This window comes from Fringilla coelebs (genome assembly GCF_963513975.1).
Source record: "Fringilla coelebs genome assembly, chromosome: 9".
Taxonomy (NCBI): Eukaryota; Metazoa; Chordata; class Aves; order Passeriformes; family Fringillidae; genus Fringilla; species Fringilla coelebs.
The window spans coordinates 32,293,625-32,365,713 of record NC_140067.1 but is presented as its reverse complement, the minus strand read 5'-3'; positions in this window follow the sequence as shown (position 1 = coordinate 32,365,713).

Sequence of the window (72,089 nt, the reverse complement as noted above, 5' to 3'; positions counted from 1 at the left end):
ACTTGGCACTCTCAAACCAGACCAAGTTGGCACTGCTGCCACCCTTCGTCTGAAAGGCATCCTGCGAGAGGCGGAATTAGACGAGGCACCTGGCCATTTAAGGCCTCAGGACCCTGAACCATTGTACAGGCTTTTTTCCTGGGAAACAAATCTCAGCAGCGACTGTTCTTGGTGTCAGTTTGCAGGACCCACTAGGCATTCTCAAACCAGACTAAGTGGGCAATGGTGCCGCATAGCATCTGGGAAAAATCCTGCAAGAGGCGGATCTCCAGGAGGCACCCGGCAATTTAAGGCCGCAGGACCCCGAACGATTGTACAGGCTTTTTCCCTGGGAAACAAAACTCACAAACCACTGTTCTGGGTGTCAGTTTTCAGGACCCACTTGGCACTACCAAACCAGACCAAGTTGGCACGGGTGCCACATTGCGTCTGGGAGGCATCCCGCGAGAGGCGGAATTCCAGGAGGCACCCTGAAATTTAAGGCCTCAGGACCCTGAACCACTGTACAGGCTTTTTCCCTGGGAAACAAAACTCAGAAGCCACTGTTCTGGGTGTCAGTTTTCAGCACCCACTTGGCACTCTCAAACCAGACCAAGTTGGCACTGCAGCCACCTTGCATCTGGGAGGCATCCTGTGTGAGGCAGAATTCGACGAGGCACCTGGCCATTTAAGGCCTCAGGACCCTGAACCATTGTACAGGCTTTTTCCCTGGGAAACAAAACTCAGAAACCACTGTTCTGGGTGTCAGTTTTCAGGACCCACTTGGCACTCTCAAACAAGACCATGTTGGCACTTGTGACAGCTTGCGTCTGGGAGGCATTCTGCGAGAGGCCGAATTCCAGGAGGCACCCTGAAATTTAACGCGGCAGGACCCTGAACCACTCTACAGGGTATTTCCCTGGGAAACAAAACTCAGAAGCCACTGTTCTTAGTGTCAGTTTGCAGGACCCACTAGGCACTCTCAAACCAGACTAAGTGGGCAATGGTGCCGCATAGCATCTGGGAAAAATCCTGCAAGAGGCGGATCTCCAGGAGGCACCCGGCAATAAAGGCCGCAATACCCCGAACGATTGTACAGGCTTTTTCCCTGGGAAACAAAACTCACAAACCACTGTTCTGGGTGTCAGTTTTCAGGACCCACTTGGCACTACCAAACCAGACCAAGTTGGCACGGGTGCCACATTGCATCTGGGAGGCATCCCGCGAGAGGCGGAATTCCAGGAGGCACCCTGAAATTTAAGGCCTCAGGACCCTGAACCACTGTACAGGCTTTTTCCCTGGGAAACAAAACTCAGAAGCCACTGTTCTGGGTGTCAGTTTTCAGGACCCACTTGGCACTCTCAAACCAGACCAAGTTGGCACTGCAGCCACCTTGCATCTGGGAGGCATCCTGTGTGAGGCAGAATTCTAGGAGACACCCGGCAATATAAGGCCAGAGGACCCTGAACCACTCTACAGGCCTTTTCCCTGGGAAACAAAACTCAAAAGCCACTGTTCTGGGTGTCAGTTTTCAGGACCCACTAGGCACTCTCAAACCAGACCAAGTTGGCACTGGTGCCACCTTGCATCTGGGAGGCATCCTGTGTGAGGCGGAATTCAAGGAGGCACCCGGAAATTTAAGGCCGCAGGACCCTGAACCATTGTACAGGCTTTTTCCCTGGGAAACAAAACTCAGAAGCCACTGTTCTTGGTGTCAGTTTGCAGGACCCACTAGGCACTCTCAAACCAGACCAAGTTGGCACGGGTGCCACCTTGCGTCTGGGAGGCATCCTGCGAAAGGCGGAATTCGATGAGGCACCTGGCCATTTAAGGCCGCAGGACCCTGAACCACTGTACAGTGTTTTTCCCTGGGAAACAAAACTCACAAAACACTGTTCTGGGTGTCAGTTTTCAGGACCCACTTGGCACTCTCAAACGAGACCATGTTGGCACTGCTGCCACCCTTCGTCTGAAAGGCATCCTGCGAGAGGCGGAATTCGACGAGGCACCTGGCCATTTAAGGCCTCAGGACCCTGAACCATTGTACAGGCTTTTTTCCTGGGAAACAAATCTCAGCAGCGACTGTTCTTGGTGTCAGTTTGCAGGACCCACTAGGCATTCTCAAACCAGACTAAGTGGGCAATGGTGCCGCATAGCATCTGGGAAAAATCCTGCAAGAGGCAGATCTCCAGGAGGCACCCGGCAATTTAAGGCCGCAGGACCCCGAACGATTGTACAGGCTTTTTTCCCTGGGAAACAAAACTCACAAACCACTGTTCTGGGTGTCAGTTTTCAGGACCCACTTGGCACTACCAAACCAGACCAAGTTGGCACGGGTGCCACATTGCGTCTGGGAGGCATCCCGCGAGAGGCGGAATTCCAGGAGGCACCCTGAAATTTAAGGCCTCAGGACCCTGAACCACTGTACAGGCTTTTTCCCTGGGAAACAAAACTCAGAAGCCACTGTTCTGGGTGTCAGTTTTCAGCACCCACTTGGCACTCTCAAACCAGACCAAGTTGGCACTGCAGCCACCTTGCATCTGGGAGGCATCCTGTGTGAGGCAGAATTCTAGGAGACACCCGGCAATATAAGGCCGCAGGACCCTGAACCACTCTACAGGCCTTTTCCCTGGGAAACAAAACTCAAAAGCCACTGTTCTGGGTGTCAGTTTGCAGGACCCACTTGGCACTACCAAACCAGACCAAGTTGGCACGGGTGCCACATTGCGTCTGGGAGGCATCCCGCGAGAGGCGGAATTCAAGGAGCCACCCTGAAATTTAAGGCCTCAGGACCCTGAACCACTGTACAGGCTTTTTCCCACGGAAACAATACTCAGAAGCCACTGTTCTGGGTGTCAGTTTTCAGCACCCACTTGGCACTCTCAAACCAGACCAAGTTGGCACTGCAGCCACCTTGCATCTGGGAGGCATCCTGTGTGAGGCAGAATTCTAGGAGACACCCGGCAATATAAGGCCGCAGGACCCTGAACCATTGTACAGGCCTTTTCCCTGGGAAACAAAACTCAGAAGCCACTGTTCTTAGTGTCAGTTTGCAGGACCCACTAGGCACTCTCAAACCAGACCAAGTTGGCACGGGTGCCACCTTGCGTCTGGGAGGCATCCTGAGAAAGGCGGAATTCGACGAGGCACCTGGCCATTTAAGGCCTCAGGACCCTGAACCACTGTACAGTGTTTTTCCCTGGGAAACAAAACTCAGAAGCCACTGTTCTGGGTGTCAGTTTTCAGCACCCACTTGGCACTCTCAAACCAGACCAAGTTGGCACTGCAGCCACCTTGCATCTGGGAGGCATCCTGTGTGAGGCAGAATTCTAGGAGACACCCGGCAATATAAGGCCGCAGGACCCTGAACCATTGTACAGGCTTTTTCCCTGGGAAACAAAACTCACAAAGCACTGTTCTGGGTGTCAGTTTTCAGGACCCACTTGGCACTCTCAAACCAGACCAAGTTGGCACTGCTGCCACCCTTCGTCTGAAAGGCATCCTGCGAGAGGCGGAATTCGATGAGGCACCTGGCCATTTAAGGCCTCAGGACCCTGAACCATTGTACAGGCTTTTTTCCTGGGAAACAAATCTCAGCAGCGACTGTTCTTGGTGTCAGTTTGCAGGACCCACTAGGCATTCTCAAACCAGACTAAGTGGGCAATGGTGCCGCATAGCATCTTGGAACAATCCTGCAAGAGGCGGATCTCCAGGAGGCACCCGGCAATTTAAGGCCGCAGGACCCCGAACGATTGTACAGGCTTTTTCCCTGGGAAACAAAACTCACAAACCACTGTTCTGGGTGTCAGTTTTCAGGACCCACTTGGCACTACCAAACCAGACCAAGTTGGCACGGGTGCCACATTGCGTCTGGGAGGCATCCCGCGAGAGGCGGAATTCCAGGAGGCACCCTGAAATTTAAGGCCTCAGGACCCTGAACCACTGTACAGGCTTTTTCCCTGGGAAACAATACTCAGAAGCCACTGTTCTGGGTGTCAGTTTTCAGCACCCACTTGGCACTCTCAAACCAGACCAAGTTGGCACTGCAGCCACCTTGCATCTGGGAGGCATCCTGTGTGAGGCAGAATTCTAGGAGACACCCGGCAATATAAGGCCGCAGGACCCTGAACCATTGTACAGGCCTTTTCCCTGGGAAACAAAACTCAGAAGCCACTGTTCTTAGTGTCAGTTTGCAGGACCCACTAGGCACTCTCAAACCAGACCAAGTTGGCACGGGTGCCACCTTGCGTCTGGGAGGCATCCTGAGAAAGGCGGAATTCGACGAGGCACCTGGCCATTTAAGGCCTCAGGACCCTGAACCACTGTACAGTGTTTTTCCCTGGGAAACAAAACTCAGAAGCCACTGTTCTGGGTGTCAGTTTTCAGGACCCACTTGGCACTCTCAAACAAGACCATGTTGGCACTTGTGACAGCTTGCGTCTGGGAGGCATTCTGCGAGAGGCCGAATTCCAGGAGGCACCCTGAAATTTAACGCGGCAGGACCCTGAACCACTCTACAGGGTATTTCCCTGGGAAACAAAACTCAGAAGCCACTGTTCTGGGTGTCAGTTTGGAGGACCCACTTGACACTCTCAAACCAGACTAAGTGGGCAATGGTGCCGCATAGCATCTGGGAAAAATCCTGCAAGAGGCGGATCTCCAGGAGGCACCCGGCAATTTAAGGCCGCAGGACCCCGAACGATTGTACAGGCTTTTTCCCTGGGAAACAAAACTCAGAAGCCACTGTTCTGGGTGTCAGTTTTCAGCACCCACTTGGCACTCTCAAACCAGACCAAGTTGGCACTGCAGCCACCTTGCATCTGGGAGGCATCCTGTGTGAGGCGGAATTCAAGGAGGCACCCGGAAATTTAAGGCCGCAGGACCCTGAACCATTGTACAGGCTTTTTCCCTGGGAAACAAAACTCACAAACCACTGTTCTTAGTGTCAGTTTGCAGGACCCACTAGGCACTCTCAAACCAGACCAAGTTGGCACTGGTGCCACCTTGCATCTGGGAGGCATCCTGTGTGAGGCGGAATTCAAGGAGGCACCCGGAAATTTAAGGCCGCAGGACCCTGAACCATTGTACAGGCTTTTTCCCTGGGAAACAAAACTCAGAAGCCACTGTTCTTAGTGTCAGTTTGCAGGACCCACTAGGCACTCTCAAACCAGACCAAGTTGGCACGGGTGCCACCTTGCGTCTGGGAGGCATCCTGAGAAAGGCGGAATTCGATGAGGCACCTGGCCATTTAAGGCCGCAGGACCCTGAACCATTGTACAGGCTTTTTCCCTGGGAAACAAAACTCACAAAACACTGTTCTGGGTGTCAGTTTTCAGGACCCACTTGGCACTCTCAAACGAGACCATGTTGGCACTGCTGCCACCCTTCGTCTGAAAGGCATCCTGCGAGAGGCGGAATTCGACGAGGCACCTGGCCATTTAAGGCCTCAGGACCCTGAACCATTGTACAGGCTTTTTTCCTGGGAAACAAATCTCAGCAGCTACTGTTCTTGGTGTCAGTTTGCAGGACCCACTAGGCATTCTCAAACCAGACTAAGTGGGCAATGGTGCCGCATAGCATCTGGGAAAAATCCTGCAAGAGGCAGATCTCCAGGAGGCCCCCGGCAATTTAAGGCCGCAGGACCCCGAACGATTGTACAGGCTTTTTCCCTGGGAAACAAAACTCACAAACCACTGTTCTGGGTGTCAGTTTTCAGGACCCACTTGGCACTACCAAACCAGACCAAGTTGGCACGGGTGCCACATTGCGTCTGGGAGGCATCCCGCGAGAGGCGGAATTCCAGGAGGCACCCTGCAATTTAAGGCCTCAGGACCCTGAACCACTGTACAGGCTTTTTCCCTGGGAAACAAAACTCAGAAGCCACTGTTCTGGGTGTCAGTTTTCAGCACGCACTTGGCACTCTCAAACCAGACCAAGTTGGCACTGCAGCCACCTTGCATCTGGGAGGCATCCTGTGTGAGGCAGAATTCTAGGAGACACCCGGCAATATAAGGCCAGAGGACCCTGAACCACTCTACAGGCCTTTTCCCTGGGAAACAAAACTCAAAAGCCACTGTTCTGGGTGTCAGTTTTCAGGACCCACTAGGCACTCTCAAACCAGACCAAGTTGGCACTGGTGCCACCTTGCATCTGGGGGGCATCCTGTGTGAGGCGGAATTCAAGGAGTCACCCGGAAATTTAAGGCCGCAGGACCCTGAACCATTGTACAGGCTTTTTCCCTGGGAAACAAAACTCAGAAGCCACTGTTCTTAGTGTCAGTTTGCAGGACCCACTAGGCACTCTCAAACCAGACCAAGTTGGCACGGGTGCCACCTTGCGTCTGGGAGGCATCCTGAGAAAGGCGGAATTCGACGAGGCACCTGGCCATTTAAGGCCTCAGGACCCTGAACCACTGTACAGTGTTTTTCCCTGGGAAACAAAACTCAGAAGCCACTGTTCTGGGTGTCAGTTTAAAGGACCCACTTGGCACTCTCAAACGAGACCATGTTGGCACTTGTGACAGCTTGCGTCTGGGAGGCATTCTGCGAGAGGCCGAATTCCAGGAGGCACCCTGAAATTTAACGCGGCAGGACCCTGAACCACTCTACAGGGTATTTCCCTGGGAAACAAAACTAAGAAGCCACTGTTCTGGGTGTCAGTTTGGAGGACCCACTTGACACTCTCAAACCAGACTAAGTGGGCAATGGTGCCGCATAGCATCTGGGAAAAATCCTGCAAGAGGCGGATCTCCAGGAGGCACCCGGCAATTTAAGGCCGCAGGACCCCGAACGATTGTACAGGCTTTTTCCCTGGGAAACAAAACTCACAAACCACTGTTCTGGGTGTCAGTTTTCAGGACCCACTTGGCACTACCAAACCAGACCAAGTTGGCACGGGTGCCACATTGCGTCTGGGAGGCATCCCGCGAGAGGCGGAATTCCAGGAGGCACCCTGAAATTTAAGGCCTCAGGACCCTGAACCACTGTACAGGCTTTTTCCCTGGGAAACAAAACTCAGAAGCCACTGTTCTGGGTGTCAGTTTTCAGCACCCACTTGGCACTCTCAAACCAGACCAAGTTGGCACTGCAGCCACCTTGCATCTGGGAGGCATCCTGTGTGAGGCGGAATTCAAGGAGGCACCCGGAAATTTAAGGCCGCAGGACCCTGAACCATTGTACAGGCTTTTTCCCTGGGAAACAAAACTCACAAACCACTGTTCTTAGTGTCAGTTTGCAGGACCCACTAGGCACTCTCAAACCAGACCAAGTTGGCACTGGTGCCACCTTGCATCTGGGAGGCATCCTGTGTGAGGCGGAATTCAAGGAGGCACCCGGAAATTTAAGGCCGCAGGACCCTGAACCATTGTACAGGCTTTTTCCCTGGGAAACAAAACTCAGAAGCCACTGTTCTTAGTGTCAGTTTGCAGGACCCACTAGGCACTCTCAAACCAGACCAAGTTGGCACGGGTGCCACCTTGCGTCTGGGAGGCATCCTGAGAAAGGCGGAATTCGATGAGGCACCTGGCCATTTTAGGCCGCAGGACCCTGAACCATTGTACAGGCTTTTTCCCTGGGAAACAAAACTCACAAAACACTGTTCTGGGTGTCAGTTTTCAGGACCCACTTGGCACTCTCAAACGAGACCATGTTGGCACTGCTGCCACCCTTCGTCTGAAAGGCATCCTGCGAGAGGCGGAATTCGACGAGGCACCTGGCCATTTAAGGCCTCAGGACCCTGAACCATTGTACAGGCTTTTTTCCTGGGAAACAAATCTCAGCAGCTACTGTTCTTGGTGTCAGTTTGCAGGACCCACTAGGCATTCTCAAACCAGACTAAGTGGGCAATGGTGCCGCATAGCATCTGGGAAAAATCCTGCAAGAGGCAGATCTCCAGGAGGCCCCCGGCAATTTAAGGCCGCAGGACCCCGAACGATTGTACAGGCTTTTTCCCTGGGAAACAAAACTCACAAACCACTGTTCTGGGTGTCAGTTTTCAGGACCCACTTGGCACTACCAAACCAGACCAAGTTGGCACGGGTGCCACATTGCGTCTGGGAGGCATCCCGCGAGAGGCGGAATTCCAGGAGGCACCCTGCAATTTAAGGCCTCAGGACCCTGAACCACTGTACAGGCTTTTTCCCTGGGAAACAAAACTCAGAAGCCACTGTTCTGGGTGTCAGTTTTCAGCACCCACTTGGCACTCTCAAACCAGACCAAGTTGGCACTGCAGCCACCTTGCATCTGGGAGGCATCCTGTGTGAGGCAGAATTCTAGGAGACACCCGGCAATATAAGGCCAGAGGACCCTGAACCACTCTACAGGCCTTTTCCCTGGGAAACAAAACTCAAAAGCCACTGTTCTGGGTGTCAGTTTTCAGGACCCACTAGGCACTCTCAAACCAGACCAAGTTGGCACTGGTGCCACCTTGCATCTGGGGGGCATCCTGTGTGAGGCGGAATTCAAGGAGTCACCCGGAAATTTAAGGCCGCAGGACCCTGAACCATTGTACAGGCTTTTTCCCTGGGAAACAAAACTCAGAAGCCACTGTTCTTAGTGTCAGTTTGCAGGACCCACTAGGCACTCTCAAACCAGACCAAGTTGGCACGGGTGCCACCTTGCGTCTGGGAGGCATCCTGAGAAAGGCGGAATTCGACGAGGCACCTGGCCATTTAAGGCCTCAGGACCCTGAACCACTGTACAGTGTTTTTCTCTGGGAAACAAAACTCAGAAGCCACTGTTCTGGGTGTCAGTTTAAAGGACCCACTTGGCACTCTCAAACGAGACCATGTTGGCACTTGTGACAGCTTGCGTCTGGGAGGCATTCTGCGAGAGGCCGAATTCCAGGAGGCACCCTGAAATTTAACGCGGCAGGACCCTGAACCACTCTACAGGGTATTTCCCTGGGAAACAAAACTAAGAAGCCACTGTTCTGGGTGTCAGTTTGGAGGACCCACTTGACACTCTCAAACCAGACTAAGTGGGCAATGGTGCCGCATAGCATCTGGGAAAAATCCTGCAAGAGGCGGATCTCCAGGAGGCACCCGGCAATTTAAGGCCGCAGGACCCCGAACGATTGTACAGGCTTTTTCCCTGGGAAACAAAACTCACAAACCACTGTTCTGGGTGTCAGTTTTCAGGACCCACTTGGCACTACCAAACCAGACCAAGTTGACACTGCAGCCACATTGCGTCTGGGAGGCATCCCGCGAGAGGCGGAATTCCAGGAGGCACCCTGAAATTTAAGGCCTCAGGACCCTGAACCACTGTACAGGCTTTTTCCCTGGGAAACAAAACTCAGAAGCCACTGTTCTGGGTGTCAGTTTTCAGCACCCACTTGGCACTCTCAAACCAGACCAAGTTGGCACTGCAGCCACCTTGCATCTGGGAGGCATCCTGTGTGAGGCAGAATTCTAGGAGACACCCGGCAATATAAGGCCAGAGGACCCTGAACCACTCTACAGGCCTTTTCCCTGGGAAACAAAACTCAAAAGCCACTGTTCTGGGTGTCAGTTTTCAGGACCCACTAGGCACTCTCAAACCAGACCAAGTTGGCACTGGTGCCACCTTGCATCTGGGAGGCATCCTGTGTGAGGCGGAATTCAAGGAGGCACCCGGAAATTTAAGGCCGCAGGACCCTGAACCATTGTACAGGCTTTTTCCCTGGGAAACAAAACTCAGAAGCCACTGTTCTTAGTGTCAGTTTGCAGGACCCACTAGGCACTCTCAAACCAGACCAAGTTGGCACGGGTGCCACCTTGCGTCTGGGAGGCATCCTGAGAAAGGCGGACTTCGATGAGGCACCTGGCCATTTAAGGCCGCAGGACCCTGAACCACTGTACAGTGTTTTTCCCTGGGAAACAAAACTCACAAAACACTGTTCTGGGTGTCAGTTTTCAGGACCCACTTGGCACTCTCAAACGAGACCATGTTGGCACTGCTGCCACCCTTCGTCTGAAAGGCATCCTGCGAGAGGCGGAATTCGACGAGGCACCTGGCCATTTAAGGCCTCAGGACCCTGAACCATTGTACAGGCTTTTTTCCTGGGAAACAAATCTCAGCAGCGACTGTTCTTGGTGTCAGTTTGCAGGACCCACTAGGCATTCTCAAACCAGACTAAGTGGGCAATGGTGCCGCATAGCATCTGGGAAAAATCCTGCAAGAGGCAGATCTCCAGGAGGCACCCGGCAATTTAAGGCCGCAGGACCCCGAACGATTGTACAGGCTTTTTTCCCTGGGAAACAAAACTCACAAACCACTGTTCTGGGTGTCAGTTTTCAGGACCCACTTGGCACTACCAAACCAGACCAAGTTGGCACGGGTGCCACATTGCGTCTGGGAGGCATCCCGCGAGAGGCGGAATTCCAGGAGGCACCCTGAAATTTAAGGCCTCAGGACCCTGAACCACTGTACAGGCTTTTTCCCTGGGAAACAAAACTCAGAAGCCACTGTTCTGGGTGTCAGTTTTCAGCACCCACTTGGCACTCTCAAACCAGACCAAGTTGGCACTGCAGCCACCTTGCATCTGGGAGGCATCCTGTGTGAGGCAGAATTCTAGGAGACACCCGGCAATATAAGGCCAGAGGACCCTGAACCACTCTACAGGCCTTTTCCCTGGGAAACAAAACTCAGAAGCCACTGTTCTGGGTGTCAGTTTTCAGGACCCACTAGGCACTCTCAAACCAGACTAAGTTGGCACGGGTGCCACCTTGCGTCTGGGAGGCAACCTGAGAAAGGCGGAATTCGACGAGGCACCTGGCCATTTAAGGCCTCAGGACCCTGAACCATTGTACAGGCTTTTTCCCTGGGAAACAAAACTCAGAAGCCACTGTTCTGGGTGTCAGTTTTCAGCACCCACTTGGCACTCTCAAACCAGACCAAGTTGGCACTGCAGCCACCTTGCATCTGGGAGGCATCCTGTGTGAGGCAGAATTCTAGGAGACACCTGGCCATTTAAGGCCTCAGGACCCTGAACCACTGTACAGTGTTTTTCCCTGGGAAACAAAACTCAGCAGCGACTGTTCTTGGTGTCAGTTTTCAGGACCCACTTGGCACTCTCAAACAAGACCATGTTGGCACTTGTGACAGCTTGCGTCTGGGAGGCATTCTGCGAGAGGCCGAATTCCAGGAGGCACCCTGAAATTTAACGCGGCAGGACCCTGAACCACTCTACAGGGTATTTCCCTGGGAAACAAAACTCAGAAGCCACTGTTCTGGGTGTCAGTTTGGAGGACCCACTTGACACTCTCAAACCAGACTAAGTGGGCAATGGTGCCGCATAGCATCTGGGAAAAATCCTGCAAGAGGCGGATCTCCAGGAGGCACCCGGCAATTTAAGGCCGCAGGACCCCGAACGATTGTACAGGCTTTTTCCCTGGGAAACAAAACTCACAAACCACTGTTCTGGGTGTCAGTTTTCAGGACCCACTTGGCACTCTCAAACCAGACCAAGTTGGCACTGCAGCCACCTTGCATCTGGGAGGCATCCTGTGTGAGGCAGAATTCTAGGAGACACCCGGCCATTTAAGGCCTCAGGACCCTGAACCACTCTACAGGCCTTTTCCCTGGGAAACAAAACTCAGAAGCCACTGTTCTTAGTGTCAGTTTGCAGGACCCACTAGGCACTCTCAAACCAGACCAAGTTGGCACGGGTGCCACCTTGCGTCTGGGAGTCATCCTGAGAAAGGCGGAATTCCAGGAGGCACCCGGCCATTTAAGGCCTCAGGACCCTGAACCACTGTACAGTGTTTTTCCCTGGGAAACAAAACTCAGAAGCCACTGTTCTGGGTGTCAGTTTTCAGCACCCACTTGGCACTCTCAAACCAGACCAAGTTGGCACTGCAGCCACCTTGCATCTGGGAGGCATCCTGTGTGAGGCAGAATTCTAGGAGACACCCGGCAATATAAGGCCAGAGGACCCTGAACCACTCTACAGGCCTTTTCCCTGGGAAACAAAACTCAAAAGCCACTGTTCTGGGTGTCAGTTTTCAGGACCCACTAGGCACTCTCAAACCAGACCAAGTTGGCACTGGTGCCACCTTGCATCTGGGAGGCATCCTGTGTGAGGCGGAATTCAAGGAGGCACCCGGAAATTTAAGGCCGCAGGACCCTGAACCATTGTACAGGCTTTTTCCCTGGGAAACAAAACTCAGAAGCCACTGTTCTTAGTGTCAGTTTGCAGGACCCACTAGGCACTCTCAAACCAGACCAAGTTGGCACGGGTGCCACCTTGCGTCTGGGAGGCATCCTGAGAAAGGCGGAATTCGATGAGGCACCTGGCCATTTAAGGCCGCAGGACCCTGAACCACTGTACAGTGTTTTTCCCTGGGAAACAAAACTCACAAAACACTGTTCTGGGTGTCAGTTTTCAGGACCCACTTGGCACTCTCAAACGAGACCATGTTGGCACTGCTGCCACCCTTCGTCTGAAAGGCATCCTGCGAGAGGCGGAATTCGACGAGGCACCTGGCCATTTAAGGCCTCAGGACCCTGAACCATTGTACAGGCTTTTTTCCTGGGAAACAAATCTCAGCAGCGACTGTTCTTGGTGTCAGTTTGCAGGACCCACTAGGCATTCTCAAACCAGACTAAGTGGGCAATGGTGCCGCATAGCATCTGGGAAAAATCCTGCAAGAGGCAGATCTCCAGGAGGCACCCGGCAATTTAAGGCCGCAGGACCCCGAACGATTGTACAGGCTTTTTTCCCTGGGAAACAAAACTCACAAACCACTGTTCTGGGTGTCAGTTTTCAGGACCCACTTGGCACTACCAAACCAGACCAAGTTGGCACGGGTGCCACATTGCGTCTGGGAGGCATCCCGCGAGAGGCGGAATTCCAGGAGGCACCCTGAAATTTAAGGCCTCAGGACCCTGAACCACTGTACAGGCTTTTTCCCTGGGAAACAAAACTCAGAAGCCACTGTTCTGGGTGTCAGTTTTCAGCACCCACTTGGCACTCTCAAACCAGACCAAGTTGGCACTGCAGCCACCTTGCATCTGGGAGGCATCCTGTGTGAGGCAGAATTCTAGGAGACACCCGGCAATATAAGGCCAGAGGACCCTGAACCACTCTAAAGGCCTTTTCCCTGGGAAACAAAACTCAGAAGCCACTGTTCTGGGTGTCAGTTTTCAGGACCCACTAGGCACTCTCAAACCAGACCAAGTTGGCACGGGTGCCACCTTGCGTCTGGGAGGCAACCTGAGAAAGGCGGAATTCGACGAGGCACCTGGCCATTTAAGGCCTCAGGACCCTGAACCATTGTACAGGCTTTTTCCCTGGGAAACAAAACTCAGAAGCCACTGTTCTGGGTGTCAGTTTTCAGCACCCACTTGGCACTCTCAAACCAGACCAAGTTGGCACTGCAGCCACCTTGCATCTGGGAGGCATCCTGTGTGAGGCAGAATTCTAGGAGACACCTGGCCATTTAAGGCCTCAGGACCCTGAACCACTGTACAGTGTTTTTCCCTGGGAAACAAAACTCAGCAGCGACTGTTCTTGGTGTCAGTTTTCAGGACCCACTTGGCACTCTCAAACAAGACCATGTTGGCACTTGTGACAGCTTGCGTCTGGGAGGCATTCTGCGAGAGGCCGAATTCCAGGAGGCACCCTGAAATTTAACGCGGCAGGACCCTGAACCACTCTACAGGGTATTTCCCTGGGAAACAAAACTCAGAAGCCACTGTTCTTGGTGTCAGTTTGGAGGACCCACTTGACACTCTCAAACCAGACTAAGTGGGCAATGGTGCCGCATAGCATCTGGGAAAAATCCTGCAAGAGGCGGATCTCCAGGAGGCACCCGGCAATTTAAGGCCGCAGGACCCCGAACGATTGTACAGGCTTTTTCCCTGGGAAACAAAACTCACAAACCACTGTTCTGGGTGTCAGTTTTCAGGACCCACTTGGCACTACCAAACCAGACCAAGTTGGCACGGGTGCCACATTGCGTCTGGGAGGCATCCCGCGAGAGGCGGAATTCCAGGAGGCACCCTGAAATTTAAGGCCTCAGGACCCTGAACCACTGTACAGGCTTTTTCCCTGGGAAACAAAACTCAGAAGCCACTGTTCTGGGTGTCAGTTTTCAGCACCCACTTGGCACTCTCAAACCAGACCAAGTTGGCACTGCAGCCACCTTGCATCTGGGAGGCATCCTGTGTGAGGCAGAATTCTAGGAGACACCCGGCCATTTAAGGCCTCAGGACCCTGAACCACTCTACAGGCCTTTTCCCTGGGAAACAAAACTCAGAAGCCACTGTTCTTAGTGTCAGTTTGCAGGACCCACTAGGCACTCTCAAACCAGACCAAGTTGGCACGGGTGCCACCTTGCGTCTGGGAGTCATCCTGAGAAAGGCGGAATTCCAGGAGGCACCCGGCCATTTAAGGCCTCAGGACCCTGAACCACTGTACAGTGTTTTTCCCTGGGAAACAAAACTCAGAAGCCACTGTTCTGGGTGTCAGTTTTCAGCACCCACTTGGCACTCTCAAACCAGACCATGTTGGCACTTGTGACAGCTTGCGTCTGGGAGGCATTCTGCGAGAGGCCGAATTCCAGGAGGCACCCTGAAATTTAACGCGGCAGGACCCTGAACCACTCTACAGGGTATTTCCCTGGGAAACAAAACTCAGAAGCCACTGTTCTGGGAGTCAGTTTGGAGGACCCACTTGACACTCTCAAACCAGACTAGAGTGGGCAATGGTGCCGCATAGCATCTGGGAAAAATCCTGCAAGAGGCGGATCTCCAGGAGGCACCCGGCAATTTAAGGCCGCAGGACCCCGAACGATTGTACAGGCTTTTTCCCTGGGAAACAAAACTCACAAACCACTGTTCTGGGTGTCAGTTTTCAGGACCCACTTGGCACTACCAAACCAGACCAAGTTGGCACGGGTGCCACATTGCGTCTGGGAGGCATCCCGCGAGAGGCGGAATTCCAGGAGGCACCCTGAAATTTAAGGCCTCAGGACCCTGAACCACTGTACAGGCTTTTTCCCTGGGAAACAAAACTCAGAAGCCACTGTTCTGGGTGTCAGTTTTCAGCACCCACTTGGCACTCTCAAACCAGACCAAGTTGGCACTGCAGCCACCTTGCATCTGGGAGGCATCCTGTGTGAGGCAGAATTCTAGGAGACACCCGGCAATATAAGGCCGCTGGACCCTGAACCACTCTACAGGCCTTTTCCCTGGGAAACAAAACTCAAAAGCCACTGTTCTGGGTGTCAGTTTTCAGGACCCACTAGGCACTCTCAAACCAGACCAAGTTGGCACTGGTGCCACCTTGCATCTGGGAGGCATCCTGTGTGAGGCGGAATTCAAGGAGTCACCCGGAAATTTAAGGCCGCAGGACCCTGAACCATTGTACAGGCTTTTTCCCTGGGAAACAAAACTCAGAAGCCACTGTTCTTAGTGTCAGTTTGCAGGACCCACTAGGCACTCTCAAACCAGACCAAGTTGGCACGGGTGCCACCTTGCGCCTGGGAGGCATCCTGAGAAAGGCGGAATTCGACGAGGCACCTGGCCATTTAAGGCCTCAGGACCCTGAACCACTGTACAGTGTTTTTCCCTGGGAAACAAAACTCAGAAGCCACTGTTCTGGGTGTCAGTTTGGAGGACCCACTTGACACTCTCAAACCAGACTAAGTGGGCAATGGTGCCGCATAGCATCTGGGAAAAATCCTGCAAGAGGCGGATCTCCAGGAGGCACCCGGCAATTTAAGGCCGCAGGACCCCGAACGATTGTACAGGCTTTTTCCCTGGGAAACAAAACTCACAAACCACTGTTCTGGGTGTCAGTTTTCAGGACCCACTTGGCACTACCAAACCAGACCAAGTTGGCACGGGTGCCACCTTGCGTCTGGGAGGCATCCCGCGAGAGGCCGAATTCCAGGAGGCACCCTGAAATTTAAGGCCTCAGGACCCTGAACCACTGTACAGGCTTTTTCCCTGGGAAACAAAACTCAGAATCCACTGTTCTGGGTGTCAGTTTTCAGCACCCACTTGGCACTCTCAAACCAGACCAAGTTGGCACTGCAGCCACCTTGCATCTGGGAGGCATCCTGTGTGAGGCAGAATTCTAGGAGACACCCGGCCATTTAAGGCCTCAGGACCCTGAACCAATCTACAGGCCTTTTCCCTGGGAAACAAAACTCAAAAGCCACTGTTCTGGGTGTCAGTTTTCAGGACCCACTAGGCACTCTCAAACCAGACCAAGTTGGCACTGGTGCCACCTTGCATCTGGGAGGCATCCTGTGTGAGGCGGAATTCAAGGAGTCACCCGGAAATTTAAGGCCGCAGGACCCTGAACCATTGTACAGGCTTTTTCCCTGGGAAACAAAACTCAGAAGCCACTGTTCTTAGTGTCAGTTTGCAGGACCCACTAGGCACTCTCAAACCAGACCAAGTTGGCACGGGTGCCACCTTGCGTCTGGGAGGCATCCTGAGAAAGGCGGAATTCGACGAGGCACCTGGCCATTTAAGGCCTCAGGACCCTGAACCACTGTACAGTGTTTTTCCCTGGGAAACAAAACTCAGAAGCCACTGTTCTGGGTGTCAGTTTTCAGGACCCACTTGGCACTCTCAAACGAGACCATGTTGGCGCTGCTGCCACCCTTCGTCTGAAAGGCATCCTGCGAGAGGCGGAATTCGACGAGGCACCTGGCCATTTAAGGCCTCAGGACCCTGAACCATTGTACAGGCTTTTTTCCTGGGAAACAAATCTCAGCAGCGACTGTTCTTGGTGTCAGTTTGCAGGACCCACTAGGCATTCTCAAACCAGACTAAGTGGGCAATGGTGCCGCATAGCATCTGGGAAAAATCCTGCAAGAGGCGGATCTCCAGGAGGCACCCGGCAATTTAAGGCCGCAGGACCCCGAACGATTGTACAGGCTTTTTCCCTGGGAAACAAAACTCACAAACCACTGTTCTGGGTGTCAGTTTTCAGGACCCACTTGGCACTACCAAACCAGACCAAGTTGGCACGGGTGCCACATTGCGTCTGGGAGGCATCCCGCGAGAGGCGGAATTCCAGGAGGCACCCTGAAATTTAAGGCCTCAGGACCCTGAACCACTGTACAGGCTTTTTCCCTGGGAAACAAAACTCAGAAGCCACTGTTCTGGGTGTCAGTTTTCAGCACCCACTTGGCACTCTCAAACCAGACCAAGTTGGCACTGCAGCCACCTTGCATCTGGGAGGCATCCTGTGTGAGGCAGAATTCTAGGAGACACCCGGCCATTTAAGGCCTCAGGACCCTGAACCACTCTACAGGCCTTTTCCCTGGGAAACAAAACTCAAAAGCCACTGTTCTGGGTGTCAGTTTTCAGGACCCACTAGGCACTCTCAAACCAGACCAAGTTGGCACGGGTGCCACCTTGCGTCTGGGAGGCATCCTGAGAAAGGCGGAATTCCAGGAGGCACCCGGCCATTTAAGGCCTCAGGACCCTGAACCACTGTACAGTGTTTTTCCCTGGGAAACAAAACTCAGAAGCCACTGTTCTGGGTGTCAGTTTTCAGGACCCACTTGGCACTCTCAAACGAGACCATGTTGGCACTTGTGACAGCTTGCGTCTGGGAGGCATTCTGCGAGAGGCCGAATTCCAGGAGGCACCCTGAAATTTAACGCGGCAGGACCCTGAACCACTCTACAGGGTATTTCCCTGGGAAACAAAACTCAGAAGCCACTGTTCTGGGTGTCAGTTTGGAGGACCCACTTGACACTCTCAAACCAGACTAGAGTGGGCAATGGTGCCGCATAGCATCTGGGAAATATCCTGCAAGAGGCGGATCTCCAGGAGGCACCCGGCAATTTAAGGCCGCAGGACCCCGAACGATTGTACAGGCTTTTTCCCTGGGAAACAAAACTCACAAACCACTGTTCTGGGTGTCAGTTTTCAGGACCCACTTGGCACTCTCAAACCAGACCAAGTTGGCACTGCAGCCACCTTGCATCTGGGAGGCATCCTGTGTGAGGCAGAATTCTAGGAGACAACCGGCAATATAAGGCCGCAGGACCCTGAACCACTCTACAGGCCTTTTCCCTGGGAAACAAAACTCAGAAGCCACTGTTCTTAGTGTCAGTTTGCAGGACCCACTAGGCACTCTCAAACCAGACCAAGTTGGCACTGCAGCCACCTTGCATCTGGGAGGCATCCTGTGTGAGGCAGAATTCTAGGAGACACCCGGCAATTTAAGGCCGCAGGACCCTGAACCACTCTACAGGCTTTTTCCCTGGGAAACAAAACTCAGAAGCCACTGTTCTTAGTGTCAGTTTGCAGGACCCACTAGGCACTCTCAAACCAGACCAAGTTGGCACGGGTGCCACCTTGCGTCTGGGAGGCATCCTGAGAAAGGCGGAATTCGATGAGGCACCTGGCCTTTTAAGGCCGCAGGACCCTGAACCACTGTACAGTGTTTTTCCCAAGGAAACAAAACTCACAAAACACTGTTCTGGGTGTCAGTTTTCAGGACCCACTTGGCACTCTCAAACGAGACCATGTTGGCACTGCTGCCACCCTTCGTCTGAAAGGCATCCTGCGAGAGGCGGAATTCGACGAGGCACCTGGCCATTTAAGGCCTCAGGACCCTGAACCATTGTACAGGCTTTTTTCCTGGGAAACAAATCTCAGCAGCGACTGTTCTTGGTGTCAGTTTGCAGGATCCACTAGGCATTCTCAAACCAGACTAAGTGGGCAATGGTGCCGCATAGCATCTGGAAAAAATCCTGCACGAGGCGGATCTCCAGGAGGCACCCGGCAATTTAAGGCCGCAGGACCCCGAACGATTGTACAGGCTTTTGCCCTGGGAAACAAAACTTACAAACCACTGTTCTGGGTGTCAGTTTTCAGGACCCACTTGGCACTACCAAACCAGACCAAGTTGGCACGGGTGCCACATTGCGTCTGGGAGGCATCCCGCGAGAGGCCGAATTCCAGGAGGCACCCTGAAATTTAAGGCCTCAGGAACCTGAACCACTGTACAGGCTTTTTCCCTGGGAAACAAAACTCAGAAGCCACTGTTCTGGGTGTCAGTTTTCAGCACCCACTTGGCACTCTCAAACCAGACCAAGTTGGCACTGCAGCCACCTTGCATCTGGGAGGCATCCAGTGTGAGGCAGAATTCTAGGAGACACCCGGCAATATAAGGCCGCAGGACCCTGAACCACTCTACAGGCCTTTTCCCTGGGAAACAAAACTCAAAAGCCACTGTTCTGGGTGTCAGTTTTCAGGACCCACTTGGCACTTTCAAACCAGACCAAGTTGGCACTGGTGCCACCTTGCATCTGGGAGGCATCCTGTGTGAGGCGGAATTCAAGGAGGCACCCGGAAATTTAAGGCCGCAGGACCCTGAACCATTGTACAGGCTTTTTCCCTGGGAAACAAAACTCAGAAGCCACTGTTCTTAGTGTCAGTTTGCAGGACCCACTAGGCACTCTCAAACCAGACCAAGTTGGCACGGGTGCCACCTTGCGTCTGGGAGGCATCCTGAGAAAGGCGGAATTCGACGAGGCACCTGGCCATTTAAGGAATCAGGACCCTGAACCACTGTACAGTGTTTTTCCCTGGGAAACAAAACTCAGAAGCCACTGTTCTGGGTGTCAGTTTTCAGGACCCACTTGGCACTCTCAAACGAGACCATGTTGGCACTTGTGAAAGCTTGCGTCTGGGAGGCATTCTGCGAGAGGCGGAATTCCAGGAGGCACCCTGAAATTTAACGCGGCAGGACCCTGAACCACTCTACAGGGTATTTCCCTGGGAAACAAAACTCAGAAGCCACTGTTCTGGGTGTCAGTTTGGAGGACCCACTTGACACTCTCAAACCAGACTAAGTGGGCAATGGTGCCGCATAGCATCTGGGAAAAATCCTGCAAGAGGCGGATCTCCAGGAGGCACCCGGCAATTTAAGGCCGCAGGACCCCGAACGATTGTACAGGCTTTTTCCCTGGGAAACAAAACTCACAAACCACTGTTCTGGGTGTCAGTTTTCAGGACCCACTTGGCACTACCAAACCAGACCAAGTTGGCACCGGTGCCACATTGCGTCTGGGAGGCATCCCGCGAGAGGCGGAATTCCAGGAGGCACCCTGAAATTTAAGGCCTCAGGACCCTGAACCACTGTACAGTGTTTTTCCCTGGGAAACAAAACTCAGAAGCCACTGTTCTGGGTGTCAGTTTTCAGCACCCACTTGGCACTCTCAAACCAGACCAAGTTGGCACTGCAGCCACCTTGCATCTGGGAGGCATCCTGTGTGAGGCAGAATTCTAGGAGACACCCGGCCATTTAAGGCCTCAGGACCCTGAACCACTCTACAGGCCTTTTCCCTGGGAAACAAAACTCAAAAGCCACTGTTCTGGGTGTCAGTTTTCAGGACCCACTAGGCACTCTCAAACCAGACCAAGTTGGCACTGGTGCCACCTTGCATCTGGGAGGCATCCTGTGTGAGGCGGAATTCAAGGACGCACCCGGAAATTTAAGGCCGCAGGACCCTGAACCATTGTACAGGCTTTTTCCCTGGGAAACAAAACTCAGAAGCCACTGTTCTTAGTGTCAGTTTGCAGGACCCACTAGGCACTCTCAAACCAGACCAAGTTGGCACGGGTGCCACCTTGCGTCTGGGAGGCATCCTGAGAAAGGCGGAATTCGACGAGGCACCTGGCCATTTAAGGCCTCAGGACCCTGAACCACTCTACAGGCCTTTTCCCTGGGAAACAAAACTCAGAAGCCACTGTTCTGGGTGTCAGTTTTCAGGACCCACTTGGCACTCTCAAACGAGACCATGTTGGCGCTGCTGCCACCCTTCGTCTGAAAGGCATCCTGCGAGAGGCGGAATTCGACGAGGCACCTGGCCATTTAAGGCCTCAGGACCCTGAACCAATGTACAGGCTTTTTTCCTGGGAAACAAATCTCAGCAGCGACTGTTCTTGGTGTCAGTTTGCAGGACCCACTAGGCATTCTCAAACCAGACTAAGTGGGCAATGGTGCCGCATAGAATCTGGGAAAAATCCTGCAAGAGGCGGATCTCCAGGAGGCACCCGGCAATTTAAGGCCGCAGGACCCCGAACGATTGTACAGGCTTTTTCCCTGGGAAACAAAACTCACAAACCACTGTTCTGGGTGTCAGTTTTCAGGACCCACTTGGCACTACCAAACCAGACCAAGTTGGCACGGGTGCCACATTGCGTCTGGGAGGCATCCCGCGAGAGGCGGAATTCCAGGAGGCACCCTGAAATTTAAGGCCTCAGGACCCTGAACCACTGTACAGGCTTTTTCCCTGGGAAACAAAACTCAGAAGCCACTGTTCTGGGTGTCAGTTTTCAGCACCCACTTGGCACTCTCAAACCAGACCAAGTTGGCACTGCAGCCACCTTGCATCTGGGAGGCATCCTGTGTGAGGCAGAATTCTAGGAGACACCCGGCCATTTAAGGCCTCAGGACCCTGAACCACTGTACAGTGTTTTTCCCTGGGAAACAAAACTCAGAAGCCACTGTTCTGGGTGTCAGTTTTCAGGACCCACTTGGCACTCTCAAACGAGACCATGTTGGCACTTGTGACAGCTTGCGTCTGGGAGGCATTCTGCGAGAGGCCGAATTCCAGGAGGCACCCTGAAATTTAACGCGGCAGGACCCTGAACCACTCTACAGGGTATTTCCCTGGGAAACAAAACTCAGAAGCCACTGTTCTGGGTGTCAGTTTGGAGGACCCACTTGACACTCTCAAACCAGACTAGAGTGGGCAATGGTGCCGCATAGCATCTGGGAAAAATCCTGCAAGAGGCGGATCTCCAGGAGGCACCCGGCAATTTAAGGCCGCAGGACCCCGAACGATTGTACAGGCTTTTTCCCTGGGAAACAAAACTCACAAACCACTGTTCTGGGTGTCAGTTTTCAGGACCCACTTGGCACTCTCAAACCAGACCAAGTTGGCACTGCAGCCACCTTGCATCTGGGAGGCATCCTGTGTGAGGCAGAATTCTAGGAGACAACCGGCAATATAAGGCCGCAGGACCCTGAACCACTCTACAGGCCTTTTCCCTGGGAAACAAAACTCAGAAGCCACTGTTCTTAGTGTCAGTTTGCAGGACCCACTAGGCACTCTCAAACCAGACCAAGTTGGCACTGCAGCCACCTTGCATCTGGGAGGCATCCTGTGTGAGGCAGAATTCTAGGAGACACCCGGCAATTTAAGGCCGCAGGACCCTGAACCACTCTACAGGCTTTTTCCCTGGGAAACAAAACTCAGAAGCCACTGTTCTTAGTGTCAGTTTGCAGGACCCACTAGGCACTCTCAAACCAGACCAAGTTGGCACGGGTGCCACCTTGCGTCTGGGAGGCATCCTGAGAAAGGCGGAATTCGATGAGGCACCTGGCCATTTAAGGCCGCAGGACCCTGAACCACTGTACAGTGTTTTTCCCAAGGAAACAAAACTCACAAAACACTGTTCTGGGTGTCAGTTTTCAGGACCCACTTGGCACTCTCAAACGAGACCATGTTGGCACTGCTGCCACCCTTCGTCTGAAAGGCATCCTGCGAGAGGCGGAATTCGACGAGGCACCTGGCCATTTAAGGCCTCAGGACCCTGAACCATTGTACAGGCTTTTTTCCTGGGAAACAAATCTCAGCAGCGACTGTTCTTGGTGTCAGTTTGCAGGATCCACTAGGCATTCTCAAACCAGACTAAGTGGGCAATGGTGCCGCATAGCATCTGGAAAAAATCCTGCACGAGGCGGATCTCCAGGAGGCACCCGGCAATTTAAGGCCGCAGGACCCCGAACGATTGTACAGGCTTTTGCCCTGGGAAACAAAACTCACAAACCACTGTTCTGGGTGTCAGTTTTCAGGACCCACTTGGCACTACCAAACCAGACCAAGTTGGCACGGGTGCCACCTTGCGTCTGGGAGGCATCCCGCGAGAGGCCGAATTCCAGGAGGCACCCTGAAATTTAAGGCCTCAGGAACCTGAACCACTGTACAGGCTTTTTCCCTGGGAAACAAAACTCAGAAGCCACTGTTCTGGGTGTCAGTTTTCAGCACCCACTTGGCACTCTCAAACCAGACCAAGTTGGCACTGCAGCCACCTTGCATCTGGGAGGCATCCTGTGTGAGGCAGAATTCTAGGAGACACCCGGCAATATAAGGCCGCAGGACCCTGAACCACTCTACAGGCCTTTTCCCTGGGAAACAAAACTCAAAAGCCACTGTTCTGGGTGTCAGTTTTCAGGACCCACTTGGCACTTTCAAATCAGACCAAGTTGGCACTGGTGCCACCTTGCATCTGGGAGGCATCCTGTGTGAGGCGGAATTCAAGGAGGCACCCGGAAATTTAAGGCCGCAGGACCCTGAACCATTGTACAGGCTTTTTCCCTGGGAAACAAAACTCAGAAGCCACTGTTCTTAGTGTCAGTTTGCAGGACCCACTAGGCACTCTCAAACCAGACCAAGTTGGCACGGGTGCCACCTTGCGTCTGGGAGGCATCCTGAGAAAGGCGGAATTCGACGAGGCACCTGGCCATTTAAGGAATCAGGACCCTGAACCACTGTACAGTGTTTTTCCCTGGGAAACAAAACTCAGAAGCCACTGTTCTGGGTGTCAGTTTTCAGGACCCACTTGGCACTCTCAAACGAGACCATGTTGGCACTTGTGAAAGCTTGCGTCTGGGAGGCATTCTGCGAGAGGCGGAATTCCAGCAGGCACCCTGAAATTTAACGCGGCAGGACCCTGAACCACTCTACAGGGTATTTCCCTGAAAAACAAAACTCAGAAGCCACTGTTCTGGGTGTCAGTTTGGAGGACCCACTTGACACTCTCAAACCAGACTAAGTGGGCAATGGTGCCGCATAGCATCTGGGAAAAATCCTGCAAGAGGCGGATCTCCAGGAGGCACCCGGCAATTTAAGGCCGCAGGACCCCGAACGATTGTACAGGCTTTTTCCCTGGGAAACAAAACTCAGAAGCCACTGTTCTTAGTGTCAGTTTGCAGGACCCACTAGGCACTCTCAAACCAGACCAAGTTGGCACGGGTGCCACCTTGCGTCTGGGAGGCATCCTGAGAAAGGCGGAATTCGACGAGGCACCTGGCCATTTAAGGCCTCAGGACCCTGAACCACTGTACAGTGTTTTTCCCTGGGAAACAAAACTCACAAACCACTGTTCTTGGTGTCAGTTTTCGGGACCCACTTGGCACTCTCAAACGAGACCATGTTGGCACTGCTGCCACCCTTCGTCTGAAAGGCATCCTGCGAGAGGCGGAATTCGACGAGGCACCTGGCCATTTAAGGCCTCAGGACCCTGAACCATTGTACAGGCTTTTTTCCTGGGAAACAAATCTCAGCAGCGACTGTTCTTGGTGTCAGTTTGCAGGACCCACTAGGCATTCTCATACCAGACTAAGTGGGCAATGGTGCCGCATAGCATCTGGGAAAAATCCTGCAAGAGGCGGATCTCCAGGAGGCACCCGGCAATTTAAGGCCGCAGGACCCCGAACGATTGTACAGGCTTTTTCCCTGGGAAACAAAACTCACAAACCACTGTTCTGGGTGTCAGTTTTCAGGACCCACTTGGCACTACCAAACCAGACCAAGTTGGCACGGGTGCCACATTGCGTCTGGGAGGCATCCCGCGAGAGGCGGAATTCCAGGAGGCACCCTGAAATTTAAGGCCTCAGGACCCTGAACCACTGTACAGGCTTTTTCCCTGGGAAACAAAACTCAGAAGCCACTGTTCTGGGTGTCAGTTTTCAGCACCCACTTGGCACTCTCAAACCAGACCAAGTTGGCACTGCAGCCACCTTGCATCTGGGAGGCATCCTGTGTGAGGCAGAATTCTAGGAGACACCCGGCAATATAAGGCCGCAGGACCCTGAACCACTCTACAGGCCTTTTCCCTGGGAAACAAAACTCAGAAGCCACTGTTCTGGGTGTCAGTTTTCAGGACCCACTAGGCACTCTCAAACCAGACCAAGTTGGCACTGGTGCCACCTTGCATCTGGGAGGCATCCTGTGTGAGGCGGAATTCAAGGAGGCACCCGGAAATTTAAGGCCGCAGGACCCTGAACCATTGTACAGGCTTTTTCCCTGGGAAACAAAACTCAGAAGCCACTGTTCTTAGTGTCAGTTTGAAGGACCCACTAGGCACTCTCAAACCAGACCAAGTTGGCACGGGTGCCACCTTGCGTCTGGGAGGCATCCTGAGAAAGGCGGAATTCGATGAGGCACCTGGCCATTTAAGGCCTCAGGACCCTGAACCACTGTACAGTGTTTTTCCCTGGGAAACAAAACTCAGAAGCCACTGTTCTGGGTGTCAGTTTTCAGGACCCACTTGGCACTCTCAAACGAGACCATGTTGGCACTTGTGACAGCTTGCGTCTGGGAGGCATTCTGCGAGAGGCCGAATTCCAGGAGGCACCCTGAAATTTAACGCGGCAGGACCCTGAACCACTCTACAGTGTTTTTCCCTGGGAAACAAAACTCAGAAGCCACTGTTCTGGGTGTCAGTTTTCAGGACCCACTTGGCACTCTCAAACGAGACCATGTTGGCACTGCTGCCACCCTTCGTCTGAAAGGCATCCTGCGAGAGGCGGAATTCGACGAGGCACCTGGCCATTTAAGGCCTCAGGACCCTGAACCATTGTACAGGCTTTTTTCCTGGGAAACAAATCTCAGCAGCGACTGTTCTTAGTGTCAGTTTGCAGGACCCACTAGGCATTCTCAAACCAGACTAAGTGGGCAATGGTGCCGCATAGCATCTGGGAAAAATCCTGCAAGAGGCGGATCTCCAGGAGGCACCTGGCAATTTAAGGCCTCAGGACCCCGAACGATTGTACAGGCTTTTTCCCTGGGAAACAAAACTCACAAACCACTGTTCTGGGTGTCAGTTTTCAGGACCCACTTGGCACTACCAAACCAGACCAAGTTGGCACGGGTGCCACATTGCGTCTGGGAGGCATCCCGCGAGAGGCGGAATTCCAGGAGGCACCCTGAAATTTAAGGCCTCAGGACCCTGAACCACTCTACAGGCCTTTTCCCTGGGAAACAAAACTCAAAAGCCACTGTTCTGGGTGTCAGTTTTCAGGACCCACTAGGCACTCTCAAACCAGACCAAGTTGGCACGGGTGCCACCTTGCGTCTGGGAGGCATCCTGAGAAAGGCGGAATTCCAGGAGGCACCCTGAAATTTAAGGCCTCAGGACCCTGAACCACTGTATAGTGTTTTTCCCTGGGAAACAAAACTCAGAAGCCACTGTTCTGGGTGTCAGTTTTCAGGACCCACTTGACACTCTCAAACGAGACCATGTTGGCACTTGTGACAGCTTGCGTCTGGGAGGCATTCTGCGAGAGGCCGAATTCCAGGAGGCACCCTGAAATTTAACGCGGCAGGACCCTGAACCACTCTACAGGGTATTTCCCTGGGAAACAAAACTCAGAAGCCACTGTTCTGGGTGTCAGTTTGGAGGACCCACTTGACACTCTCAAACCAGACTAAGTGGGCAATGGTGCCGCATAGCATCTGGGAAAAATCCTGCAAGAGGCGGATCTCCAGGAGGCACCCGGCAATTTAAGGCCGCAGGACCCCGAACGATTGTACAGGCTTTTTCCCTGGGAAACAAAACTCACAAACCACTGTTCTGGGTGTCAGTTTTCAGGACCCACTTGGCACTACCAAACCAGACCAAGTTGGCACGGGTGCCACATTGCGTCTGGGAGGCATCCCGCGAGAGGCGGAATTCCAGGAGGCACCCTGAAATTTAAGGCCTCAGGACCCTGAACCACTGTACAGGCTTTTTCCCTGGGAAACAAAACTCAGAAGCCACTGTTCTGGGTGTCAGTTTTCAGGACCCACTAGGCACTCTCAAACCAGACCAAGTTGGCACTGGTGCCACCTTGCATCTGGGAGGCATCCTGTGTGAGGCGGAATTCAAGGAGGCACCCGGAAATTTAAGGCCGCAGGACCCTGAACCATTGTACAGGCTTTTTCCCTGGGAAACAAAACTCAGAAGCCACTGTTCTTAGTGTCAGTTTGCAGGACCCACTAGGCACTCTCAAACCAGACCAAGTTGGCACGGGTGCCACCTTGCGTCTGGGAGGCATCCTGAGAAAGGCGGAATTCGACGAGGCACCTGGCCATTTAAGGCCTCAGGACCCTGAACCACTGTACAGTGTTTTTCCCTGGGAAACAAAACTCAGAAGCCACTGTTCTGGGTGTCAGTTTTCAGGACCCACTTGGCACTCTCAAACGAGACCATGTTGGCACTTGTGACAGCTTGCGTCTGGGAGGCATTCTGCGAGAGGCCCAATTCCAGGAGGCACCCTGAAATTTAACGCGGCAGGACCCTGAACCACTCTTCAGTGTTTTTCCCTGGGAAACAAAACTCAGAAGCCACTGTTCTGGGTGTCAGTTTTCAGGACCCACTTGGCACTCTCAAACGAGACCATGTTGGCACTGCTGCCACCCTTCGTCTGAAAGGCATCCTGCGAGAGGCGGAATTCGACGAGGCACCTGGCCATTTAAGGCCTCAGGACCCTGAACCATTGTACAGGCTTTTTTCCTGGGAAACAAATCTCAGCAGCGACTGTTCTTAGTGTCAGTTTGCAGGACCCACTAGGCATTCTCAAACCAGACTAAGTGGGCAATGGTGCCGCATAGCATCTGGGAAAAATCCTGCAAGAGGCGGATCTCCAGGAGGCACCTGGCAATTTAAGGCCTCAGGACCCCGAACGATTGTACAGGCTTTTTCCCTGGGAAACAAAACTCACAAACCACTGTTCTGGGTGTCAGTTTTCAGGACCCACTTGGCACTACCAAACCAGACCAAGTTGGCACGGGTGCCACATTGCGTCTGGGAGGCATCCCGCGAGAGGCGGAATTCCAGGAGGCACCCTGAAATTTAAGGCCTCAGGACCCTGAACCACTCTACAGGCCTTTTCCCTGGGAAACAAAACTCAAAAGCCACTGTTCTGGGTGTCAGTTTTCAGGACCCACTAGGCACTCTCAAACCAGACCAAGTTGGCACGGGTGCCACCTTGCGTCTGGGAGGCATCCTGAGAAAGGCGGAATTCCAGGAGGCACCCTGAAATTTAAGGCCTCAGGACCCTGAACCACTGTATAGTGTTTTTCCCTGGGAAACAAAACTCAGAAGCCACTGTTCTGGGTGTCAGTTTTCAGGACCCACTTGACACTCTCAAACGAGACCATGTTGGCACTTGTGACAGCTTGCGTCTGGGAGGCATTCTGCGAGAGGCCGAATTCCAGGAGGCACCCTGAAATTTAACGCGGCAGGACCCTGAACCACTCTACAGGGTATTTCCCTGGGAAACAAAACTCAGAAGCCACTGTTCTGGGTGTCAGTTTGGAGGACCCACTTGACACTCTCAAACCAGACTAAGTGGGCAATGGTGCCGCATAGCATCTGGGAAAAATCCTGCAAGAGGCGGATCTCCAGGAGGCACCCGGCAATTTAAGGCCGCAGGACCCCGAACGATTGTACAGGCTTTTTCCCTGGGAAACAAAACTCACAAACCACAGTTCTGGGTGTCAGTTTTCAGGACCCACTTGGCACTACCAAACCAGACCAAGTTGGCACGGGTGCCACATTGCGTCTGGGAGGCATCCCGCGAGAGGCGGAATTCCAGGAGGCACCCTGAAATTTAAGGCCTCAGGACCCTGAACCACTGTACAGGCTTTTTCCCTGGGAAACAAAACTCAGAAGCCACTGTTCTGGGTGTCAGTTTTCAGCACCCACTTGGCACTCTCAAACCAGACCAAGTTGGCACTGCAGCCACCTTGCATCTGGGAGGCATCCTGTGTGAGGCAGAATTCTAGGAGACACCCGGCAATATAAGGCCGCAGGACCCTGAACCACTCTACAGGCCTTTTCCCTGGGAAACAAAACTTAAAAGCCACTGTTCTGGGTGTCAGTTTTCAGGACCCACTAGGCACTCTCAAACCAGACCAAGTTGGCACTGGTGCCACCTTGCATCTGGGAGGCATCCTGTGTGAGGCGGAATTCAAGGAGGCACCCGGAAATTTAAGGCCGCAGGACCCTGAACCATTGTACAGGCTTTTTCCCTGGGAAACAAAACTCAGAAGCCACTGTTCTTAGTGTCAGTTTGCAGGACCCACTAGGCTCTCTCAAACCAGACCAAGTTGGCACGGGTGCCACCTTGCATCTGGGAGGCATCCTGAGAAAGGCGGAATTCTAGGAGACACCCGGCAATATAAGGCCTCAGGACCCTGAACCATTGTACAGGCTTTTTCCCTGGGAAACAAAACTCACAAAACACTGTTCTGGGTGTCAGTTTTCAGGACCCACTTGGCACTCTCAAACCAGACCAAGTTGGCACGGGTGCCACCATGCGTCTTGGAGGCATCCTGAGAAAGGCGGAATTCCAGGAGGCACCCGGCCATTTAAGGCCTCAGGACCCTGAACCACTGTATAGCGTTTTTCCCTGGGAAACAAAACTCACAAAACACTGTTCTGGGTGTCAGTTTTCAGGACCCACTTGGCACTCTCAAACGAGACCATGTTGGCACTGCTGCCACCCTTCGTCTGAAAGGCATCCTGCGAGAGGCGGAATTCGACGAGGCACCTGGCCATTTAAGGCCTCAGGACCCTGAACCATTGTACAGGCTTTTTTCCTGGGAAACAAATCTCAGCAGCGACTGTTCTTGGTGTCAGTTTGCAGGACCCACTAGGCATTCTCAAACCAGACTAAGTGGGCAATGGTGCCGCATAGCATCTGGGAAAAATCCTGCAAGAGGCGGATCTCCAGGAGGCACCTGGCAATTTAAGGCCGCAGGACCCCGAACGATTGTACAGGCTTTTTCCCTGGGAAACAAAACTCACAAACCACTGTTCTGGGTGTCAGTTTTCAGGACCCACTTGGCACTACCAAACCAGACCAAGTTGGCACCGGTGCCACATTGCGTCTGGGAGGCATCCCGCGAGAGGCGGAATTCCAGGAGGCACCCTGAAATTTAAGGCCTCAGGACCCTGAACCACTGTACAGGCTTTTTCCCTGGGAAACAAAACTCAGAAGCCACTGTTCTGGGTGTCAGTTTTCAGCACCCACTTGGCACTCTCAAACCAGACCAAGTTGGCACTGCAGCCACCTTGCATCTGGGAGGCATCCTGCGAGAGGCGGAATTCGATGAGGCACCTGGCCATTTAAGGCCTCAGGACCCTGAACCATTGTACAGGCTTTTTTCCTGGGAAACAAATCTCAGCAGCGACTGTTCTTGGTGTCAGTTTGCAGGACCCACTAGGCATTCTCAAACCAGACTAAGTGGGCAATGGTGCCGCATAGCATCTGGGAAAAATCCTGCAAGAGGCGGATCTCCAGGAGGCACCCGGCAATTTAAGGCCGCAGGACCCCGAACGATTGTACAGGCTTTTTCCCTGGGAAACAAAACTCACAAACCACTGTTCTGGGTGTCAGTTTTCAGGACCCACTTGGCACTACCAAACCAGACCAAGTTGGCACGGGTGCCACATTGCGTCTGGGAGGCATCCCGCGAGAGGCGGAATTCCAGGAGGCACCCTGAAATTTAAGGCCTCAGGACCCTGAACCACTGTACAGGCTTTTTCCCTGGGAAACAAAACTCAGAAGCCACTGTTCTGGGTGTCAGTTTTCAGCACCCACTTGGCACTCTCAAACCAGACCAAGTTGGCACTGCAGCCACCTTGCATCTGGGAGGCATCCTGTGTGAGGCAGAATTCTAGGAGACACCCGGCAATATAAGGCCGCAGGACCCTGAACCACTCTACAGGCCTTTTCCCTGGGAAACAAAACTCAAAAGCCACTGTTCTGGGTGTCAGTTTTCAGCACCCACTAGGCACTCTCAAACCAGACCAAGTTGGCACTGGTGCCACCTTGCATCTGGGAGGCATCCTGTGTGAGGCGGAATTCAAGGAGGCACCCGGAAATTTAAGGCCGCAGGACCCTGAACCATTGTACAGGCTTTTTCCCTGGGAAACAAAACTCAGAAGCCACTGTTCTTAGTGTCAGTTTGCAGGACCCACTAGGCACTCTCAAACCAGACCAAGTTGGCACGGGTGCCACATTGCGTCTGGGAGGCATCCTGAGAAAGGCGGAATTCGACGAGGCACCTGGCCATTTAAGGCCTCAGGACCCTGAACCATTTTACAGGCTTTTTTCCTGGGAAACAAATCTCAGCAGCGACTGTTCTTGGTGTCAGTTTGCAGGACCCACTAGGCATTCTCAAACCAGACTAAGTGGGCAATGGTGCCGCATAGCATCTGGGAAAAATCCTGCAAGAGGCGGATCTCCAGGAGGCACCCGGCAATTTAAGGCCGCAGGACCCCGAACGATTGTACAGGCTTTTGCCCTGGGAAACAAAACTCACAAACCACTGTTCTGGGTGTCAGTTTTCAGGACCCACTTGGCACTACCAAACCAGACCAAGTTGGCACGGGTGCCACATTGCGTCTGGGAGGCATCCCGCGAGAGGCGGAATTCCAGGAGGCACCCTGAAATTTAAGGCCTCAGGACCCTGAACCACTGTACAGGCTTTTTCCCTGGGAAACAAAACTCAGAAGCCACTGTTCTGGGTGTCAGTTTTCAGCACCCACTTGGCACTCTCAAACCAGACCAAGTTGGCACTGCAGCCACCTTGCATCTGGGAGGCATCCTGTGTGAGGCAGAATTCTAGGAGACACCCGGCAATATAAGGCCGCAGGACCCTGAACCATTGTACAGGCTTTTTCCCTGGGAAACAAAACTCACAAAACACTGTTCTGGGTGTCAGTTTTCAGGACCCACTTGGCACTCTCAAACCAGACCAAGTTGGCACTGCTGCCACCCTTCGTCTGAAAGGCATCCTGCGAGAGGCGGAATTCGATGAGGCACCTGGCCATTTAAGGCCTCAGGACCCTGAACCATTGTACAGGCTTTTTTCCTGGGAAACAAATCTCAGCAGCGACTGTTCTTGGTGTCAGTTTGCAGGACCCACTAGGCATTATCAAACCAGACTAAGTGGGCAATGGTGCCGCATAGCATCTGGGAAAAATCCTGCAAGAGGCGGATCTCCAGGAGGCACCCGGCAATTTAAGGCCGCAGGACCCCGAACGATTGTACAGGCTTTTTCCCTGGGAAACAAAACTCACAAACCACTGTTCTGGGTGTCAGTTTTCAGGACCCACTTGGCACTACCAAACCAGACCAAGTTGGCACGGGTGCCACATTGCGTCTGGGAGGCATCCCGCGAGAGGCGGAATTCCAGGAGGCACCCTGAAATTTAAGGCCTCAGGACCCTGAACCACTGTACAGGCTTTTTCCCTGGGAAACAAAACTCAGAAGCCACTGTTCTGGGTGTCAGTTTTCAGCACCCACTTGGCACTCTCAAACCAGACCAAGTTGGCACTGCAGCCACCTTGCATCTGGGAGGCATCCTGTGTGAGGCGGAATTCAAGGAGGCACCCGGAAATTTAAGGCCGCAGGACCCTGAACCATTGTACAGGCTTTTTCCCTGGGAAACAAAACTCAGAAGCCACTGTTCTTAGTGTCAGTTTGCAGGACCCACTAGGCACTCTCAAACCAGACTAAGTTGGCACGGGTTCCACCTTGCGTCTGGGAGGCATCCTGTGTGAGGCGGAATTCAAGGAGGCACCCGGAAATTTAAGGCCGCAGGACCCTGAACCATTGTACAGGCTTTTTCCGTGGGAAACAAAACTCAGAAGCCACTGTTCTTAGTGTCAGTTTGCAGGACCCACTAGGCACTCTCAAACCAGACCAAGTTGGCACGGGTGCCACCTTGCGTCTGGGAGGCATCCTGAGAAAGGCGGAATTCGACGAGGCACCTGGCCATTTAAGGCCTCAGGACCCTGAACCACTGTACAGTGTTTTTCCCTGGGAAACAAAACTCAGAAGCCACTGTTCTGGGTGTCAGTTTTCAGGACCCACTTGGCACTCTCAAACGAGACCATGTTGGCACTTGTGACAGCTTGCGTCTGGGAGGCATTCTGCGAGAGGCCGAATTCCAGGAGGCACCCTGAAATTTAACGCGGCAGGACCCTGAACCACTCTACAGGGTATTTCCCTGGGAAACAAAACTCAGAAGCCACTGTTCTGGGTGTTAGTTTGGAGGAACCACTTGACACTCTCAAACCAGACTAAGTGGGCAATGGTGCCGCATAGCATCTGGGAAAAATCCTGCAAGAGGCGGATCTCCAGGAGGCACCCGGCAATTTAAGGCCGCAGGACCCCGAACGATTGTACAGGCTTTTTCCCTGGGAAACAAAACTCACAAACCACTGTTCTGGGTGTCAGTTTTCAGGACCCACTTGGCACTACCAAACCAGACCAAGTTGGCACGGGTGCCACATTGCGTCTGGGAGGCATCCCGCGAGAGGCGGAATTCAATGAGGCACCCGGAAATTTAAGGCCTCAGGACCCTAAACCACTGTACAGGCTTTTTCCCTGGGAAACAAAACTCAGAAGCCACTGTTCTGGGTGTCAGTTTTCAGCACCCACTTGGCACTCTCAAACCAGACCAAGTTGGCACTGCAGCCACCTTGCATCTGGGAGGCATCCTGTGTGAGGCAGAATTCTAGGAGACACCCGGCAATATAAGGCCGCAGGACCCTGAACCATTGTACAGGCTTTTTCCCTGGGAAACAAAACTCACAAAACACTGTTCTGGGTGTCAGTTTTCAGGACCCACTTGGCACTCTCAAACCAGACCAAGTTGGCACTGCTGCCACCCTTCGTCTGAAAGGCATCCTGCGAGAGGCGGAATTCGACGAGGCACCTGGCCATTTAAGGCCTCAGGACCCTGAACCATTGTACAGGCTTTTTTCCTGGGAAACAAATCTTAGCAGCGACTGTTCTTGGTGTCAGTTTGCAGGACCCACTAGGCATTCTCAAACCAGACTAAGTGGGCAATGGTGCCGCATAGCATCTGGGAAAAATCCTGCAAGGGGCCGATCTCCAGGAGGCACCCGGCAATTTAAGGCCGCAGGACCCCGAACGATTGTACAGGCTTTTTCCCTGGGAAACAAAACTCACAAACCACTGTTCTGGGTGTCAGTTTTCAGGACCCACTTGGCACTACCAAACCAGACCAAGTTGGCACCGGTGCCACATTGCGTCTGGGAGGCATCTCGCGAGAGGCGGAATTCCAGGAGGCACCCTGAAATTTAAGGCCTCAGGACCCTGAACCACTGTACAGGCTTTTTCCCTGGGAAACAAAACTCAGAAGCCACTGTTCTGGGTGTCAGTTTTCAGCACCCACTTGGCACTCTCAAACCAGACCAAGTTGGCACTGGTGCCACCTTGCATCTGGGAGGCATCCTGTGTGAGGCGGAATTCAAGGAGGCACCCGGAAATTTAAGGCCGCAGGACCCTGAACCATTGTACAGGCTTTTTCCCTGGGAAACAAAACTCAGAAGCCACTGTTCTTAGTGTAGGTTTGCAGGACCCACTAGGCACTCTCAAACCAGGCCAAGTTGGCACGGGTGCCACCTTGCGTCTGGGAGGCATCCTGAGAAAGGCGGAATTCGACGAGGCACCTGGCCATTTAAGGCCTCAGGACCCTGAACCACTGTACAGTGTTTTTCCCTGGGAAACAAAACTCACAAAACACTGTTCTGGGTGTCAGTTTTCAGGACCCACTTGGCACTCTCAAACGAGACCATGTTGGCACTGCTGCCACCCTTCGTCTGAAAGGCATCCTGCGAGAGGCGGAATTCGACGAGGCACCTGGCCATTTAAGGCCTCAGGACCCTGAACCATTGTACAGGCTTTTTTCCTGGGAAACAAATCTCAGCAGCGACTGTTCTTGGTGTCAGTTTGCAGGACCCACTAGGCATTCTCAAACCAGACTAAGTGGGCAATGGTGCCGCATAGCATCTGGGAAAAATCCTGCAAGAGGCGGATCTCCAGGAGGCACCCGGCAATTTAAGGCCGCAGGACCCCGAACGATTGTACAGGCTTTTTCCCTGGGAAACAAAACTCACAAACCACTGTTCTGGGTGTCAGTTTTCAGGACCCACTTGGCACTCTCAAACCAGACCAAGTTGGCACTGCTGCCACCCTTCGTCTGAAAGGCATCCTGCGAGAGGCGGAATTCGACGAGGCACCTGGCCATTTAAAGCCTCGGGACCCTGAACCAATGTACAGGCTTTTTTCCTGGGAAACAAATCTCAGCAGCGACTGTTCTTGGTGTCAGTTTGCAGGACCCACTAGGCATTCTCAAACCAGACTAAGTGGGCAATGGTGCCGCATAGCATCTGGGAAAAATCCTGCAAGAGGCGGATCTCCAGGAGGCACCCGGCAATTTAAGGCCGCAGGACCCCGAACGATTGTACAGGCTTTTGCCCTGGGAAACAAAACTCACAAACCACTGTTCTGGGTGTCAGTTTTCAGGACCCACTTGGCACTACCAAACCAGACCAAGTTGGCACGGGTGCCACATTGCGTCTGGGAGGCATCCCGCGAGAGGCGGAATTCCAGGAGGCACCCTGAAATTTAAGGCCTCAGGACCCTGAACCACTGTACAGGCTTTTTCCCTGGGAAACAAAACTCAGAAGCCACTGTTCTGGGTGTCAGTTTTCAGGACCCACTTGGCACTCTCAAACCAGACCAAGTTGGCACTGCAGCCACCTTGCATCTGGGAGGCATCCTGTGTGAGGCAGAATTCTAGGAGACACCCGGCAATATAAGGCCTCAGGACCCTGAACCATTGTACAGGCTTTTTCCCTGGGAAACAAAACTCACAAAACACTGTTCTGGGTGTCAGTTTTCAGGACCCACTTGGCACTCTCAAACCAGACCAAGTTGGCACTGCTGCCACCCTTCGTCTGAAAGGCATCCTGCGAGAGGCGGAATTTGACGAGGCACCTGGCCATTTAAGGCCTCAGGACCCTGAACCATTGTACAGGCTTTTTTCCTGGGAAACAAATCTCAGCAGCGACTGTTCTTGGTGTCAGTTTGCAGGACCCACTAGGCATTCTCAAACCAGACTAAGTGGGCAATGGTGCCGCATAGCATCTGGGAAAAATCCTGCAAGAGGCGGATCTCCAGGAGGCACCCGGCAATTTAAGGCCGCAGGACCCCGAACGATTGTACAGGCTTTTTCCCTGGGAAACAAAACTCACAAACCACTGTTCTGGGTGTCAGTTTTCAGGACCCACTTGGCACTACCAAACCAGACCAAGTTGGCACCGGTGCCACATTGCGTCTGGGAGGCATCCCGCGAGAGGCGGAATTACAGGAGGCACCCTGAAATTTAAGGCCTCAGGACCCTGAACCACTGTACAGGCTTTTTCCCTGGGAAACAAAACTCAGAAGCCACTGTTCTGGGTGTCAGTTTTCAGCACCCACTTGGCACTCTCAAACCAGACCAAGTTGGCACTGCAGCCACCTTGCATCTGGGAGGCATCCTGTGTGAGGCAGAATTCTAGGAGACACCCGGCAATATAAGGCCGCAGGACCCTGAACCACTCTACAGGCCTTTTCCCTGGGAAACAAAACTCAAAAGCCACTGTTCTGGGTGTCAGTTTTCAGGACCCACTAGGCACTCTCAAACCAGACCAAGTTGGCACTGGTGCCACCTTGCATCTGGGAGGCATCCTGTGTGAGGCGGAATTCAAGGAGGCACCCGGAAATTTAAGGCCGCAGGACCCTGAACCATTGTACAGGCTTTTTCCCTGGGACACAAAACTCAGAAGCCACTGTTCTTAGTGTCAGTTTGCAGGACCCACTAGGCACTCTCAAACCAGACCAAGTTGGCACGGGTGCCACATTGCGTCTGGGAGGCATCCTGAGAAAGGCGGAATTCGACGAGGCACCTGGCCATTTAAGGCCTCAGGACCCTGAACCATTTTACAGGCTTTTTTCCTGGGAAACAAATCTCAGCAGCGACTGTTCTTGGTGTCAGTTTGCAGGACCCACTAGGCATTCTCAAACCAGACTAAGTGGGCAATGGTGCCGCATAGCATCTGGGAAAAATCCTGCAAGAGGCGGATCTCCAGGAGGCACCCGGCAATTTAAGGCCGCAGGACCCCGAACGATTGTACAGGCTTTTTCCCTGGGAAACAAAACTCACAAACCACTGTTCTGGGTGTCAGTTTTCAGGACCCACTTGGCACTACCAAACCAGACCAAGTTGGCACCGGTGCCACATTGCGTCTGGGAGGCATCCCGCGAGAGGCGGAATTCCAGGAGGCACCCTGAAATTTAAGGCCTCAGGACCCTGAACCACTGTACAGGCTTTTTCCCTGGGAAACAAAACTCAGAAGCCACTGTTCTGGGTGTCAGTTTTCAGCACCCACTTGGCACTCTCAAACCAGACCAAGTTGGCACTGCAGCCACCTTGCGTCTGGGAGGCATCCTGTGTGAGGCAGAATTCTAGGAGACACCCGGCAATATAAGGCCGCAGGACCCTGAACCATTGTACAGGCTTTTTCCCTGGGAAACAAAACTCACAAAACACTGTTCTGGGTGTCAGTTTTCAGGACCCACTTGGCACTCTCAAACCAGACCAAGTTGGCACTGCTGCCACCCTTCGTCTGAAAGGCATCCTGCGAGAGGCGGAATTCGACGAGGCACCTGGCCATTTAAGGCCTCAGGACCCTGAACCATTGTACAGGCTTTTTTCCTGGGAAACAAATCTCAGCAGCGACTGTTCTTGGTGTCAGTTTGCAGGACCCACTAGGCATTATCAAACCAGACTAAGTGGGCAATGGTGCCGCATAGCATCTGGGAAAAATCCTGCAAGAGGCGGATCTCCAGGAGGCACCCGGCAATTTAAGGCCGCAGGACCCCGAACGATTGTACAGGCTTTTTCCCTGGGAAACAAAACTCACAAACCACTGTTCTGGGTGTCAGTTTTCAGGACCCACTTGGCACTACCAAACCAGACCAAGTTGGCACGGGTGCCACATTGCGTCTGGGAGGCATCCCGCGAGAGGCGGAATTCCAGGAGGCACCCTGAAATTTAAGGCCTCAGGACCCTGAACCACTGTACAGGCTTTTTCCCTGGGAAACAAAACTCAGAAGCCACTGTTCTGGGTGTCAGTTTTCAGCACCCACTTGGCACTCTCAAACCAGACCAAGTTGGCACTGCAGCCACCTTGCATCTGGGAGGCATCCTGTGTGAGGCGGAATTCAAGGAGGCACCCGGAAATTTAAGGCCGCAGGACCCTGAACCATTGTACAGGCTTTTTCCCTGGGAAACAAAACTCAGAAGCCACTGTTCTTAGTGTCAGTTTGCAGGACCCACTAGGCACTCTCAAACTAGACTAAGTTGGCACGGGTTCCACCTTGCGTCTGGGAGGCATCCTGTGTGAGGCGGAATTCTAGGAGACACCCGGCAATATAAGGCCGCAGGACCCTGAACCATTGTACAGGCTTTTTCCCTGGGAAACAAAACTCAGAAGCCACTGTTCTTAGTGTCAGTTTGCAGGACCCACTAGGCACTCTCAAACCAGACCAAGTTGGCACGGGTGCCACCTTGCGTCTGGGAGGCATCCTGAGAAAGGCGGAATTCGACGAGGCACCTGGCCATTTAAGGCCTCAGGACCCTGAACCACTGTACAGTGTTTTTCCCTGGGAAACAAAACTCAGAAGCCACTGTTCTGGGTGTCAGTTTTCAGGACCCACTTGGCACTCTCAAACGAGACCATGTTGGCACTTGTGACAGCTTGCGTCTGGGAGGCATTCTGCGAGAGGCCGAATTCCAGGAGGCACCCTGAAATTTAACGCGGCAGGACCCTGAACCACTCTACAGGGTATTTCCCTGGGAAACAAAACTCAGAAGCCACTGTTCTGGGTGTTAGTTTGGAGGAACCACTTGACACTCTCAAACCAGACTAAGTGGGCAATGGTGCCGCATAGCATCTGGGAAAAATCCTGCAAGAGGCGGATCTCCAGGAGGCACCCGGCAATTTAAGGCCGCAGGACCCCGAACGATTGTACAGGCTTTTTCCCTGGGAAACAAAACTCACAAACCACTGTTCTGGGTGTCAGTTTTCAGGACCCACTTGGCACTACCAAACCAGACCAAGTTGGCACGGGTGCCACATTGCGTCTGGGAGGCATCCCGCGAGAGGCGGAATTCAATGAGGCACCCGGAAATTTAAGGCCTCAGGACCCTAAACCACTGTACAGGCTTTTTCCCTGGGAAACAAAACTCAGAAGCCACTGTTCTGGGTGTCAGTTTTCAGCACCCACTTGGCACTCTCAAACCAGACCAAGTTGGCACTGCAGCCACCTTGCATCTGGGAGGCATCCTGTGTGAGGCAGAATTCTAGGAGACACCCGGCAATATAAGGCCGCAGGACCCTGAACCATTGTACAGGCTTTTTCCCTGGGAAACAAAACTCACAAAACACTGTTCTGGGTGTCAGTTTTCAGGACCCACTTGGCACTCTCAAACCAGACCAAGTTGGCACTGCTGCCACCCTTCGTCTGAAAGGCATCCTGCGAGAGGCGGAATTCGACGAGGCACCTGGCCATTTAAGGCCTCAGGACCCTGAACCATTGTACAGGCTTTTTTCCTGGGAAACAAATCTTAGCAGCGACTGTTCTTGGTGTCAGTTTGCAGGACCCACTAGGCATTCTCAAACCAGACTAAGTGGGCAATGGTGCCGCATAGCATCTGGGAAAAATCCTGCAAGGGGCCGATCTCCAGGAGGCACCCGGCAATTTAAGGCCGCAGGACCCCGAACGATTGTACAGGCTTTTGCCCTGGGAAACAAAACTCACAAACCACTGTTCTGGGTGTCAGTTTTCAGGACCCACTTGGCACTACCAAACCAGACCAAGTTGGCACGGGTGCCACATTGCGTCTGGGAGGCATCTCGCGAGAGGCGGAATTCCAGGAGGCACCCTGAAATTTAAGGCCTCAGGACCCTGAACCACTGTACAGGCTTTTTCCCTGGGAAACAAAACTCAGAAGCCACTGTTCTGGGTGTCAGTTTTCAGCACCCACTTGGCACTCTCAAACCAGACCAAGTTGGCACTGGTGCCACCTTGCATCTGGGAGGCATCCTGTGTGAGGCGGAATTCAAGGAGGCACCCGGAAATTTAAGGCCGCAGGACCCTGAACCATTGTACAGGCTTTTTCCCTGGGAAACAAAACTCAGAAGCCACTGTTCTTAGTGTCAGTTTGCAGGACCCACTAGGCACTCTCAAACCAGGCCAAGTTGGCACGGGTGCCACCTTGCGTCTGGGAGGCATCCTGAGAAAGGCGGAATTCGACGAGGCACCTGGCCATTTAAGGCCTCAGGACCCTGAACCACTGTACAGTGTTTTTCCCTGGGAAACAAAACTCACAAAACACTGTTCTGGGTGTCATTTTTCAGGACCCACTTGGCACTCTCAAACGAGACCATGTTGGCACTGCTGCCACCCTTCGTCTGAAAGGCATCCTGCGAGAGGCGGAATTCGACGAGGCACCTGGCCATTTAAGGCCTCAGGACCCTGAACCATTGTACAGGCTTTTTTCCTGGGAAACAAATCTCAGCAGCGACTGTTCTTGGTGTCAGTTTGCAGGACCCACTAGGCATTCTCAAACCAGACTAAGTGGGCAATGGTGCCGCATAGCATCTGGGAAAAATCCTGCAAGAGGCAGATCTCCAGGAGGCACCCGGCAATTTAAGGCCGCAGGACCCCGAACGATTGTACAGGCTTTTGCCCTGGGAAACAAAACTCACAAACCACTGTTCTGGGTGTCAGTTTTCAGGACCCACTTGGCACTACCAAACCAGACCAAGTTGGCACGGGTGCCACATTGCGTCTGGGAGGCATCCCGCGAGAGGCGGAATTCCAGGAGGCACCCTGAAATTTAAGGCCTCAGGACCCTGAACCACTGTACAGGCTTTTTCCCTGGGAAACAAAACTCAGAAGCCACTGTTCTGGGTGTCAGTTTTCAGGACCCACTTGGCACTCTCAAACCAGACCAAGTTGGCACTGCAGCCACCTTGCATCTGGGAGGCATCCTGTGTGAGGCAGAATTCTAGGAGACACCCGGCAATATAAGGCCTCAGGACCCTGAACCATTGTACAGGCTTTTTCCCTGGGAAACAAAACTCACAAAACACTGTTCTGGGTGTCAGTTTTCAGGACCCACTTGGCACTCTCAAACCAGACCAAGTTGGCACTGCTGCCACCCTTCGTCTGAAAGGCATCCTGCGAGAGGCGGAATTCGACGAGGCACCTGGCCATTTAAGGCCTCAGGACCCTGAACCATTGTACAGGCTTTTTTCCTGGGAAACAAATCTCAGCAGCGACTGTTCTTGGTGTCAGTTTGCAGGACCCACTAGGCATTCTCAAACCAGACTAAGTGGGCAATGGTGCCGCATAGCATCTGGGAAAAATCCTGCAAGAGGCGGATCTCCAGGAGGCACCCGGCAATTTAAGGCCGCAGGACCCCGAACGATTGTACAGGCTTTTTCCCTGGGAAACAAAACTCACAAACCACTGTTCTGGGTGTCAGTTTTCAGGACCCACTTGGCACTACCAAACCAGACCAAGTTGGCACGGGTGCCACATTGCGTCTGGGAGGCATCCCGCGAGAGGCGGAATTCCAGGAGGCACCCTGAAATTTAAGGCCTCAGGACCCTGAACCACTGTACAGGCTTTTTCCCTGGGAAACAAAACTCAGAAGCCACTGTTCTGGGTGTCAGTTTTCAGCACCCACTTGGCACTCTCAAACCAGACCAAGTTGGCACTGCAGCCACCTTGCATCTGGGAGGCATCCTGTGTGAGGCAGAATTCTAGGAGACACCCGGCAATATAAGGCCGCAGGACCCTGAACCACTCTACAGGCCTTTTCCCTGGGAAACAAAACTCAAAAGCCACTGTTCTGGGTGTCAGTTTTCAGGACCCACTAGGCACTCTCAAACCAGACCAAGTTGGCACTGGTGCCACCTTGCATCTGGGAGGCATCCTGTGTGAGGCGGAATTCAAGGAGGCACCCGGAAATTTAAGGCCGCAGGACCCTGAACCATTGTACAGGCTTTTTCCCTGGGACACAAAACTCAGAAGCCACTGTTCTTAGTGTCAGTTTGCAGGACCCACTTGGCACTCTCAAACCAGACCAAGTTGGCACGGGTGCCACATTGCGTCTGGGAGGCATCCTGAGAAAGGCGGAATTCGACGAGGCACCTGGCCATTTAAGGCCTCAGGACCCTGAACCATTTTACAGGCTTTTTTCCTGGGAAACAAATCTCAGCAGCGACTGTTCTTGGTGTCAGTTTGCAGGACCCACTAGGCATTCTCAAACCAGACTAAGTGGGCAATGGTGCCGCATAGCATCTGGGAAAAATCCTGCAAGAGGCGGATCTCCAGGAGGCACCCGGCAATTTAAGGCCGCAGGACCCCGAACGATTGTACAGGCTTTTTCCCTGGGAAACAAAACTCACAAACCACTGTTCTGGGTGTCAGTTTTCAGGACCCACTTGGCACTACCAAACCAGACCAAGTTGGCACCGGTGCCACATTGCGTCTGGGAGGCATCCCGCGAGAGGCGGAATTCCAGGAGGCACCCTGAAATTTAAGGCCTCAGGACCCTGAACCACTGTACAGGCTTTTTCCCTGGGAAACAAAACTCAGAAGCCACTGTTCTGGGTGTCAGTTTTCAGCACCCACTTGGCACTCTCAAACCAGACCAAGTTGGCACTGCAGCCACCTTGCGTCTGGGAGGCATCCTGTGTGAGGCAGAATTCTAGGAGACACCCGGCAATATAAGGCCGCAGGACCCTGAACCATTGTACAGGCTTTTTCCCTGGGAAACAAAACTCACAAAACACTGTTCTGGGTGTCAGTTTTCAGGACCCACTTGGCACTCTCAAACCAGACCAAGTTGGCACTGCTGCCACCCTTCGTCTGAAAGGCATCCTGCGAGAGGCGGAATTCGACGAGGCACCTGGCCATTTAAGGCCTCAGGACCCTGAACCATTGTACAGGCTTTTTTCCTGGGAAACAAATCTCAGCAGCGACTGTTCTTGGTGTCAGTTTGCAGGACCCACTAGGCATTATCAAACCAGACTAAGTGGGCAATGGTGCCGCATAGCATCTGGGAAAAATCCTGCAAGAGGCGGATCTCCAGGAGGCACCCGGCAATTTAAGGCCGCAGGACCCCGAACGATTGTACAGGCTTTTTCCCTGGGAAACAAAACTCACAAACCACTGTTCTGGGTGTCAGTTTTCAGGACCCACTTGGCACTACCAAACCAGACCAAGTTGGCACGGGTGCCACATTGCGTCTGGGAGGCATCCCGCGAGAGGCGGAATTCCAGGAGGCACCCTGAAATTTAAGGCCTCAGGACCCTGAACCACTGTACAGGCTTTTTCCCTGGGAAACAAAACTCAGAAGCCACTGTTCTGGGTGTCAGTTTTCAGCACCCACTTGGCACTCTCAAACCAGACCAAGTTGGCACTGCAGCCACCTTGCATCTGGGAGGCATCCTGTGTGAGGCGGAATTCAAGGAGGCACCCGGAAATTTAAGGCCGCAGGACCCTGAACCATTGTACAGGCTTTTTCCCTGGGAAACAAAACTCAGAAGCCACTGTTCTTAGTGTCAGTTTGCAGGACCCACTAGGCACTCTCAAACCAGACTAAGTTGGCACGGGTTACATCTTGCGTCTGGGAGGCATCCTGTGTGAGGCGGAATTCTAGGAGACACCCGGCAATATAAGGCCGCAGGACCCTGAACCATTGTACAGGCTTTTTCCCTGGGAAACAAAACTCAGAAGCCACTGTTCTTAGTGTCAGTTTGCAGGACCCACTAGGCACTCTCAAACCAGACAAAGTTGGCACGGGTGCCACCTTGCGTCTGGGAGGCATCCTGAGAAAGGCAGAATTCGACGATGCACCTGGCCATTTAAGGCCTCAGGACCCTGAACCACTGTACAGTGTTTTTCCCTGGGAAACAAAACTCAGAAGCCACTGTTCTGGGTGTCAGTTTTCAGGACCCACTTGGCACTCTCAAACGAGACCATGTTGGCACTTGTGACAGCTTGCGTCTGGGAGGCATTCTGCGAGAGGCCGAATTCCAGGAGGCACCCTGAAATTTAACGCGGCAGGACCCTGAACCACTCTACAGGGTATTTCCCTGGGAAACAAAACTCAGAAGCCACTGTTCTTAGTGTCAGTTTGGAGGAACCACTTGACACTCTCAAACCAGACTAAGTGGGCAATGGTGCCGCATAGCATCTGGGAAAAATCCTGCAAGAGGCGGATCTCCAGGAGGCACCCGGCAATTTAAGGCCGCAGGACCCCGAACGATTGTACAGGCTTTTTCCCTGGGAAACAAAACTCACAAACCACTGTTCTGGGTGTCAGTTTTCAGGACCCACTTGGCACTACCAAACCAGACCAAGTTGGCACGGGTGCCACATTGCGTCTGGGAGGCATCCCACGAGAGGCGGAATTCAATGAGGCACCCGGAAATTTAAGGCCTCAGGACCCTAAACCACTGTACAGGCTTTTTCCCTGGGAAACAAAACTCAGAAGCCACTGTTCTGGGTGTCAGTTTTCAGCACCCACTTGGCACTCTCAAACCAGACCAAGTTGGCACTGCAGCCACCTTGCATCTGGGAGGCATCCTGTGTGAGGCAGAATTCAAGGAGGCACCCGGAAATTTAAGGCCGCAGGACCCTGAACCATTGTACAGGCTTTTTCCCTGGGAAACAAAACTCACAAAACACTGTTCTGGGTGTCAGTTTTCAGGACCCACTTGGCACTCTCAAACCAGACCAAGTTGGCACTGCTGCCACCCTTCGTCTGAAAGGCATCCTGCGAGAGGCGGAATTCGACGAGGCACCTGGCCATTTAAGGCCTCAGGACCCTGAACCATTGTACAGGCTTTTTTCCTGGGAAACAAATCTTAGCAGCGACTGTTCTTGGTGTCAGTTTGCAGGACCCACTAGGCATTCTCAAACCAGACTAAGTGGGCAATGGTGCCGCATAGCATCTGGGAAAAATCCTGCAAGGGGCGGATCTCCAGGAGGCACCCGGCAATTTAAGGCCGCAGGACCCCGAACGATTGTACAGGCTTTTGCCCTGGGAAACAAAACTCACAAACCACTGTTCTGGGTGTCAGTTTTCAGGACCCACTTGGCACTACCAAACCAGACCAAGTTGGCACGGGTGCCACATTGCGTCTGGGAGGCATCTCGCGAGAGGCGGAATTCCAGGAGGCACCCTGAAATTTAAGGCCTCAGGACCCTGAACCACTGTACAGGCTTTTTCCCTGGGAAACAAAACTCAGAAGCCACTGTTCTGGGTGTCAGTTTTCAGCACCCACTTGGCACTCTCAAACCAGACCAAGTTGGCACTGGTGCCACCTTGCATCTGGGAGGCATCCTGTGTGAGGCGGAATTCAAGGAGGCACCCGGAAATTTAAGGCCGCAGGACCCTGAACCATTGTACAGGCTTTTTCCCTGGGAAACAAAACTCAGAAGCCACTGTTCTTAGTGTCAGTTTGCAGGACCCACTAGGCACTCTCAAACCAGGCCAAGTTGGCACGGGTGCCACCTTGCGTCTGGGAGGCATCCTGAGAAAGGCGGAATTCGACGAGGCACCTGGCCATTTAAGGCCTCAGGACCCTGAACCACTGTACAGTGTTTTTCCCTGGGAAACAAAACTCACAAAACACTGTTCTGGGTGTCAGTTTTCAGGACCCACTTGGCACTCTCAAACGAGACCATGTTGGCACTGCTGCCACCCTTCGTCTGAAAGGCATCCTGCGAGAGGCGGAATTCGACGAGGCACCTGGCCATTTAAGGCCTCAGGACCCTGAACCATTGTACAGGCTTTTTTCCTGGGAAACAAATCTCAGCAGCGACTGTTCTTGGTGTCAGTTTGCAGGACCCACTAGGCATTCTCAAACCAGACTAAGTGGGCAATGGTGCCGCATAGCATCTGGGAAAAATCCTGCAAGAGGCAGATCTCCAGGAGGCACCCGGCAATTTAAGGCCGCAGGACCCCGAACGATTGTACAGGCTTTTGCCCTGGGAAACAAAACTCACAAACCACTGTTCTGGGTGTCAGTTTTCAGGACCCACTTGGCACTACCAAACCAGACCAAGTTGGCACGGGTGCCACATTGCGTCTGGGAGGCATCCCGCGAGAGGCGGAATTCCAGGAGGCACCCTGAAATTTAAGGCCTCAGGACCCTGAACCACTGTACAGGCTTTTTCCCTGGGAAACAAAACTCAGAAGCCACTGTTCTGGGTGTCAGTTTTCAGGACCCACTTGGCACTCTCAAACCAGACCAAGTTGGCACTGCAGCCACCTTGCATCTGGGAGGCATCCTGTGTGAGGCAGAATTCTAGGAGACACCCGGCAATATAAGGCCTCAGGACCCTGAACCATTGTACAGGCTTTTTCCCTGGGAAACAAAACTCACAAAACACTGTTCTGGGTGTCAGTTTTCAGGACCCACTTGGCACTCTCAAACCAGACCAAGTTGGCACTGCTGCCACCCTTCGTCTGAAAGGCATCCTGCGAGAGGCGGAATTCGACGAGGCACCTGGCCATTTAAGGCCTCAGGACCCTGAACCATTGTACAGGCTTTTTTCCTGGGAAACAAATCTCAGCAGCGACTGTTCTTGGTGTCAGTTTGCAGGACCCACTAGGCATTCTCAAACCAGACTAAGTGGGCAATGGTGCCGCATAGCATCTGGGAAAAATCCTGCAAGAGGCGGATCTCCAGGAGGCACCCGGCAATTTAAGGCCGCAGGACCCCGAACGATTGTACAGGCTTTTTCCCTGGGAAACAAAACTCACAAACCACTGTTCTGGGTGTCAGTTTTCAGGACCCACTTGGCACTACCAAACCAGACCAAGTTGGCACGGGTGCCACATTGCGTCTGGGAGGCATCCCGCGAGAGGCGGAATTCCAGGAGGCACCCTGAAATTTAAGGCCTCAGGACCCTGAACCACTGTACAGGCTTTTTCCCTGGGAAACAAAACTCAGAAGCCACTGTTCTGGGTGTCAGTTTTCAGCACCCACTTGGCACTCTCAAACCAGACCAAGTTGGCACTGCAGCCACCTTGCATCTGGGAGGCATCCTGTGTGAGGCAGAATTCTAGGAGACACCCGGCAATATAAGGCCGCAGGACCCTGAACCACTCTACAGGCCTTTTCCCTGGGAAACAAAACTCAAAAGCCACTGTTCTGGGTGTCAGTTTTCAGGACCCACTAGGCACTCTCAAACCAGACCAAGTTGGCACTGGTGCCACCTTGCATCTGGGAGGCATCCTGTGTGAGGCGGAATTCAAGGAGGCACCCGGAAATTTAAGGCCGCAGGACCCTGAACCATTGTACAGGCTTTTTCCCTGGGACACAAAACTCAGAAGCCACTGTTCTTAGTGTCAGTTTGCAGGACCCACTAGGCACTCTCAAACCAGACCAAGTTGGCACGGGTGCCACATTGCGTCTGGGAGGCATCCTGAGAAAGGCGGAATTCGACGAGGCACCTGGCCATTTAAGGCCTCAGGACCCTGAACCATTTTACAGGCTTTTTTCCTGGGAAACAAATCTCAGCAGCGACTGTTCTTGGTGTCAGTTTGCAGGACCCACTAGGCATTCTCAAACCAGACTAAGTGGGCAATGGTGCCGCATAGCATCTGGGAAAAATCCTGCAAGAGGCGGATCTCCAGGAGGCACCCGGCAATTTAAGGCCGCAGGACCCCGAACGATTGTACAGGCTTTTTCCCTGGGAAACAAAACTCACAAACCACTGTTCTGGGTGTCAGTTTTCAGGACCCACTTGGCACTACCAAACCAGACCAAGTTGGCACCGGTGCCACATTGCGTCTGGGAGGCATCCCGCGAGAGGCGGAATTCCAGGAGGCACCCTGAAATTTAAGGCCTCAGGACCCTGAACCACTGTACAGGCTTTTTCCCTGGGAAACAAAACTCAGAAGCCACTGTTCTGGGTGTCAGTTTTCAGCACCCACTTGGCACTCTCAAACCAGACCAAGTTGGCACTGCAGCCACCTTGCGTCTGGGAGGCATCCTGTGTGAGGCAGAATTCTAGGAGACACCCGGCAATATAAGGCCGCAGGACCCTGAACCATTGTACAGGCTTTTTCCCTGGGAAACAAAACTCACAAAACACTGTTCTGGGTGTCAGTTTTCAGGACCCACTTGGCACTCTCAAACCAGACCAAGTTGGCACTGCTGCCACCCTTCGTCTGAAAGGCATCCTGCGAGAGGCGGAATTCGACGAGGCACCTGGCCATTTAAGGCCTCAGGACCCTGAACCATTGTACAGGCTTTTTTCCTGGGAAACAAATCTCAGCAGCGACTGTTCTTGGTGTCAGTTTGCAGGACCCACTAGGCATTATCAAACCAGACTAAGTGGGCAATGGTGCCGCATAGCATCTGGGAAAAATCCTGCAAGAGGCGGATCTCCAGGAGGCACCCGGCAATTTAAGGCCGCAGGACCCCGAACGATTGTACAGGCTTTTTCCCTGGGAAACAAAACTCACAAACCACTGTTCTGGGTGTCAGTTTTCAGGACCCACTTGGCACTACCAAACCAGACCAAGTTGGCACGGGTGCCACATTGCGTCTGGGAGGCATCCCGCGAGAGGCGGAATTCCAGGAGGCACCCTGAAATTTAAGGCCTCAGGACCCTGAACCACTGTACAGGCTTTTTCCCTGGGAAACAAAACTCAGAAGCCACTGTTCTGGGTGTCAGTTTTCAGCACCCACTTGGCACTCTCAAACCAGACCAAGTTGGCACTGCAGCCACCTTGCATCTGGGAGGCATCCTGTGTGAGGCGGAATTCAAGGAGGCACCCGGAAATTTAAGGCCGCAGGACCCTGAACCATTGTACAGGCTTTTTCCCTGGGAAACAAAACTCAGAAGCCACTGTTCTTAGTGTCAGTTTGCAGGACCCACTAGGCACTCTCAAACCAGACTAAGTTGGCACGGGTTACATCTTGCGTCTGGGAGGCATCCTGTGTGAGGCGGAATTCTAGGAGACACCCGGCAATATAAGGCCGCAGGACCCTGAACCATTGTACAGGCTTTTTCCCTGGGAAACAAAACTCAGAAGCCACTGTTCTTAGTGTCAGTTTGCAGGACCCACTAGGCACTCTCAAACCAGACAAAGTTGGCACGGGTGCCACCTTGCGTCTGGGAGGCATCCTGAGAAAGGCAGAATTCGACGATGCACCTGGCCATTTAAGGCCTCAGGACCCTGAACCACTGTACAGTGTTTTTCCCTGGGAAACAAAACTCAGAAGCCACTGTTCTGGGTGTCAGTTTTCAGGACCCACTTGGCACTCTCAAACGAGACCATGTTGGCACTTGTGACAGCTTGCGTCTGGGAGGCATTCTGCGAGAGGCCGAATTCCAGGAGGCACCCTGAAATTTAACGCGGCAGGACCCTGAACCACTCTACAGGGTATTTCCCTGGGAAACAAAACTCAGAAGCCACTGTTCTTAGTGTCAGTTTGGAGGAACCACTTGACACTCTCAAACCAGACTAAGTGGGCAATGGTGCCGCATAGCATCTGGGAAAAATCCTGCAAGAGGCGGATCTCCAGGAGGCACCCGGCAATTTAAGGCCGCAGGACCCCGAACGATTGTACAGGCTTTTTCCCTGGGAAACAAAACTCACAAACCACTGTTCTGGGTGTCAGTTTTCAGGACCCACTTGGCACTACCAAACCAGACCAAGTTGGCACGGGTGCCACATTGCGTCTGGGAGGCATCCCACGAGAGGCGGAATTCAATGAGGCACCCGGAAATTTAAGGCCTCAGGACCCTAAACCACTGTACAGGCTTTTTCCCTGGGAAACAAAACTCAGAAGCCACTGTTCTGGGTGTCAGTTTTCAGCACCCACTTGGCACTCTCAAACCAGACCAAGTTGGCACTGCAGCCACCTTGCATCTGGGAGGCATCCTGTGTGAGGCAGAATTCAAGGAGGCACCCGGAAATTTAAGGCCGCAGGACCCTGAACCATTGTACAGGCTTTTTCCCTGGGAAACAAAACTCACAAAACACTGTTCTGGGTGTCAGTTTTCAGGACCCACTTGGCACTCTCAAACCAGACCAAGTTGGCACTGCTGCCACCCTTCGTCTGAAAGGCATCCTGCGAGAGGCGGAATTCGACGAGGCACCTGGCCATTTAAGGCCTCAGGACCCTGAACCATTGTACAGGCTTTTTTCCTGGGAAACAAATCTTAGCAGCGACTGTTCTTGGTGTCAGTTTGCAGGACCCACTAGGCATTCTCAAACCAGACTAAGTGGGCAATGGTGCCGCATAGCATCTGGGAAAAATCCTGCAAGGGGCCGATCTCCAGGAGGCACCCGGCAATTTAAGGCCGCAGGACCCCGAACGATTGTACAGGCTTTTTCCCTGGGAAACAAAACTCACAAACCACTGTTCTGGGTGTCAGTTTTCAGGACCCACTTGGCACTACCAAACCAGACCAAGTTGGCACGGGTGCCACATTGCGTCTGGGAGGCATCTCGCGAGAGGCGGAATTCCAGGAGGCACCCTGAAATTTAAGGCCTCAGGACCCTGAACCACTGTACAGGCTTTTTCCCTGGGAAACAAAACTCAGAAGCCACTGTTCTGGGTGTCAGTTTTCAGCACCCACTTGGCACTCTCAAACCAGACCAAGTTGGCACTGGTGCCACCTTGCATCTGGGAGGCATCCTGTGTGAGGCGGAATTCAAGGAGGCACCCGGAAATTTAAGGCCGCAGGACCCTGAACCATTGTACAGGCTTTTTCCCTGGGAAACAAAACTCAGAAGCCACTGTTCTTAGTGTCAGTTTGCAGGACCCACTAGGCACTCTCAAACCAGGCCAAGTTGGCACGGGTGCCACCTTGCGTCTGGGAGGCATCCTGAGAAAGGCGGAATTCGACGAGGCACCTGGCCATTTAAGGCCTCAGGACCCTGAACCACTGTACAGTGTTTTTCCCTGGGAAACAAAACTCACAAAACACTGTTCTGGGTGTCAGTTTTCAGGACCCACTTGGCACTCTCAAACGAGACCATGTTGGCACTGCTGCCACCCTTCGTCTGAAAGGAATCCTGCGAGAGGCGGAATTCGACGAGGCACCTGGCCATTTAAGGCCTCAGGACCCTGAACCATTGTACAGGCTTTTTTCCTGGGAAACAAATCTCAGCAGCGACTGTTCTTGGTGTCAGTTTGCAGGACCCACTAGGCATTCTCAAACCAGACTAAGTGGGCAATGGTGCCGCATAGCATCTGGGAAAAATCCTGCAAGAGGCGGATCTCCAGGAGGCACCTGGCAATTTAAGGCCGCAGGACCCCGAACGATTGTACAGGCTTTTTCCCTGGGAAACAAAACTCACAAACCACTGTTCTGGGTGTCAGTTTTCAGGACCCACTTGGCACTACCAAACCAGACCAAGTTGGCACGGGTGCCACATTGCGTCTGGGAGGCATCCCGCGAGAGGCGGAATTCCAGGAGGCACCCTGAAATTTAAGGCCTCAGGACCCTGAACCACTGTACAGGCTTTTTCCCTGGGAAACAAAACTCAGAAGCCACTGTTCTGGGTGTCAGTTTTCAGCACCCACTTGGCACTCTCAAACCAGACCAAGTTGGCACTGCAGCCACCTTGCATCTGGGAGGCATCCTGTGTGAGGCAGAATTCTAGGAGACACCCGGCAATATAAGGCCGCAGGACCCTGAACCATTGTACAGGCCTTTTCCCTGGGAAACAAAACTCAAAAGCCACTGTTCTGGGTGTCAGTTTTCAGGACCCACTAGGCACTCTCAAACCAGACCAAGTTGGCACTGGTGCCACCTTGCATCTGGGAGGCATCCTGTGTGAGGCGGAATTCAAGGAGGCACCCGGAAATTTAAGGCCGCAGGACCCTGAACCATTGTACAGGCTTTTTCCCTGGGACACAAAACTCAGAAGCCACTGTTCTTAGTGTCAGTTTGCAGGACCCACTAGGCACTCTCAAACCAGACCAAGTTGGCACGGGTGCCACATTGCGTCTGGGAGGCATCCTGAGAAAGGCGGAATTCGACGAGGCACCTGGCCATTTAAGGCCTCAGGACCCTGAACCACTGTACAGGCTTTTTTCCTGGGAAACAAATCTCAGCAGCGACTGTTCTTGGTGTCAGTTTGGAGGAACCACTTGACACTCTCAAACCAGACTAAGTGGGCAATGGTGCCGCATAGCATCTGGGAAAAATCCTGCAAGAGGCGGATCTCCAGGAGGCACCCGGCAATTTAAGGCCGCAGGACCCCGAACGATTGTACAGGCTTTTTCCCTGGGAAACAAAACTCACAAACCACTGTTCTGGGTGTCAGTTTTCAGGACCCACTTGGCACTACCAAACCAGACCAAGTTGGCACGGGTGCCACATTGCGTCTGGGAGGCATCCCGCGAGAGGCGGAATTCAATGAGGCACCCGGAAATTTAAGGCCTCAGGACCCTAAACCACTGTACAGGCTTTTTCCCTGGGAAACAAAACTCAGAAGCCACTGTTCTGGGTGTCAGTTTTCAGCACCCACTTGGCACTCTCAAACCAGACCAAGTTGGCACTGCAGCCACCTTGCATCTGGGAGGCATCCTGTGTGAGGCAGAATTCTAGGAGACACCCGGCAATATAAGGCCGCAGGACCCCGAACCATTGTACAGGCTTTTTCCCTGGGAAACAAAACTCACAAAACACTGTTCTGGGTGTCAGTTTTCAGGACCCACTTGGCACTCTCAAACCAGACCAAGTTGGCACTGCTGCCACCCTTCGTCTGAAAGGCATCCTGCGAGAGGCGGAATTCGACGAGGCACCTGGCCATTTAAGGCCTCAGGACCCTGAACCATTGTACAGGCTTTTTTCCTGGGAAACAAATCTTAGCAGCGACTGTTCTTGGTGTCAGTTTGCAGGACCCACTAGGCATTCTCAAACCAGACTAAGTGGGCAATGGTGCCGCATAGCATCTGGGAAAAATCCTGCAAGGGGCCGATCTCCAGGAGGCACCCGGCAATTTAGGGCCGCAGGACCCCGAACGATTGTACAGGCTTTTTCCCTGGGAAACAAAACTCACAAACCACTGTTCTGGGTGTCAGTTTTCAGGACCCACTTGGCACTACCAAACCAGACCAAGTTGGCACGGGTGCCACATTGCGTCTGGGAGGCATCTCGCGAGAGGCGGAATTCCAGGAGGCACCCTGAAATTTAAGGCCTCAGGACCCTGAACCACTGTACAGGCTTTTTCCCTGGGAAACAAAACTCAGAAGCCACTGTTCTGGGTGTCAGTTTTCAGCACCCACTTGGCACTCTCAAACCAGACCAAGTTGGCACTGGTGCCACCTTGCATCTGGGAGGCATCCTGTGTGAGGCGGAATTCAAGGAGGCACCCGGAAATTTAAGGCCGCAGGACCCTGAACCATTGTACAGGCTTTTTCCCTGGGAAACAAAACTCAGAAGCCACTGTTCTTAGTGTCAGTTTGCAGGACCCACTAGGCACTCTCAAACCAGGCCAAGTTGGCACGGGTGCCACCTTGCGTCTGGGAGGCATCCTGAGAAAGGCGGAATTCGACGAGGCACCTGGCCATTTAAGGCCTCAGGACCCTGAACCACTGTACAGTGTTTTTCCCTGGGAAACAAAACTCACAAAACACTGTTCTGGGTGTCAGTTTTCAGGACCCACTTGGCACTCTCAAACGAGACCATGTTGGCACTGCTGCCACCCTTCGTCTGAAAGGCATCCTGCGAGAGGCGGAATTCGACGAGGCACCTGGCCATTTAAGGCCTCAGGACCCTGAACCATTGTACAGGCTTTTTTCCTGGGAAACAAATCTCAGCAGCGACTGTTCTTGGTGTCAGTTTGCAGGACCCACTAGGCATTCTCAAACCAGACTAAGTGGGCAATGGTGCCGCATAGCATCTGGGAAAAATCCTGCAAGAGGCGGATCTCCAGGAGGCACCCGGCAATTTAAGGCCGCAGGACCCCGAACCATTGTACAGGCTTTTTCCCTGGGAAACAAAACTCACAAACCACTGTTCTGGGTGTCAGTTTTCAGGACCCACTTGGCACTCTCAAACCAGACCAAGTTGGCACTGCTGCCACCCTTCGTCTGAAAGGCATCCTGCGAGAGGCGGAATTCGACGAGGCACCTGGCCATTTAAGGCCTCAGGACCCTGAACCATTGTACAGGCTTTTTTCCTGGGAAACAAATCTCAGCAGCGACTGTTCTTGGTGTCAGTTTGCAGGACCCACTAGGCATTCTCAAACCAGACTAAGTGGGCAATGGTGCCGCATAGCATCTGGGAAAAATCCTGCAAGAGGCGGATCTCCAGGAGGCACCCGACAATTTAAGGCCGCAGGACCCCGAACGATTGTACAGGCTTTTGCCCTGGGAAACAAAACTCACAAACCACTGTTCTGGGTGTCAGTTTTCAGGACCCACTTGGCACTACCAAACCAGACCAAGTTGGCACGGGTGCCACATTGCGTCTGGGAGGCATCCCGCGAGAGGCGGAATTCCAGGAGGCACCCTGAAATTTAAGGCCTCAGGACCCTGAACCACTGTACAGGCTTTTTCCCTGGGAAACAAAACTCAGAAGCCACTGTTCTGGGTGTCAGTTTTCAGCACCCACTTGGCACTCTCAAACCAGACCAAGTTGGCACTGCAGCCACCTTGCATCTGGGAGGCATCCTGTGTGAGGCAGAATTCTAGGAGACACCCGGCAATATAAGGCCGCAGGACCCTGAACCATTGTACAGGCTTTTTCCCTGGGAAACAAAACTCACAAAACACTGTTCTGGGTGTCAGTTTTCAGGACCCACTTGGCACTCTCAAACCAGACCAAGTTGGCACTGCTGCCACCCTTCGTCTGAAAGGCATCCTGCGAGAGGCGGAATTCGACGAGGCACCTGGCCATTTAAGGCCTCAGGACCCTGAACCATTGTACAGGCTTTTTTCCTGGGAAACAAATCTCAGCAGCGACTGTTCTTGGTGTCAGTTTGCAGGACCCACTAGGCATTCTCAAACCAGACTAAGTGGGCAATGGTGCCGCATAGCATCTGGGAAAAATCCTGCAAGAGGCGGATCTCCAGGAGGCACCCGGCAATTTAAGGCCGCAGGACCCCGAACGATTGTACAGGCTTTTTCCCTGGGAAACAAAACTCACAAACCACTGTTCTGGGTGTCAGTTTTCAGGACCCACTTGGCACTACCAAACCAGACCAAGTTGGCACGGGTGCCACATTGCGTCTGGGAGGCATCCCGCGAGAGGCGGAATTCCAGGAGGCACCCTGAAATTTAAGGCCTCAGGACCCTGAACCACTGTACAGGCTTTTTCCCTGGGAAACAAAACTCAGAAGCCACTGTTCTGGGTGTCAGTTTTCAGCACCCACTTGGCACTCTCAAACCAGACCAAGTTGGCACTGCAGCCACCTTGCATCTGGGAGGCATCCTGTGTGAGGCAGAATTCTAGGAGACACCCGGCAATATAAGGCCGCAGGACCCTGAACCACTCTACAGGCCTTTTCCCTGGGAAACAAAACTCAAAAGCCACTGTTCTGGGTGTCAGTTTTCAGGACCCACTTGGCACTCTCAAACCAGACCAAGTTGGCACTGGTGCCACCTTGCATCTGGGAGGCATCCTGTGTGAGGCGGAATTCAAGGAGGCACCCGGAAATTTAAGGCCGCAGGACCCTGAACCATTGTACAGGCTTTTTCCCTGGGACACAAAACTCAGAAGCCACTGTTCTTAGTGTCAGTTTGCAGGACCCACTAGGCACTCTCAAACCAGACCAAGTTGGCACGGGTGCCACCTTGCGTCTGGGAGGCATCCTGAGAAAGGCGGAATTCGACGAGGCACCTGGCCATTTAAGGCCTCAGTACCCTGAACCATTTTACAGGCTTTTTTCCTGGGAAACAAATCTCAGCAGCGACTGTTCTTGGTGTCAGTTTGCAGGACCCACTAGGCATTCTCAAACCAGACTAAGTGGGCAATGGTGCCGCATAGCATCTGGGAAAAATCCTGCAAGAGGCGGATCTCCAGGAGGCACCCGGCAATTTAAGGCCGCAGGACCCCGAACGATTGTACAGGCTTTTGCCCTGGGAAACAAAACTCACAAACCACTGTTCTGGGTGTCAGTTTTCAGGACCCACTTGGCACTACCAAACCAGACCAAGTTGGCACGGGTGCCACATTGCGTCTGGGAGGCATCCCGCGAGAGGCGGAATTCCAGGAGGCACCCTGAAATTTAAGGCCTCAGGACCCTGAACCACTGTACAGGCTTTTTCCCTGGGAAACAAAACTCAGAAGCCACTGTTCTGGGTGTCAGTTTTCAGCACCCACTTGGCACTCTCAAACCAGACCAAGTTGGCACTGCAGCCACCTTGCATCTGGGAGGCATCCTGTGTGAGGCAGAATTCTAGGAGACACCCGGCAATATAAGGCCGCAGGACCCTGAACCATTGTACAGGCTTTTTCCCTGGGAAACAAAACTCACAAAACACTGTTCTGGGTGTCAGTTTTCAGGACCCACTTGGCACTCTCAAACCAGACCAAGTTGGCACTGCTGCCACCCTTCGTCTGAAAGGCATCCTGCGAGAGGCGGAATTCGACGAGGCACCTGGCCATTTAAGGCCTCAGGACCCTGAACCATTGTACAGGCTTTTTTCCTGGGAAACAAATCTCAGCAGCGACTGTTCTTGGTGTCAGTTTGCAGGACCCACTAGGCATTCTCAAACCAGACTAAGTGGGCAATGGTGCCGCATAGCATCTGGGAAAAATCCTGCAAGAGGCGGATCTCCAGGAGGCACCCGGCAATTTAAGGCCGCAGGACCCCGAACGATTGTACAGGCTTTTTCCCTGGGAAACAAAACTCACAAACCACTGTTCTGGGTGTCAGTTTTCAGGACCCACTTGGCACTACCAAACCAGACCAAGTTGGCACGGGTGCCACATTGCGTCTGGGAGGCATCCCGCGAGAGGCGGAATTCCAGGAGGCACCCTGAAATTTAAGGCCTCAGGACCCTGAACCACTGTACAGGCTTTTTCCCTGGGAAACAAAACTCAGAAGCCACTGTTCTGGGTGTCAGTTTTCAGCACCCACTTGGCACTCTCAAACCAGACCAAGTTGGCACTGCAGCCACCTTGCATCTGGGAGGCATCCTGTGTGAGGCAGAATTCTAGGAGACACCCGGCAATATAAGGCCGCAGGACCCTGAACCATTGTACAGGCTTTTTCCCTGGGAAACAAAACTCACAAAACACTGTTCTGGGTGTCAGTTTTCAGGACCCACTTGGCACTCTCAAACCAGACCAAGTTGGCACTGCTGCCACCCTTCGTCTGAAAGGCATCCTGCGAGAGGCGGAATTCGACGAGGCACCTGGCCATTTAAGGCCTCAGGACCCTGAACCATTGTACAGGCTTTTTTCCTGGGAAACAAAACTCAGAAGCCACTGTTCTGGGTGTCAGTTTTCAGGACCCACTTGGCACTCTCAAACGAGTCCATGTTGGCACTTGTGACAGCTTGCGTCTGGGAGGCATTCTGCGAGAGGCCGAATTCCAGGAGGCACCCTGAAATTTAATGCGGCAGGACCCTGAACCACTCTACAGGGTATTTCCCTGGGAAACAAAACTCACAAACCACTGTTCTGGGTGTCAGTTTGGAGGAACCACTTGACACTCTCAAACCAGACTAAGTGGGCAATGGTGCCGCATAGCATCTGGGAAAAATCCTGCAAGAGACGGATCTCCAGGAGGCACCCGGCAATTTAAGGCCGCAGGACCCCGAACGATTGTACAGGCTTTTTCCCTGGGAAACAAAACTCACAAACCACTGTTCTGGGTGTCAGTTTTCAGGACCCACTTGGCACTACCAAACCAGACCAAGTTGGCACGGGTGCCACATTGCGTCTGGGAGGCATCCCGCGAGAGGCGGAATTCAATGAGGGACCCGGAAATTTAAGGCCTCAGGACCCTAAACCACTGTACAGGCTTTTTCCCTGGGAAACAAAACTCAGAAGCCACTGTTCTGGGTGTCAGTTTTCAGCACCCACTTGGCACTCTCAAACCAGACCAAGTTGGCACTGCAGCCACCTTGCATCTGGGAGGCATCCTGTGTGAGGCAGAATTCTAGGAGACACCCGGCAATATAAGGCCGCAGGACCCTGAACCATTGTACAGGCTTTTTCCCTGGGAAACAAAACTCACAAAACACTGTTCTGGGTGTCAGTTTTCAGGACCCACTTGGCACTCTCAAACCAGACCAAGTTGGCACTGCTGCCACCCTTCGTCTGAAAGGCATCCTGCGAGAGGCGGAATTCGACGAGGCACCTGGCCATTTAAGGCCTCAGGACCCTGAACCATTGTACAGGCTTTTTTCCTGGGAAACAAATCTCAGCAGCGACTGTTCTTGGTGTCAGTTTGCAGGACCCACTAGGCATTCTCAAACCAGACTAAGTGGGCAATGGTGCCGCATAGCATCTGGGAAAAATCCTGCAAGAGGCGGATCTCCAGGAGGCACCCGGCAATTTAAGGCCGCAGGACCCCGAACGATTGTACAGGCTTTTGCCCTGGGAAACAAAACTCACAAACCACTGTTCTGGGTGTCAGTTTTCAGGACCCACTTGGCACTACCAAACCAGACCAAGTTGGCACGGGTGCCACATTGCGTCTGGGAGGCATCTCGCGAGAGGCGGAATTCCAGGAGGCACCCGGAAATTTAAGGCGTCAGGACCCTGAACCACTGTACAGGCTTTTTCCCTGGGAAACAAAACTCAGAAGCCACTGTTCTGGGTGTCAGTTTTCAGCACCCACTTGGCACTCTCAAACCAGACCAAGTTGGCACTGCAGCCACCTTGCATCTGGGAGGCATCCTGTGTGAGGCGGAATTCAAGGAGGCACCCGGAAATTTAAGGCCGCAGGACCCTGAACCATTGTACAGGCTTTTTCCCTGGGAAACAAAACTCAGAAGCCACTGTTCTTAGTGTCAGTTTGCAGGACCCACTAGGCACTCTCAAACCAGACTAAGTTGGCACTGGTTCTACCTTGCGTCTGGGAGGCATCCTGTGTGAGGCGGAATTCAAGGAGGCACCCGGAAATTTAAGGCCGCAGGACCCTGAACCATTGTACAGGCTTTTTCCCTGGGAAACAAAACTCAGAAGCCACTGTTCTGGGTGTCAGTTTGCAGGACCCACTTGGCACTCTCAAACCAGACCAAGTTGGCACGGGTGCCACCTTGCGTCTGGGAGGCATCCTGAGAAAGGCGGAATTCGACGAGGCACCTGGCCATTTAAGGCCTCAGGACCCTGAACCACTGTACAGTGTTTTTCCCTGGGAAACAAAACTCACAAAACACTGTTCTGGGTGTCAGTTTTCAGGACCCACTTGGCACTCTCAAACGAGACCATGTTGGCACTGCTGCCACCCTTCGTCTGAAAGGCATCCTGCGAGAGGCGGAATTCGACGAGGCACCTTGCCATTTAAGGCCTCAGGACCCTGAACCATTGTACAGGCTTTTTTCCTGGGAAACAAATCTCAGCAGCGACTGTTCTTGGTGTCAGTTTGCAGGACCCACTAGGCATTCTCAAACCAGACTAAGTGGGCAATGGTGCCGCATAGCATCTGGGAAAAATCCTGCAAGAGGCGGATCTCCAGGAGGCACCCGGCAATTTAAGGCCGCAGGACCCCGAACGATTGTACAGGCTTTTTCCCTGGGAAACAAAACTCACAAACCACTGTTCTGGGTGTCAGTTTTCAGGACCCACTTGGCACTACCAAACCAGACCAAGTTGGCACGGGTGCCACATTGCGTCTGGGAGGCATCCCGCGAGAGGCGGAATTCCAGGAGGCACCCTGAAATTTAAGGCCTCAGGACCCTGAACCACTGTACAGTGTTTTTCCCTGGGAAACAAAACTCAGAAGCCACTGTTCTGGGTGTCAGTTTTCAGCACCCACTTGGCACTCTCAAACCAGACCAAGTTGGCACTGCAGCCACCTTGCATCTGGGAGGCATCCTGTGTGAGGCAGAATTCTAGGAGACACCCGGCAATATAAGGCCGCAGGACCCTGAACCATTGTACAGGCTTTTTCCCTGGGAAACAAAACTCACAAAACACTGTTCTGGGTGTCAGTTTTCAGGACCCACTTGGCACTCTCAAACCAGACCAAGTTGGCACTGCTGCCACCCTTCGTCTGAAAGGCATCCTGCGAGAGGCGGAATTCGACGAGGCACCTGGCCATTTAAGGCCTCAGGACCCTGAACCATTGTACAGGCTTTTTTCCTGGGAAACAAATCTCAGCAGCGACTGTTCTTGGTGTCAGTTTGCAGGACCCACTAGGCATTCTCAAACCAGACTAAGTGGGCAATGGTGCCGCATAGCATCTGGGAAAAATCCTGCAAGAGGCCGATCTCCAGGAGGCACCCGGCAATTTAAGGCCGCAGGACCCCGAACGATTGTACAGGCTTTTTCCCTGGGAAACAAAACTCACAAACCACTGTTCTGGGTGTCAGTTTTCAGGACCCACTTGGCACTACCAAACCAGACCAAGTTGGCACGGGTGCCACATTGCGTCTGGGAGGCATCCCGCGAGAGGCGGAATTCCAGGAGGCACCCTGAAATTTAAGGCCTCAGGACCCTGAACCACTGTACAGGCTTTTTCCCTGGGAAACAAAACTCAGAAGCCACTGTTCTGGGTGTCAGTTTTCAGCACCCACTTGGCACTCTCAAACCAGACCAAGTTGGCACTGCAGCCACCTTGCATCTGGGAGGCATCCTGTGTGAGGCAGAATTCTAGGAGACACCCGGCAATATAAGGCCGCAGGACCCTGAACCATTGTACAGGCTTTTTCCCTGGGAAACAAAACTCACAAAACACTGTTCTGGGTGTCAGTTTTCAGGACCCACTTGGCACTCTCAAACCAGACCAAGTTGGCACTGCTGCCACCCTTCGTCTGAAAGGCATCCTGCGAGAGGCGGAATTCGACGAGGCACCTGGCCATTTAAGGCCTCAGGACCCTGAACCATTGTACAGGCTTTTTTCCTGGGAAACAAATCTCAGCAGCGACTGTTCTTGGTGTCAGTTTGCAGGACCCACTAGGCATTCTCAAACCAGACTAAGTGGGCAATGGTGCCGCATAGCATCTGGGAAAAATCCTGCAAGAGGCGGATCTCCAGGAGGCACCCGGCAATTTAAGGCCGCAGGACCCCGAACGATTGTACAGGCTTTTTCCCTGGGAAACAAAACTCACAAACCACTGTTCTGGGTGTCAGTTTTCAGGACCCACTTGGCACTACCAAACCAGACCAAGTTGGCACGGGTGCCACATTGCGTCTGGGAGGCATCCCGCGAGAGGCGGAATTCCAGGAGGCACCCTGAAATTTAAGGCCTCAGGACCCTGAACCACTGTACAGGCTTTTTCCCTGGGAAACAAAACTCAGAAGCCACTGTTCTGGGTGTCAGTTTTCAGCACCCACTTGGCACTCTCAAACCAGACCAAGTTGGCACTGCAGCCACCTTGCATCTGGGAGGCATCCTGTGTGAGGCAGAATTCTAGGAGACACCCGGCAATATAAGGCCGCAGGACCCTGAACCATTGTACAGGCTTTTTCCCTGGGAAACAAAACTCACAAAACACTGTTCTGGGTGTCAGTTTTCAGGACCCACTTGGCACTCTCAAACCAGACCAAGTTGGCACTGCTGCCACCCTTCGTCTGAAAGGCATCCTGCGAGAGGCGGAATTCGACGAGGCACCTGGCCATTTAAGGCCTCAGGACCCTGAACCATTGTACAGGCTTTTTTCCTGGGAAACAAAACTCAGAAGCCACTGTTCTGGGTGTCAGTTTTCAGGACCCACTTGGCACTCTCAAACGAGTCCATGTTGGCACTTGTGACAGCTTGCGTCTGGGAGGCATTCTGCGAGAGGCCGAATTCCAGGAGGCACCCTGAAATTTAATGCGGCAGGACCCTGAACCACTCTACAGGGTATTTCCCTGGGAAACAAAACTCACAAACCACTGTTCTGGGTGTCAGTTTGGAGGAACCACTTGACACTCTCAAACCAGACTAAGTGGGCAATGGTGCCGCATAGCATCTGGGAAAAATCCTGCAAGAGACGGATCTCCAGGAGGCACCCGGCAATTTAAGGCCGCAGGACCCCGAACGATTGTACAGGCTTTTTCCCTGGGAAACAAAACTCACAAACCACTGTTCTGGGTGTCAGTTTTCAGGACCCACTTGGCACTACCAAACCAGACCAAGTTGGCACGGGTGCCACATTGCGTCTGGGAGGCATCCCGCGAGAGGCGGAATTCAATGAGGGACCCGGAAATTTAAGGCCTCAGGACCCTAAACCACTGTACAGGCTTTTTCCCTGGGAAACAAAACTCAGAAGCCACTGTTCTGGGTGTCAGTTTTCAGCACCCACTTGGCACTCTCAAACCAGACCAAGTTGGCACTGCAGCCACCTTGCATCTGGGAGGCATCCTGTGTGAGGCAGAATTCTAGGAGACACCCGGCAATATAAGGCCGCAGGACCCTGAACCATTGTACAGGCTTTTTCCCTGGGAAACAAAACTCACAAAACACTGTTCTGGGTGTCAGTTTTCAGGACCCACTTGGCACTCTCAAACCAGACCAAGTTGGCACTGCTGCCACCCTTCGTCTGAAAGGCATCCTGCGAGAGGCGGAATTCGACGAGGCACCTGGCCATTTAAGGCCTCAGGACCCTGAACCATTGTACAGGCTTTTTTCCTGGGAAACAAATCTCAGCAGCGACTGTTCTTGGTGTCAGTTTGCAGGACCCACTAGGCATTCTCAAACCAGACTAAGTGGGCAATGGTGCCGCATAGCATCTGGGAAAAATCCTGCAAGAGGAGGATCTCCAGGAGGCACCCGGCAATTTAAGGCCGCAGGACCCCGAACGATTGTACAGGCTTTTGCCCTGGGAAACAAAACTCACAAACCACTGTTCTGGGTGTCAGTTTTCAGGACCCACTTGGCACTACCAAACCAGACCAAGTTGGCACGGGTGCCACATTGCGTCTGGGAGGCATCTCGCGAGAGGCGGAATTCCAGGAGGCACCCGGAAATTTAAGGCGTCAGGACCCTGAACCACTGTACAGGCTTTTTCCCTGGGAAACAAAACTCAGAAGCCACTGTTCTGGGTGTCAGTTTTCAGCACCCACTTGGCACTCTCAAACCAGACCAAGTTGGCACTGCAGCCACCTTGCATCTGGGAGGCATCCTGTGTGAGGCGGAATTCAAGGAGGCACCCGGAAATTTAAGGCCGCAGGACCCTGAACCATTGTACAGGCTTTTTCCCTGGGAAACAAAACTCAGAAGCCACTGTTCTTAGTGTCAGTTTGCAGGACCCACTAGGCACTCTCAAACCAGACTAAGTTGGCACTGGTTCTACCTTGCGTCTGGGAGGCATCCTGTGTGAGGCGGAATTCAAGGAGGCACCCGGAAATTTAAGGCCGCAGGACCCTGAACCATTGTACAGGCTTTTTCCCTGGGAAACAAAACTCAGAAGCCACTGTTCTGGGTGTCAGTTTGCAGGACCCACTTGGCACTCTCAAACCAGACCAAGTTGGCACGGGTGCCACCTTGCGTCTGGGAGGCATCCTGAGAAAGGCGGAATTCGACGAGGCACCTGGCCATTTAAGGCCTCAGGACCCTGAACCACTGTACAGTGTTTTTCCCTGGGAAACAAAACTCACAAAACACTGTTCTGGGTGTCAGTTTTCAGGACCCACTTGGCACTCTCAAACGAGACCATGTTGGCACTGCTGCCACCCTTCGTCTGAAAGGCATCCTGCGAGAGGCGGAATTCGCCGAGGCACCTTGCCATTTAAGGCCTCAGGACCCTGAACCATTGTACAGGCTTTTTTCCTGGGAAACAAATCTCAGCAGCGACTGTTCTTGGTGTCAGTTTGCAGGACCCACTAGGCATTCTCAAACCAGACTAAGTGGGCAATGGTGCCGCATAGCATCTGGGAAAAATCCTGCAAGAGGCGGATCTCCAGGAGGCACCCGGCAATTTAAGGCCGCAGGACCCCGAACGATTGTACAGGCTTTTTCCCTGGGAAACAAAACTCACAAACCACTGTTCTGGGTGTCAGTTTTCAGGACCCACTTGGCACTACCAAACCAGACCAAGTTGGCACGGGTGCCACATTGCGTCTGGGAGGCATCCCGCGAGAGGCGGAATTCCAGGAGGCACCCTGAAATTTAAGGCCTCAAGACCCTGAACCACTGTACAGTGTTTTTCCCTGGGAAACAAAACTCAGAAGCCACTGTTCTGGGTGTCAGTTTTCAGCACCCACTTGGCACTCTCAAACCAGACCAAGTTGGCACTGCAGCCACCTTGCATCTGGGAGGCATCCTGTGTGAGGCAGAATTCTAGGAGACACCCGGCAATATAAGGCCGCAGGACCCTGAACCATTGTACAGGCTTTTTCCCTGGGAAACAAAACTCACAAAACACTGTTCTGGGTGTCAGTTTTCAGGACCCACTTGGCACTCTCAAACCAGACCAAGTTGGCACTGCTGCCACCCTTCGTCTGAAAGGCATCCTGTGTGAGGCGGAATTCAAGGAGGCACCCGGAAATTTAAGGCCGCAGGACCCTGAACCATTGTACAGGCTTTTTCCCTGGGAAACAAAACTCAGAAGCCACTGTTCTGGGTGTCAGTTTGCAGGACCCACTAGGCACTCTCAAACCAGACCAAGTTGGCACGGGTGCCACCTTGCGTCTGGGAGGCATCCTGAGAAAGGCGGAATTCGACGAGGCACCTGGCCATTTAAGGCCTCAGGACCCTGAACCATTGTACAGGCTTTTTTCCTGGGAAACAAATCTCAGCAGCGACTGTTCTTGGTGTCAGTTTGCAGGACCCACTAGGCATTCTCAAACCAGACTAAGTGGGCAATGGTGCCGCATAGCATCTGGGAAAAATCCTGCAAGAGGCGGATCTCCAGGAGGCACCCGGCAATTTAAGGCCGCAGGACCCCGAACGATTGTAAAGGCTTTTGCCCTGGGAAACAAAACTCACAAACCACTGTTCTGGGTGTCAGTTTTCAGGACCCACTTGGCACTACCAAACCAGACCAAGTTGGCACGGGTGCCACATTGCGCCTGGGAGGCATCCCGCGAGAGGCGGAATTCCAGGAGGCACCCTGAAATTTAAGGCCTCAGGCCCCTGAACCACTGTACAGGCTTTTTCCCTGGGAAACAAAACTCAGAAGCCACCGTTCTGGGTGTCAGTTTTCAGCACCCACTTGGCACTCTCAAACCAGACCAAGTTGGCACTGCAGCCACCTTGCATCTGGGAGGCATCCTGGGTGAGGCAGAATTCTAGGAGACACCCGGCAATATAAGGCTGCAGGACCCTGAACCACTCTACAGGCCTTTTCCCTGGGAAACAAAACTCAAAAGCCACTGTTCTGGGTGTCAGTTTTCAGGACCCACTTGGCACTCTCAAACCAGACCAAGTTGGCACTGGTGCCACCTTGCATCTGGGAGGCATCCTGTGTGTGGCGGAATTCAAGGAGGCACCCGGAAATTTAAGGCCGCAGGACCCTGAACCATTGTACAGGCTTTTTCCCTGGGAAACAAAACTCAGAAGCCACTGTTCTTAGTGTCAGTTTACAGGACCCACTAGGCACTCTCAAACCAGACCAAGTTGGCACGGGTGCCACCTTGCGTCTGGGAGGCATCCTGAGAAAGGCGGAATTCGACGAGGCACCTGGCCATTTAAGGCCTCAGGACCCTGAACCATTTTACAGGCTTTTTTCCTGGGAAGCAAATCTCAGCAGCGACTGTTCTTGGTGTCAGTTTGCAGGACCCACTAGGCATTCTCAAACCAGACTAAGTGGGCAATGGTGCCGCATAGCATCTGGGAAAAATCCTGCAAGAGGCGGATCTCCAGGAGGCACCCGGCAATTTAAGGCCGCAGGACCCCGAACGATTGTACAGGCTTTTTCCCTGGGAAACAAAACTCAGAAGGCACTGTTCTGGGTGTCAGTTTTCAGGACCCACTTGGCACTACCAAACCAGACCAAGTTGGCACCGGTGCCACATTGCGTCTGGGAGGCATCCCGCGAGAGGCGGAATTCTAGGAGGCACCCTGAAATTTAAGGCCTCAGGACCCTGAACCACTGTACAGGCTTTTTCCCTGGGAAACAAAACTCAGAAGCCACTGTTCTGGGTGTCAGTTTTCAGCACCCACTTGGCACTCTCAAACCAGACCAAGTTGGCACTGCTGCCACCCTTCGTCTGAAAGGCATCCTGCGAGAGGCGGAATTCAACGAGGCACCTGGCCATTTAAGGCCTCAGGACCCTGAACCATTGTACAGGCTTTTTTCCTGGGAAACAAATCTCAGCAGCGACTGTTCTTGGTGTCAGTTTGCAGGACCCACTAGGCATTCTCAAACCAGACTAAGTGGGCAATGGTGCCGCATAGCATCTGGGAAAAATCCTGCAAGAGGCGGATCTCCAGGAGGCACCCGGCAATTTAAGGCCGCAGGACCCCGAATGATTGTACAGGCTTTTTCCCTGGGAAACAAAACTCACAAACCACTGTTCTGGGTTTCAGTTTTCAGGACCCACTTGGCACTACCAAACCAGACCAAGTTGGCACGGGTGCCACATTGCGTCTGGGAGGCATCCCGCGAGAGGCGGAATTCCAGGAGGCACCCTGAAATTTAAGGCCTCAGGACCCTGAACCACTGTACAGGCTTTTTCCCTGGGAAACAAAACTCAGAAGCCACTGTTCTGGGTGTCAGTTTTCAGCACCCACTTGGCACTCTCAAACCAGACTAAGTTGGCACTGCAGCCACCTTGCATCTGGGAGGCATCCTGTGTGAGGCGGAATTCAAGGAGGCACCCGGAAATTTAAGGCCGCAGGACCCTGAACCATTGTACAGGCTTTTTCCCTGGGAAACAAAACTCAGAAGCCACTGTTCTTAGTGTCAGTTTGCAGGACCCACTTGGCACTACCAAACCAGACCAAGTTGGCACTGGTTCCACCTTGCGTCTGGGAGGCATCCTGTGTGAGGCAGAATTCAAGGAGGCACCCGGAAATTGAAGGCCGCAGGACCCTGAACCATTGTACAGGCTTTTTCCCTGGGAAACAAAACTCAGAAGCCACTGTTCTTAGTGTCAGTTTGCAGGACCCACTAGGCACTCTCAAACCAGACCAAGTTGGCACGGGTGCCACCTTGCGTCTGGGAGGCATCCTGAGAAAGGCGGAATTCGACGAGGCACCTGGCCATTTAAGGCCTCAGGACCCTGAACCACTGTACAGTGTTTTTCCCTGGGAAACAAAACTCAGAAGCCACTGTTCTGGGTGTCAGTTTTCAGGACCCACTTGGCACTCTCAAACGAGACCATGTTGGCGCTTGTGACAGCTTGCGTCTGGGAGGCATTCTGCGAGAGGCCGAATTCCAGGAGGCACCCTGAAATTTAACGCGGCAGGACCCTGAACCACTCTACAGGGTATTTCCCTGGGAAACAAAACTCAGAAGCCACTGTTCTGGGTGTCAGTTTGGAGGAACCACTTGACACTCTCAAACCAGACTAAGTGGGCAATGGTGCCGCATAGCATCTGGGAAAAATCCTGCAAGAGACGGATCTCCAGGAGGCACCCGGCAATTTAATGCCGCAGGACCCCGAACGATTGTACAGGCTTTTTCCCTGGGAAACAAAACTCACAAAACACTGTTCTGGGTGTCAGTTTTCAGCACCCACTTGGCACTCTCAAACGAGACCATGTTGGCACTGCTGCCACCCTTCGTCTGAAAGGCATCCTGCGAGAGGCGGAATTCGACGAGGCACCTTGCCATTTAAGGCCTCAGGACCCTGAACCATTGTACAGGCTTTTTTCCTGGGAAACAAATCTCAGCAGCGACTGTTCTTGGTGTCAGTTTGCAGGACCCACTAGGCATTCTCAAACCAGACTAAGTGGGCAATGGTGCCGCATAGCATCTGGGAAAAATCCTGCAAGAGGCGGATCTCCAGGAGGCACCCGGCAATTTAAGGCCGCAGGACCCCGAACGATTGTACAGGCTTTTTCCCTGGGAAACAAAACTCACAAACCACTGTTCTGGGTGTCAGTTTTCAGGACCCACTTGGCACTACCAAACCAGACCAAGTTGGCACGGGTGCCACATTGCGTCTGGGAGGCATCCCGCGAGAGGCGGAATTCCAGGAGGCACCCTGAAATTTAAGGCCTCAGGACCCTGAACCACTGTACAGTGTTTTTCCCTGGGAAACAAAACTCAGAAGCCACTGTTCTGGGTGTCAGTTTTCAGCACCCACTTGGCACTCTCAAACCAGACCAAGTTGGCACTGCAGCCACCTTGCATCTGGGAGGCATCCTGTGTGAGGCAGAATTCTAGGAGACACCCGGCAATATAAGGCCGCAGGACCCTGAACCATTGTACAGGCTTTTTCCCTGGGAAACAAAACTCACAAAACACTGTTCTGGGTGTCAGTTTTCAGGACCCACTTGGCACTCTCAAACCAGACCAAGTTGGCACTGCTGCCACCCTTCGTCTGAAAGGCATCCTGCGAGAGGCGGAATTCGACGAGGCACCTGGCCATTTAAGGCCTCAGGACCCTGAACCATTGTACAGGCTTTTTTCCTGGGAAACAAATCTCAGCAGCGACTGTTCTTGGTGTCAGTTTGCAGGACCCACTAGGCATTCTCAAACCAGACTAAGTGGGCAATGGTGCCGCATAGCATCTGGGAAAAATCCTGCAAGAGGCCGATCTCCAGGAGGCACCCGGCAATTTAAGGCCGCAGGACCCCGAACGATTGTACAGGCTTTTTCCCTGGGAAACAAAACTCACAAACCACTGTTCTGGGTGTCAGTTTTCAGGACCCACTTGGCACTACCAAACCAGACCAAGTTGGCACGGGTGCCACATTGCGTCTGGGAGGCATCTCGCGAGAGGCGGAATTCCAGGAGGCACCCTGAAATTTAAGGCCTCAGGACCCTGAACCACTGTACAGGCTTTTTCCCTGGGAAACAAAACTCAGAAGCCACTGTTCTGGGTGTCAGTTTGCAGGACCCACTAGGCACTCTCAAACCAGACTAAGTTGGCACTGGTTCCACCTTGCGTCTGGGAGGCATCCTGTGTGAGGCGGAATTCAAGGAGGCACCCGGAAATTTAAGGCCGCAGGACCCTGAACCATTGTACAGGCTTTTTCCCTGGGAAACAAAACTCAGAAGCCACTGTTCTGGGTGTCAGTTTGCAGGACCCACTAGGCACTCTCAAACCAGACCAAGTTGGCACGGGTGCCACCTTGCGTCTGGGAGGCATCCTGCGAGAGGCGGAATTCGACGAGGCACCTGGCCATTTAAGGCCTCAGGACCCTGAACCATTGTACAGGCTTTTTTCCTGGGAAACAAATCTCAGCAGCGACTGTTCTTGGTGTCAGTTTGCAGGACCCACTAGGCATTCTCAAACCAGACTAAGTGGGCAATGGTGCCGCATAGCATCTGGGAAAAATCCTGCAAGAGGCGGATCTCCAGGAGGCACCCGGCAATTTAAGGCCGCAGGACCCCGAACGATTGTACAGGCTTTTTCCCTGGGAAACAAAACTCACAAACCACTGTTCTGGGTGTCAGTTTTCAGGACCCACTTGGCACTACCAAACCAGACCAAGTTGGCACGGGTGCCACATTGCGTCTGGGAGGCATCCCGCGAGAGGCGGAATTCCAGGAGGCACCCTGAAATTTAAGGCCTCAGGCCCCTGAACCACTGTACAGGCTTTTTCCCTGGGAAACAAAACTCAGAAGCCACCGTTCTGGGTGTCAGTTTTCAGCACCCACTTGGCACTCTCAAACCAGACCAAGTTGGCACTGCAGCCACCTTGCATCTAGGAGGCATCCTGGGTGAGGCAGAATTCTAGGAGACACCCGGCAATATAAGGCTGCAGGACCCTGAACCACTCTACAGGCCTTTTCCCTGGGAAACAAAACTCAAAAGCCACTGTTCTGGGTGTCAGTTTTCAGGACCCACTTGGCACTCTCAAACCAGACCAAGTTGGCACTGGTGCCACCTTGCATCTGGGAGGCATCCTGTGTGTGGCGGAATTCAAGGAGGCACCCGGAAATTTAAGGCCGCAGGACCCTGAACCATTGTACAGGCTTTTTCCCTGGGAAACAAAACTCAGAAGCCACTGTTCTTAGTGTCAGTTTACAGGACCCACTAGGCACTCTCAAACCAGACCAAGTTGGCACGGGTGCCACCTTGCGTCTGGGAGGCATCCTGAGAAAGGCGGAATTCGACGAGGCACCTGGCCATTTAAGGCCTCAGGACCCTGAACCATTTTACAGGCTTTTTTCCTGGGAAGCAAATCTCAGCAGCGACTGTTCTTGGTGTCAGTTTGCAGGACCCACTAGGCATTCTCAAACCAGACTAAGTGGGCAATGGTGCCGCATAGCATCTGGGAAAAATCCTGCAAGAGGCGGATCTCCAGGAGGCACCCGGCAATTTAAGGCCGCAGGACCCCGAACGATTGTACAGGCTTTTTCCCTGGGAAACAAAACTCAGAAGCCACTGTTCTGGGTGTCAGTTTTCAGGACCCACTTGGCACTACCAAACCAGACCAAGTTGGCACCGGTGCCACATTGCGTCTGGGAGGCATCCCGCGAGAGGCGGAATTCTAGGAGGCACCCTGAAATTTAAGGCCTCAGGACCCTGAACCACTGTACAGGCTTTTTCCCTGGGAAACAAAACTCAGAAGCCACTGTTCTGGGTGTCAGTTTTCAGCACCCACTTGGCACTCTCAAACCAGACCAAGTTGGCACTGCTGCCACCCTTCGTCTGAAAGGCATCCTGCGAGAGGCGGAATTCAACGAGGCACCTGGCCATTTAAGGCCTCAGGACCCTGAACCATTGTACAGGCTTTTTTCCTGGGAAACAAATCTCAGCAGCGACTGTTCTTGGTGTCAGTTTGCAGGACCCACTAGGCATTCTCAAACCAGACTAAGTGGGCAATGGTGCCGCATAGCATCTGGGAAAAATCCTGCAAGAGGCGGATCTCCAGGAGGCACCCGGCAATTTAAGGCCGCAGGACCCCGAATGATTGTACAGGCTTTTTCCCTGGGAAACAAAACTCACAAACCACTGTTCTGGGTTTCAGTTTTCAGGACCCACTTGGCACTACCAAACCAGACCAAGTTGGCACGGGTGCCACATTGCGTCTGGGAGGCATCCCGCGAGAGGCGGAATTCCAGGAGGCACCCTGAAATTTAAGGCCTCAGGACCCTGAACCACTGTACAGGCTTTTTCCCTGGGAAACAAAACTCAGAAGCCACTGTTCTGGGTGTCAGTTTTCAGCACCCACTTGGCACTCTCAAACCAGACTAAGTTGGCACTGCAGCCACCTTGCATCTGGGAGGCATCCTGTGTGAGGCGGAATTCAAGGAGGCACCCGGAAATTTAAGGCCGCAGGACCCTGAACCATTGTACAGGCTTTTTCCCTGGGAAACAAAACTCAGAAGCCACTGTTCTTAGTGTCAGTTTGCAGGACCCACTTGGCACTACCAAACCAGACCAAGTTGGCACTGGTTCCACCTTGCGTCTGGGAGGCATCCTGTGTGAGGCAGAATTCTAGGAGGCACCCGGAAATTTAAGGCCGCAGGACCCTGAACCATTGTACAGGCTTTTTCCCTGGGAAACAAAACTCAGAAGCCACTGTTCTTAGTGTCAGTTTGCAGGACCCACTAGGCACTCTCAAACCAGACCAAGTTGGCACGGGTGCCACCTTGCGTCTGGGAGGCATCCTGAGAAAGGCGGAATTCGACGAGGCACCTGGCCATTTAAGGCCTCAGGACCCTGAACCACTGTACAGTGTTTTTCCCTGGGAAACAAAACTCAGAAGCCACTGTTCTGGGTGTCAGTTTTCAGGACCCACTTGGCACTCTCAAACGAGACCATGTTGGCACTTGTGACAGCTTGCGTCTGGGAGGCATTCTGCGAGAGGCCGAATTCCAGGAGGCACCCTGAAATTTAACGCGGCAGGACCCTGAACCACTCTACAGGGTATTTCCCTGGGAAACAAAACTCAGAAGCCACTGTTCTGGGTGTCAGTTTGGAGGAACCACTTGACACTCTCAAACCAGACTAAGTGGGCAATGGTGCCGCATAGCATCTGGGAAAAATCCTGCAAGAGACGG